At 56.8% G+C, this 69495-nt stretch overlaps 1 protein-coding gene across 1 annotated transcript; it reads left to right on the top strand.

The window, feature by feature from the left end:
• The first annotated feature begins 18420 nt into the window (after nt 1-18420).
• On the top strand, nt 18421-49689 carry NTN3 (netrin 3). Its single transcript, XM_054271242.1, has 7 exons — nt 18421-18593; nt 27343-28341; nt 34628-34816; nt 40505-40654; nt 41592-41645; nt 48342-48416; nt 48677-49689. Exons 2-7 carry the CDS (start codon nt 27372-27374, stop codon nt 49003-49005), a joined length of 1767 nt encoding a protein of 588 aa, XP_054127217.1. The 5' UTR covers nt 18421-18593; nt 27343-27371; the 3' UTR covers nt 49006-49689.
• The last annotated feature ends 19806 nt before the right edge of the window (nt 49690-69495 follow it).

The raw sequence follows: 69495 nt of genomic DNA, 5'->3' as shown, positions 1-69495 counted from the left end.
AGGCACTCACTGCCAGGGCTGCGCACCCCCACTCCTGGGCACCCAGCTGTTCCTCCACTCCCCTGGTGCTGCCAGGGGAACCATCCCCATGCCCTGTGGAGCTGCAGTGAGCCCCACGCTTTGCAGAGTCCCTTCTCCACACTGAGTTTCCACGCTTAGGTAGAAGGTGTTTATCTGAAGGATCAGCCCTTTAACCACTCCTTCCTTCAGGCAGGGCAGAGCACAGGTGATGAAGGAGGTTCCACAGGACCCAGTGGATGTTCCGTGCCCTCCAGACACATGTCCCTGGCACTACAGGAAAGCAAAGGCAGCTTTCCTCTCCACAGCTGGCACTGGCCAGAGCTCACCTGCTCCAACACCATGTGCTGTTTAGGGGCAGCTCCCTTGGCTCAGTCACAGCTGGATCTCTTCCTTGTTGTCCCTACAAAGCCTGATTGAAGCAGAGCCCCTCTCTCAGGTTTGCAGAGGCCTCCATCTCTTCCTTCTGCATGTCAAGGCCCTTCTATCACTTGGTGAATTGCTTTCCCATGCATGAACCCCAGATTTAGATTATCCAGATTTTCTTGGGAGAGAAAATGAGTTCAGGAGGGCTCCTGACATTTGACCTGATGGGATAAGTCACTTTTCCATTCCGCTTTCACATCCCAGTTTGGTTTTGACACCAGCAGCAGGTTAACTCTTTGTGTCATTGGCAAAGCTTTTTTCATCCCCATTTTCTGCCCTGCCTCTCCCTGTTTAGCTCATGTCCCCTCAACTAAGGCCGCTGTCCAGGAATGCAGTTTCTGTCAGCACGCTGGCTCTGCCAGGGTAACTCAGATTCGCAGGGCCAGAGCTCACAGATGTTCAGTGCCAGCTCTTGAGATATCTAACTCAGGCCCAGGTGATGACCTAGGCCCATCACTCATCATTCCTAGAAAGGCAGATGAATGGACTGGAGGCAGTAATTCCCTTCCTTAACCTTTAAAGCCCAAGCTAAACTTTTTCTCAGGATACAATATTGTGTTCATCTCCTCCTCCAGGCCGAGCATTTGTTGTCAATCTCCTTCACAGCCTGTCAGGGCCACCAGGAGCTATCAGAGAAAGCCAGTCCCTCTGCAGACCCTGCTTGGTCTAGCAGCAGGTCTCTGGCGAGCTCATCCTGCTGACTGCTGCTGGTCAGGAGCTCCAACTGAGCTGGACCCGCTTCCTCAGGCACCACCAGCTCCTTGTTCATCACCTCAATGAGGTGATGAACACTGCTGAGGTTAATAGTGCCAGGGTGCACTGTGCTCAGTGATCTCAGAGGTCTTTTCCAACCTCAGTGATCCTGTGCTGACCACGTGTGCCCTGCAGGGTGGGCAGAGTTGGGCTCGTCTCACCATCTCCTCACGGCTACTGGGTGCAAGTGTGGGGGTTCTGCTTTCTCCGTGCAAGACCCAGGATTCCTTTCCACCCCCGTGCAGTTCTCCTTCGCTGTGTCCATGTATATCAAACCCAACCAGTGCCCAGCTGCTGCTCGGCAGAGCAGGACCCTGGCCCCTCTCCGTGAGGGAGTGCAGGGCTTTACTCACTGACACTCCAGAGGTGTCAGAAGGGCTGCTGGCTCATCTGCAAAAGCTGTGCACCAGCTTCCCCTCCTCCCCCGTGATTAAAACCAAACACTAACAGCAGAAGCATCCCAGGGACATGGCTGCTCTTCGGCGTTAGCTGTTTGGTATTCTGTCTAAAAGTGTCAGACGCCCTGTCAAGGAGAAGGGACAGCATCATGTGGCACTGGGAGCCCAATCAGAGAGGCAGAGCCGCGAAGAGCAAATCAGAAGGAGCTGGGAGGCAGCACTTGCGAACCGGCCATTGGCTAAAATTGCCCTTTCAGGAGGACGGTGAATGAATCCATTCACAAAAAAAAAAAAAAAAAAAAAAAAAAAAAAGCAGCAGGGCCTGTTTGTAAACAGCAAAACAGCAAAACAGTGTTTCTTTTTTTCGTCTGATGAGTCTGACCCAAACCCTGAAACAGATGTGTGGGATGTGGCTGTTGCCCATCAGTGAATTTCAGTGGGCTGATTCTGCCCATCTTTTTGTAGGCCCCACCATTCCTTCCAAGGAGTTTCAATGACCTGCCCAAAGAACCTTGGCCTCCTACCGGGTGCCCTGGAGTGGGACACAGACCACCAAGGGCCCTTGGACCACCACTGGGATATGGTGGAGACCCTGCTCTCCAGCATCACACTGATGTCCTAAAAAGGGAGAGGAGTCCTCAGAAAAGCCCATGGTCCCAGCAATATGACAGAGCATGTGGTGGGAAAGGCTCCTCCTTGTATTTGGGAGCTGGGAGGGAAGGATATCCAGATATAGGACATGGTTGCTCCTAGACAACCTGACTAGGTCAGCCATATCCAGTGCTTTGTCCCCTGTGAACATGGCCCATGGAAACCAGTGATCTCCCCGTGCTGCTGGAGAATGTGAGCAAGGTGCCCAGCCAAGGTCACTGATCCCCCATTTTAAGTGAGATCTCGACCTTTCCCCAGGGGGAGTCTTGCATGACACTAAGAGAAGCTGAGGCTTTGGAGCCAGTGCTGCCAGAGCTGCTGGGGGTCCACAGCAGGGACCCTGGATTTTCCAGGATTCCACCCACTGAGCAGCAGTGTGTCCAGTGCTCCTTGCAGCTCCTCTATTTCAGCATTGGGTGCTTTGGAGCAGCCTTTGGGGAGGTTGCAGCAGGCAGAGTGGAGCAGAGGAAGGCTGAGAAGGGAAGTAAAGGCTGCATCCCTGGATGCCGTGGCAGGACAGCCTTTGGAGAGGCAGCTCTGAGTCTGAGGTGGGAAATAGAACAGCTGTGCCAGAGAAAAAAGTTCCTTGTCATGGATGCTGGATCATGTACAGGTATTTGAGTCCATAAGCTTCTTGGAGGATTCTGCAAGAGCCGTCAGATTTCCTTAGAGGCTGGCTGTGTCCTCAAGCATTGCCCAGTCTGTTTCCATCACATTTGCTGCCAAAAGACACTTTCTCTCCAGGAGATGGTACTAACAAAGAACTGAGCCTCCAGCCTTGGCTCAGTTTATCTACTTTATTGGGGCAGAGACTGTATTTCATCCTGGAGCTGAGATTAAGCACTGAGCCGCACTTGGTGTTCTGCTCTTCGACCATATTTTAGGAAAGAGCCTACATTTGTCTCCCCCCTTGCCACCCGGGAACTGCAGCCAGCAATCTTCTTGGACACCTCTTTGAGCCAGCAAAGGCAGCGTGTGGGTCAATGCGTCGCCATGAAACTCGATTAAGAAGGATACTAATAAAGGACATGGTGATGGTGTTTGTGATGTTGTGGTACCCAACAGGGCCTTGGGCTGAATTGTACCGGGAGGTGCCCTCTGCCCAGGCTGCTGGACCGGGCTGGGACGTGGCTTCTCAGCGGGAACACGGGGGCTTTGCCTGCCCCCGGACACTGCTCTGGGGGTCCCAACGGAGGCTGGTGAAAGGACCACTGGCCAGACACGGCGCGGCAGTGTCCTCACAGAGCCCCACGGGGCTGCTGTCTGTCCGCGCTGCCCCGGCCCCGAGAGCGCGGCCCGGCCCGGCCCCGGCCCCGCGCTGACCCGGGAGGGCGGCGCCACCTGGCGGCCGTGAGGGGCAGGCTGGGCCCGCTGGGCCCGGGGGTTCTCGGTACCGCCGTGGGGCTCGGAGCCGTGGGCAGGTACCGCCGTGGGGCTCGGAGCCCGAGGGGCCGGTACCGCCACACGGCTCGGAGCCTGAGGGGCCGGTACCGCCACACGGCTCGGAGCCCGAGGGGCCGGTACCGCCGTGGGGCTCGGAGCCCGAGGGGCCGGTACCGCCGTGGGGCTCAGAGCCTGAGGGCCGCTGCCGCCACACGGCTCGGAGCCCGAGGGGCCGGTACTGCCACACGGCTCGGAGCCCCAGGGGCCGGTACCGCTGTGGGGCTCGGGGCCCGAGGGGTCGGTACCGCTGTGGGGCTCGGAGCCCCAGGGGCCGGTACCGTCACACGGCTCGGAGCCCCAGGGGCCGGTATCGCCACACGGCTCGGAGCCCGAGGGGCCGGTACCGCCACACGGCTCGGAGCCCGAGGGGCCGGTGCCGCCACACGGCTCGGGGCACCTCGAGGTGCCTCCACAGGGGAATGCACCGCCTCGAGCATCCGGCCGTGAAAGAGCCTCTGGCAGGGCAGCAGCAGTGTGGGGAGGGTTTCGTCCCTCGAGGAAGCTGTGCCGTCCTGTGGAGCAGCCCGAGGCTGCAGTGCCGGGGCTTTGTGCCCCCGTAGGATGGCGCGTGTTGGACACGCAGTAGGAATTCCAGGAATTTTCCAGGAATTCCAGCTTCGCCCCAGCCACTGCTGACTCTGGGGTCCCGTTCGGGCCACCCCAGGGTGGCAGGAGCCTCTTTTTCCTCTGGAGCCTGCGGCAGCAGACACAAGAAGTCCAAAGTCCTCCATGACTCTCCTCTGGGCTGAAGTAAATTTGCTCTTCATGAGGAGTTTTAGCATGCCTGGAATATAAAGGCTGCCCACGGGGCCTGACAGAGCATCCCTCCATCCTCCCAAAGGGAACAGTGGAAGAAGCCCAACCAAAGATGTCCTGCATAGAAGAAAGGATATATCCTCCATGAGTGCTCCGAGTGAAGTGGGATTCATCCAGGCCCCTCTATCCGTATTCCACACAGGCCTAGTGTCTGGGCACAGTTGTTGTCCTGGGCCAGGTCCAACCCTGTTGTCCAGCTCAGTTACTTCAATGAGACTTCAAATTGCTTAACAAATACCACACAAATGTTTAAACCCTGAGAATTTGTACTCTGGGTTCAAAATGTGATTTATCTTCATCTGTGCCCACGAGATTTATCAGCCGCAATTAAGGGAATGGCTGTTCTCTTTAAAGTGTGGTTCTAGTCAGAAAAACCAACTGGAGTCTCCTCTCAGTGAGTCAAACACATGGCCAAACCAGAAGGGAAAAACTGAGAAACGTTTTTCTAAAAACATCCTTATGTTTTTTGGTCAGAAATTTTTGAAACATAGCTGAATTTAGAAACATTCAACCGACTGAAGTGAGACAGGAATCGGGAAAGGAATTGTGAAAATTCAGTCAGGTTTTTTCCCCCTGTTCTTCATCAAAATTTTATATATTTATGCCATTTTTTGTTAAAAACTGCTGTCACAGACTATGTGACCCATCTGCCTAAGAAAGACCATTTGCAAACCTCCCCCCGTGCAGCATGGACAGGAGGTGACTGTGGATGCCTACTCAGGAGAATAAGAGCTCTTGTTCACATGCTCTGGGCAAGCCTGCTGAAACATGGGATGTGAGGACAACACTGGGCATAGAGGAGTGTGCTGGTAAATAAAGCACAAATTCCTGCTAACGAATTTGTGGACTTACAGCTCCAATCATGGCTTCCCTGCTTCTCCCTTTCCTCTTCTGTGACACTGAGCTCGAGGGGGGAGGATGGCTCTGCTGTGCCCTGAGAGCTGTTGGAGCACAGCCAGGGAATGCCCAGGGCAAGGATTCAGAGAACATGTAGTTCTTTTCCTTCTCTCTTAAAAGCTCTTCAATTTGATCTTCAAGGTGCAAGCCATGATCAGAAGGACAAGTGCAGAAAAACCCCAACCTCCAACAGGGTAAAACCTCAAGCAAGGCAGAGCAGATGGAGAAACACACAAAGATAAGCCATTGAGTAGCTGCCACTAAGATCCAGAGATACCAGCTTTGGCACCGTCTGTCATTAAGCCAGTGCCATACTGTTAAATGCACCTCATCTGGTGGTGGGAAGGTATGAAAGATGGGTGCAGAGACAAATGCCAGAAGGAAACAGCCCCAGGAACTGCATTTGGCATTGGCCGAAAAGGAAACATTTTAGACCAAACTTACCTTGAAACTATAATATGTTTCTGCCTGTGCAATTCTCCAACAAATTAAATTGTAGGGGGAAAGTAATGATGGGATTTTAGAGGTTTCCCCCAGACAGTACCAGAGCCTTTTGACCCACTTTGAACTCATAGACTCTGTGCATTCAGATTTGGGTGCCAAAAAAGAACCATGCCAGATGGTGAATGTTATCCTTTCCCGGTAAGTGTGAGGAGAATGTTTTAATTCTCATCAGCTTGCTTGGGTCAGTATGTATTTCTCCCTGTAAAAAACTAATTTGTATTTAAGCCTTTTCTGTTCAGCACTTCAGGGCACATAATGAAAGGGTTTTCCTGCCTGGAACACTGTGCTTGTTAGACAGTTCTGGCTGTAGCTCTCACCTGGGACATACAGTAAAGAAATCTGACCTTTTATGCTCACCATCTTTGAAGCTAGGAGGGTCCTGATTTCAATCTCAGCAGCAAAGGGCACATCCAAGTCTTGATTTAAAAGGTCTGAAATGACTCTCATCATCTCGCCTGGCTGCTCGTCTCATCGAGCCAGTCTCACCTCATCCCGCCTCACCTGGAGTGAGGCACAGGCAGCTGGATCCCATATGCTGGGCTGCCCTGGGCAGTCCACCAGTGATCATCAGGGCCAGATGTCCTGGGCTGGGGCCTTGAGGGGCACTGTTCCCCCTGTAGTACCCGTGTCACATGGCATGACCACGGCCATGCTGCGTGGGGTCCCCCCGATCCAGCCTGGTTGTCATTCACCCCAGCTGTGCAGGAAGGTGCACAGGAGGAGCAGGAAGAAGCCCCAGCACTGCCTTTCCCAAGCCTGAGGCAGACCCACAAGGAGATGTGAACCCCAGGAAACACCTTGGTTTCCCTTGACACCACCAGCAATACACTCTGCAGCCAAAGACCTGAGGGCAACCCAGCCCCACCTCTGTGTCATCAGTGGCCCCTGCTCACAGCCCTACCCGTACTTGGCTGCACTGCAGAGGATGCTGAGCCCCTGGCATCGGGCTGTCCCTGCCCTACAAAGCACTTGGCATGCAGGCAGGGAAGATGTGCAGGGACCAGTGTGCAGGGTGAGCCCCCAGACGCTTCTGAGGAGGAAGAGCTGATCAGACGTTGACTGGCAGATGGTTGCCAGTGAGCAGAGCCCCTGAACCATCAATGCTTCTAGCATTTGGAGTGCAATCTGCTCTCCACCAGACAGCATTAGCTGATGGTGTGGGAAGTTTTTTCCCATGTGGGAGGATCGTTTACAAGTGCTAAAATTGCTCCTGGTGCTGCCAGCATCTCTGAAAGACAATGTGAAAAAAAAGCAGGGTCATATTATCTGTTATCTCAAGATCTCTTCTATGCAGGTTGGCACATCTGGACAGATGCGAATGATTTCAATCTTGCCAAAATAAGGTATTTCCTCCTACAAGGTGCATCAGCTTGGCTACTGCTCAGTGGGCTCTGGGAATCAGTTCAGTATCACAGTCCTGTGCCTCCAGTCAGGTGCAGGCACCTTCCCCAAGACTCCCGGGGCTTGTCATAGGCCTGTCCCTGGGATGGCTCTTTGCCCTTGGCTTTGCTTAGAATCTCCTGGCCTTTCCTATAAGAGGAACTGCTGGAAGTGTGAATTTCCATACCTCTGGACTGCTTATGGGACCACATGCACTTCTAGAACCAGTGGAAAAAGGCACAAGGTCCTATCCCTTGTAGGTGAAAACCCTTCCTCCTTCTCCTTGTAGTGTTCTCCTGTGAGAATCTGCAGCTCTCCCATGTCTCTGGGTTAGGAGTGAAGCTGTGGGGCCACGAGGCCCTTTGCTTTTTCCTCCATGAACACTGGCAGTTTTTTCTCCTGCCTGCGCTGGTTCTGCCTCTGGAGCAGACTGCGGACTGTCTGATGAGCTGTTTGGGTGTTTTGGGCCAACGCCTGATCCTGGACCACAGCTTTCCCAGGTCTGAGTTCTTTTGAGACATCTGCCTCCCAGGGCTGAGGAGAGGTTCTCAGGCCTGCTCAGAAGAAAAGCGTCGCTGCCTGCTTGGCATCAGAGCTTGGACGGGAATTCTCTTGTTTTTCACAAGCAGGCTGAGCGGTCAGCACATACCATGAGCAACAGTCAGAGGAGCAATAAATAGCCAGAGCAGAAGGAGACAACCTGTTCAGACTGGACCGCTCATCCCCTGCGCTGGCGGGATGACTGCGGCGCCGCGCCAGGGTCCCATGAGAGCCGGCACAGAGAGCCCAGCCTGGCCTGAGGGCATCCTCCGGGAGCAGCCGTGACTGCTGCTCCAGCCAGCACGCCCCAGGATGGGGTAGGCACCCATCGGGGCTGTCTCTGTGGGATGTCTCACTCCTGCTCCCAGAACTGTGCCAGGAGGCAGATGCCATCACTGCAGGCTGGCTGTGGGACTGTTCGTCCAGAGCTGGTTCCCATTTTGGATCACAACCAAACTTATTCCTGAGTCCCAGTGAAAGTCTCAGTTTTTGTTGCTCTCCATGAAAAGGAGCACTTTGTAAACATTAAGGTTCAGTAACACATCTCAGAAAACTCTGTTTTCCCAAATGATGTTCCTTTGGGGTCTTATACCCCACCGTGACTGTGGGGTACAAGAAAGGTCCCAAATAGCCAATGAAAGCCTATTGCTTGGCATTTTCCTTTCTCCCCTTTAAGGTCTGCAAGAGAAGCAGGCGTGAAGTTTATTCCTACTGCTCCAGGTCACCTCATGCTGAGCATCCAATATGGAATAGCCAGAGGTTATAAAGTGCTCTGAACCTGAAAAGTGCTAACTAAGAAAATGAAGCCCAACACGAGTGTTATTAATAAATGCCAGCCACTGTTATATAACTCCTAATCATGAGCCGAGTCTTTCGGCCCCCATTGTTCCATTGTCAGGCCCTATTATCTGGGAACTCTTACCCACCGACCACAAGAAATAGCCTGGGCTCTGTGGGTTTGCAAACTTTGTTGTTGGAAAGCTTTTCATGCAATTGTTTTTGCTTTGTGCTGTTGCCTTCCTCATTGTACAGATGTGGGTGTGTATCACAGCCCACACCCTCTGCCTTTTGCCTCAGGATAACTTCGAACATGAACTGATCCGTCTCAGCGAGTGTTTTTCCTAAGAATTCTCTTTAAAAACAACAACATTCAAAGAAAAAAACCCTCCTCATTTTCCTGAAGTGAAGCTTTTGCTGGGGAAAGATGCTGGCCTGCAATCCCAGCAGAATGAGAGTGCTGCATTCTCAGAAGAGGCTCCCCACAGGAACAGCAGTGCCTGAGCCCAGGCCTGAAGGAAGGAGGCAGTGTGGGGGCTACCTGGGTCTCTGGAACTCAGTTGGAGCAAGGCAGACTGGGGCCTGCAGGGCTGGACTGTTGGTCCCCCCCCGCCACACCCCGAGCTTTCAGACACCCCTCTTCAGTGCTTCTTGTCCTCTTCACCACAGCACGTCTCAGGATGGGTTTCTGCATGGTGGTTCTACCTGGGAGTCCACATGAAGCTCATCTGGCACTAGTGCAAGCTTGTAAGGAAACCTCAGCTCTCCTTTCAAGGTACTCCAGGCCTCTGCAGAGGTTTCCATGCTCCAATAAGTGTGAACCTTCGAGGCACTTTCCCACTGGTCAGTGTAAGGTACAGAAGCATGGGAAGTTCTGCAGGCTGGTCACAGCCAGTGTAGAAGTACTATCATTTATAGGGCTCGAGCTAGGACCAAACACACTGAAAAATGCCTTTCTGGTCAAAATTTTTCAGGCTCAACTTTGTCTCATTTGGAAGAGACTTTAAATCAAAACCAGAAAATGCCAGTCAAAGAGCATTTGGTGTCCAGTTTTGGGGGAGTGTATTTTCTCTACCAATGTGTATAAAAAATCTGTGAGACTTTTTTCTGTCTTTCACTGGAAAGCCTGAAATGACACAGAAAGCTAAAAATAGTAACAATACCCAACCAAGTCATTGGGTTTTTTCAGTAAAGTCTAATGCAAACTTTGATGCTGTCTTGGGCAGGTTTTGTTACTTTTCTGACCAGGGCCTATTATTAGGGTTGTAAATATTCCCAACCAAAATGGTCTAGAAGCCACTAACTTGTCCCTGAACAGTTTTTCCTGTAGTTCATCTAGTGCCCCCACCTTTGAGCAGTGACAACCTGTAATGGTCTTGGGGTGGGGAAGGAGGTGAGGAACACCCAGAGCAGTGCTGCAGTATGATCTCAGCATGGTCCCCAAGCTGGGACTGTGGCCCTGGGGTCACCTTCCCTCACTGTCTGCAGAGATGGGCTCTGGGACACTGGCCATAGGACCATCCTTGGTGACTGGATATGCTCCCCACACAGGTCTGAGCTCTCCCAGCTGTCCGTCCTCTGGCCCATCCAGGCTTTGCAGCAAAGAGCAGGCACAGAACATACATGGGCATCCTTCTGCCCAGCCATCTCCAGTACTTTCCCTTTAAGAAGGAGCAAGACACGGGGCACAGAGGTTGTGTGTGCTGTGCAGGGAGCTGGGGCAGCCCAGGAAACCACTCTCCTGGGATCTCTGCATGGCACAGAGACATCTACCTAACAATTGAGGGAATACTTTCCATCCAAAGAATCCATCTCATGGTCCCCTCTTCATTTGTGACACAAGGGAAAATGTGAAGCAGCCAAGATGCATGAATCACTGTCCCAAACAACATATAATGAACTCATAAAATCAAAGGCAGGGTTAGTTTCAACCCGTGCTGCCAGGGCTCCTTGGACATTGTCTGGAATGAATTTAAGTTGTTACAAAACTCTCTGTGTGTTTCTTTTCCCCCCAACCCCCCAAACCATCTTTCTTCTCTCCCTCTTCACACCATGTTTTCCTATGAGCTTCTTTCCCTTCCCTCCCTCCCACCTCTCCTCTCCTGCCTTCCTTCTCTCACTGTTCACCCTGGTCTCTCTTTCCCAGACCTTTGTCCCAGCTCTTCTTCTCAATATCCCTTCTTCCCCCAACCATCTGGCTGCCAGCCACATACCACCACCACCTTCCAGAAAGACTCATTTTCAGGACAAAAATGAGACAGACAGAAGTCTTTAGTTGATTCAGCAAGGCCTGTGCCATCTGCTCAGTCTGACACGGCTACACCAAGGACCCCCTGGGCTCCTGCCTCGCTGGAAGCTCAGCCCCAGATCATCAGCAGAGGCAGTGGAGGGATGACCTCCCCAGACAGTCGGGAGGACTGGAGAAGTGTGGCCACATGCATTTGACCACGTGCTCACATTTCTGCTGCCTCACAGGAATTCACAGAATCACGGAATCTCCTGGGCTGGAAACGGCCCTCAAACATCGAGCCCAGCCTTGCGCAGGACACCCCAACATTCCCATTGTGTAGCTGAGAGCATTGTCCAAACACTTCTGGAGCTCTGGCCAGTTTGGGGCTGTGAATTGCCTTCATCCCTAGAGGCCTGCTCATGTGCCAGCACTCCCAAGGAGGACAAGGAGTCAGGCACTTCAATTCCATGATCCAGGGATTTGTTTATATCACAGTGGCTACTGCTGCTTGCAACTGAGCAGGCTCTGGAGCCACAGGAGCTGCTCGAGGCAAGTTCGAGCAGCAGCAGGCCCTGCTGCCTTGGAGATCTGGGCTGGCATCTCTGTGCTGTGGCTCATGGTCCCAGCAGCAGGCTGGGGCCCCCAGCCCTTGGGCAGCCAAGGTCCCCTGTGCTGTGCCCAACTGAGCAGCAGAGGCGCGGCCCAAGCTGCTGAGGCTCTCTGGATTACCAGCCCAAATCTACCCAAACATTGAACTGGTTTGGAGCAAACAAGACACAAGCCAAACCTCAACCACAGCCACGCCAGAGCCAGCCTAGCAAGCTGCTCCCGGCTCACACAGGACAGCCTCCATCTGCCGGGCAGGTTTGTGACCTCCTCCCTTGGTGTCTCTCTGGGAACATCCCCGAAGCACCAGGCACACGCTGTGCTCCGATTGCCACATCTCCCTGCGGTGGCCGCCTGCTCCTCCAGCGCTGCGGACAAGATGCTTTCTGCAGCCGGCAGGGCTCACATCCCTCCGGTGCGAGAGGGCACCGCCCGACTCCCTCCGATCCCTGCACAAGGCTTGGAGCCGGGAAACGAGAGCAGACGGGAGCGGGGTCCCCAGCACATGAAGATGCTGAGGTAGCTGATGAGGTTTATTTAAAGAGCCCCTTGTGCTAGAGCTAAGCTTTGCTTCTGACTTCAGGCCCGTGAACAGCATTTGGGGCCCTGGAAAACAGCTCTTAAAACTCAGGAGAGATGTTTCCCAGGAGAAATCCTCACTCTGCAGCCACATAATCCGGCTCAGCAGAGGTGCCGCTGGTGGGCTGCTGTGCATCCTTGAGAGGCCCCCGTTGCCCCGAGAGCACGCCGAGGCTCCTGCCGCGGCACAAGGCGTGCAAGACACGCGTGGCGTCCTCCCACCTGTGACAAGCACAGCATCCCTCCCGCCGATGGGAACGCACACTCAGCTGTCCGTGGCACCGGTGCGTTATCCGGTGTTCCAGCTCACCCGCTCGGGGCTGCCGGAGCCTCTCCCCGGCACAGGCTGAGGTCCGCGGCCGCAGCTGCGGGGGAACGGCTCCACCTCGCGGCCGCCGGGCCGAGCCGGGCCGGGCCGGGCCGGGGCGCACCCGCCGCTCCCGCCGGGGCTGGAGGGGCCCGCGGCCGCTGCGGTCGCGCCCTTGAGGACACGCGAATCCCTTTGCCTGCCGTGGGGAAGGAGCGTATCGGTGTCATAGCAGCCGCTGCAGAGCAGGGGGGCACAGACAGGAGCGTAAGGTGTGGGGGTGACATTCTTGAGCGGTCTGCACACACAGCCACGGCAGTGATGAGGGGATGGAATTAGATCAAGATGAACCTAAGCATGTTCAGGAAAAGGGCCAGGCTTAGGTCTTGCAGCTCAGGAAGCTGAGAGAGAGGCACAAAATGAATTCCTGACCCCAGCTGCTTGCTGAATAGGGTGACCTGGGACATGCTCATCACATTCAGTATTGTCCAGGAATGTTTTCACTGTGAGCAGCTCCATGCAAATCCCCTTGCCATGGGCTAAACGTCTCCACAGGGGGATAACATAGAGCTGAAGATGTGCTAGAAGAGCAGGACCTGGAGTGCTGGCAGAACTGCCACTTCCTGGGGGCATGGAGTGTGTTTGAGGGCTGTTTTGCACATTGTCCGCAGCCTCTGCAGCATCTTTCCAGTCCAAGACTGGGAATGGCAATGACACCAGAACATGGCCTCAGCACACACTGCTGCGGGTTCAGCATCCCTCCAGCCTTGCTAGCAGACTGTGGTCCCTTGTGCTGCCCCACCTTGGCCTGAGGCTGTAGGCTGAAGCTCCAGCACTGTGCAATGTTCATGCTGGGGTGAGCAGGGGCAGGGCAGGGCAAAGTCCACGTAATGTCACTGCAGTGGTTACATGTGTTATATGGAATTATATGCTGGGTTTGTTGGTGATACACTGGGTTCCATTTCCCCAGGCTACACTCACTGTGCACCTTTCAACAAACAAACCTTGTCTCCACTAGGGTGAACAGCCCCTACTGACCTTTCTGGGTGGCAGAGAAGAGCTGTTGTGGCCCAGAGCAGGGCTACAGGTTCCCAGGGAGGACCCAAATGGGCTGCCCCCATATCCCCACAGTGCTCAAACCCTGAGTGCTGCCAGCACCTGGACCCCAGGCTGGGCAGGCAGCCCAGGGCATCTGTGTTCCTCAGCTGTGCAGAACGAGAGGAAGGACCCAAATGCATCATGGATGCACAGGGGCCTGCGGGAAGGCTGCTGGTGAGCAGGAGAGGAACCCTCCCCGGGTGGAGGGAACAGACTCCCAAGGGATGCTGAGGCTCAGGTGAGCCCCAAGCCACTGGTGTGACAAAGCATGGCAGGAGGCATCTGTACCTCCCCACAAGGTCACATATCAGTTCCTGGCAACAGCTACTGTGACCTGCACTCCAGAAGAAATCATGTGTGGGGACAAATTCTGAGCACAGGGTGGGAAGGCAGATGTGTCTGTCAGGAGACTGATAGTCCCAAAAGGGAGGCAGATAAGGTGCCCTTGGAAGAGTAAATAGCACAGAAAGAAGAGAAACATGAGAATTACGGATTCATCCTGAGGATGACCCAGTGGCTGAAACGGGATCCTCCTCTCTTAGTGCAATGGGAGAGGGGCCTCTGAGACCCTTTCCAGTCAAAGGAGTGTCCTCCCTACTAGCAGTAAACCTCTTCCTTCTCCAGTGAGGAGGCTGAAGAAGGATGTGGTGAGGCAGTAGGTAGGGTCACTTCCCTGCTTGTCTGGAAACATGAGCCTTCGCCTCAAGGAGCCGTTCCAACAAGCCGGGCTGGGGCTGGGGCTGGGGCTGCCCGCTGTGACACGTTCTCCTTCCTCGGCGGGGCTGTGCACTGGATTTCAGCTGGGCTCATCAGTAACCGAGCCAGCCGCGTGTGCCGGGCCCCGGCGTCCTGCGCGGCCGCGGCTCCTCGCGGGGCGGCGGGGCCGGCAGGGGGCGCAAGAGCGCCGCGCACCGACCGTGGGGGCGTGGGGGGAGCGGTGCTCGAGAGATCTGCGCTGTCCGCTCTGCGCTCTGTGCTCTGCGCTGCCCGCTCTGCCCGCTCTGCGCTCTGTGCTCTGCGCTGCCCGCTCTGCCAGCTCTGCGCTGCCCGCTCTGCGCTCTGTGCTCTGCGCTGCCCGCTCTGCGCTGCCCGCTCTGCCCGCTCTGCGCTGCCCGCTCTGCGCTCTGTGCTCTGCGCTGCCCGCTCTGCGCTGCCCGCTCTGCCCGCTCTGCGCTGCCCGCTCTGCGCTCTGTGCTCTGCGCTGCCCGCTCTGCGCTGCCCGCTCTGCCCGCTCTGCGCTGCCCGCTCTGCGCTCTGTGCTCTGCGCTGCCCGCTCTGCCCGCTCTGCGCTGCCCGCTCTGCGCTCTGTGCTCTGCGCTGCCCGCTCTGCGCTGCCCGCTCTGCCCGCTCTGCGCTGCCCGCTCTGCGCTCTGTGCTCTGCGCTGCCCGCTCTGCGCTGCCCGCTCTGCGCTCTGTGCTCTGCGCTGCCCGCTCTGCCCGCTCTGCACTCTGCGCTCTGCGCTGCCCGCTCTGCCCGCTCTGCACTCTGCGCTCTGCGCTGCCCGCTCTGCCCGCTCTGCGCTCTGTGCTCTGCACTGCCCGCTCTGCGCTGCCCGCTCTGCGCTGCCCGCTCTGCGCTCTGCGCTGCCCGCTCTGCGCTCTGCTCTGCCCGCTCTGCGCTGCCCGCTCTGCGCTCTGCGCTGCCCGCTCTGCGCTCTGCGCTCTGCCCTGCCCGCTCTGCCCTGCCCGCTCTGCCCTGCCCGCTCTGCGCTGCCTGCTCTGCGCTCTGCCCTGCCCGCTCTGCCCTGCCCGCTCTGCACTGCCCGCTCTGCGCTGCCCGCTCTGCGCTGCCCGCTCTGTGCTCTGCGCTGCCCGCTCTGCGCTGCCTGCTCTGCGCTCTGCGCTGCCCGCTCTGTGCTCTGCACTGCCCGCTCTGCGCTCTGCGTTCTGCTCTGCCCGCTCTGCGCTCTTTGCTCTCCACTCTCCACTGCCCGCTCTCTGCTGCCTGCTGTCCACTCTCCGCGGTCCGGTGCTGGGTCCGAGCCGCTCTGTGAGCACAAGGCAATGGCCAGGGGAGTCCTCTGCAGGGCTGGGCTGGCTTTGAGTGTGTGCTGCAGGGGAAGGGGGAATGGGGGGGCGAGGTACAGAGGGTAGAAGAGGGCATCAGGCTGGGAGACGGATGGTTCAAGGGGGACTTCAGAGCCCCTTCCAGTTCCTAAAGCAGCTCCAACAGAGCTGGAGAGGCTCTTTACAGTGATAGGACACAGGGAATGCCTTTCCACTGGCAGAGGGCAGGGATAGATGGGATATTGGGAAGAAATTCTACCCTGTGAGAGTGGTGAGGGCCAGGCACAGGGTGCCCAGAGAAGCTGTGTCTGCCCCATGCCTGAAAGTGCTCAAGGATAGGTTGAATGAGCAATTTGGTCTAGTGAAAGATATCCCTGCTGTGCAATTGGACTGGATGATCTTTTAAGGTCCCTCCAACCCTCTGACAATTCTGTATCTGCCCCATCTGACTTGGTGCTGGTGCTTTTGCTCCAACAGCTTGTGGATGTCTGTGTCCTTTCAGCAATCCTTTTTTGACTGGGAGGCCTAGCTGGCACCAGATGCTGTGCTTTCATGAGGCACAAGGGGCAGGAATGGATGCAGAATGGGAGCTTGGGACAGGCAGAGCTTCCTGCAGACCACAAGGTGACAAACAACACAGCGTGCTTGCCCTCTCGTCCTGCCAGACCTGCCCAGGAAGGCAGCAAACTCTCGGTGATGTCAGCATGCTGAGGAACACCAACAGGGTCTCAGTCTGATTCCTACCTCAGTGAGTGTTCCATCCCTGCTGATGTCTGCAGCACTCCCACTTGCCAAACCCAGATTCACATCTTTCTCTCAGGCTCTCCATCCTATAAAGAGGGAACAGGGGAAACAGGGATTCAGGAAACAGCTTCTGCCCATCTCAACTGGGTTTTCACTGATGTAATGCCTGTGGAGAGCAGTCCCAAAACTTTTCCATATGGTGGCCAGCACTTCCAACATCATGTTTGAGTCACGGGAGGCTGGGGGTCCAATGGGTGTGAAAACAGCAGCACTGAGGTTGCGGTGATGCAGCCTCCCAGCTCAGAACCACCCTGGAGCAGCCAGGCCAGGCTGGGTCAGTATCACAGCTCCTGTTCATGGTTGTCCTTGTGTTTCCTGTTGAAGAAAATGCCTTCGGGTCCATCCCTTGGACAATTCCTGCTTTGTGTAATTTCATGATCTTCTAGCCATACCCCATTTTGCCTTATTGCCTTCATCATCCCAGCCTGTCCCTGGTGCCACACTGTCCTGGCAACGCTGGGCCTTGCTCTGTCCCGCAGTGTGATGCGATCCCACACGAAGCAAACATTGGCCCTGCAAACATTGGCATCCCATCTGGGATCTGCACTGGAGCTGCTTTTATGGCCTCTGGCTTGACTGCCCAGCTCTCCAAATGCACAAGTGTCCACGAGAGAGACGGGGGGGCTACAAAACGCCCATAGCATTGGACTTAGAGCCGTGATGTCTCCCTGCTCATGGCACAGGTCTCCTCTGTCCTGGTGACTTCACTCTTGTTTATCCACGTCCCTGCTGCTGGAATAGGAGGGGAAACCTCTTTAGTGCAACAAGGCAGAGAGCAGCAAACAGCAATTCCCCTGGGGCTCGCGGCCAGCTGGGGTCTGCTCCTTCAGCGAGCATCTGCCAGCCGGCTGGGAAGCTGCTCCTGCAACCTGCTGCCCCAGAGCAACAGGATGTGGGTAACCGGGGGTCCCCGGGAGCAGGGTGATGGTGGGTGGGGGCTTTGAACGTAACGGGTGGGCACTGTGCTGGCACCTTGCCCTTCTTCCCACCTCCGGTGCTGCAGTCCTCACATCCATTGCAAGGGCAATTACAAGAGGATGTTCACCAGGCCAGGCTGGCAGATGTGGGGGCCGCAGGGCTGTGAACAGGGCCCCAGTGAGAGAGAGAATCCAGGTCCGAGTTTCCTGCTCTCCTCCACCGCCTTGCACAAACTGATTAAATTAGTTTCACCTTTTTCGTGGCCCGCTTGCAGGTGGTCTGGGGATAGCGGAGCAGCCCCGCGGGCAGCCCGGAGGCAGCTGCGCTGGGTACGTAAGTGCCCCACTTCTCTCCCTCCCTCCCTACCCAAAAATCAGAGACCAAGGGCGACTCTGGTGCAGCAGCGCATGAAAAGCCCCTGCATCACGGGATGGAGCGGAGACTCCAGCTTTCTCCTTAAGAGGAGCTGCTTCCGCCTGGTAAATGCCTCATTTGCTTTGGGAAGCAGAGGGAGAATAATCGGCCGCCTTGGCTGCGGCAGCGCTGAGCCCTCGGCGCGGTGGGCTCCGGCCGGCAGCCACCCGCACTGCGCGGGGATGGACCCGCCGCGGGCCGAGCGAGCTCCCGCCGTGCGGCGGGGCCGGCCGGGCAGCAGGTGGGACCGCGGCCACCGGGAGCCGCGGGGAAGGCTGACCGGGGGAGGGCTGCCCGCCGCTGGGGCGGCTCCCGGGAGCCGCGGGGAGGGCTGCCCGCCGCTGGGGCGGCCCCGCTCCCGCCCGGCCCCGGCCCTGCCCGCTGGGCTGCCGGCGGGGCGGAGGGCGGAGGCAGGGCTGGCAGCGGCGGCGGGCGGCGCACACGCACACACCTCCCTGCATGTGATTAAATGGCTCGAAATCTGCTTCTGATTTCCTCGGGGAGGTGACTTTTCCCTTCTTTTCAACCCGGGATTTATTGGAGTCTTTTTACTCCACGTCCAGGCGGCGGTCGGGGCTCAGTTTCTCCAATTCTTGCTTTTCTTTTCGTTTTTATTTTTTTTTAAGGGGTGTTTTTTCTTTTCCCTTCCTCTCCTTTTTCGCCCTCCCCTGCCGCTTCCCCCCTCCCTCCCGCAGCCGAAGCAGCCGCGGGCGGTACGGTGGAGCGGGCGGGAGCGCGGCCGGCTGCGGGCACGGCGCTGGGACCCGCCCGCACCGCCGGGAGCAGCGCTCCCGCTTTCCACTATTTCGCCTTATTTCGTCCCCAACGCACGATTCCCTGGAAATTTGTTATCATTGCTTTTTCCCCCACATACCCTTTTCTTCACTTTTTTCCCTTTCTTCGTGCTGCGGCCAGCACCGGGAAGGAGCTACCCCTGCCCGCCGTCCGCCCCGCCGCGGCCCCGGCTCCTCTCGCCGCCGCTCCAGGACCTGTCGCCCAGACCGGCCCCGCTACCTGCCTGGCCGCGGTAAGCTGCGCTCCCAACTTCCCAGCGCTCCGGGCTCCCGCTCTCCTCCCCACCGCTCCCTCCCTCGTTGCCTTTTATTCCTCCTTCTCCCCCCGCACTCACCCTCCCTTTATTTCCCTTTCCATCCTTTCACCGCCGAGAACGGGACCTCCCCGAGCCGCCGAGCCCCGCTCCCGTCCCCGGGCAGCTCCGGCCGCCGCCGCCGCTCCGCACTCTGGCCCGGCCCGGCCCGGCCCGGCTCGCTGCCGCCGCCGCCCCGCAGAGCCGGCCCGGCTGTTCTCGGCGCTGCAGGGAGCCCGCAGTGTCGCAGCCCCGGCCCCGCTCCGTGAGCTGCGGCGCGGGCAGCGGCGGGAGCCCCGCCAGGCCGAGCCCGCGGTGCCAGCCCCGGCTGACCGGGCACGAGGCTCGCACGTGGTCCCCTGCCCGCCGCTCCCACCGCGGGCCCCGCTCCGCCGGCACAAAGCCACCTGGGCGGGCGGCACCGCTCCTGTCACCGTGCCAGGCCGGGTCCATCGCTGCTCCCTTCCGAGCGCGGCTGCCCCGGGACTCCCCTGCGGACTGGGCCGGCTCCCTTCGGAAACGGCTCCCGTGGGGTGTGCTCTGCTCCACGGCAGTTCTGGAGCCAGACTGGGCGAGACCCTCGGCGCTCCGAGCACCTGACCCTTGAACCACAGCTGGGGTGAGAGTTCTGGCCAGTGAATGTGGGAGCGAGAAGCTTCACGGGAACCGAAGCTGGGCTGCATTTGGTGGGTTTGCTTTTGCTTTCCTCTCTTGGAGCTGCTGAAACCTCATTTCCTCAAAACGCTATCCTGCAGTTTCCCTGGCCCACTGGAGAGTGGGTGGGTGGAAATACCTTTCTTGGGATGAGGGCTGACTGGTGTGATGGGGACGTGGTGCTTGGCAGTCTGCTGTGTCACCAAGCAGGGCGGCTGAGGAAGGGCAGGAGCACGAGCTGCTCTGGCAGTGCTGGGTCCTGCTGGCTTGATGCTCATCTAGGCAGCACTTGGGCATGAATACTTCTGTCTCAGGGAGCTCATCCCATGAACATATGGGATGTAAGCCAGGCTGAGCATCCCCACCTCCATCCATGCCGTTTGTGTTGGACCAGTAGCCAGGCTGACAAAAAACTGAGTGCAGACATGGATGCGCACATCCTGCATGACTGGAAATGCCACAGACCCTTCTTCCCCGGCCAGGTTTGCTGTTGCCTCTCTCTCAGAGTTGGGAGAGGCTAGAGCTCTCTGTAACCCGTGGAGAGGGATGGGGCTTTGGCCGTGTGCTGGAAACAGCCTCCAAGGTGTTTGGATGGATGGATGGAGGGCAACTTTTTTCTGTGTTTCTGCAATATCCCATTTACAAAACAGAGGGAGCTGCTGTGCTGCTCTGACACCTGTTTGGAGAGGGCTGATGAGGGGACAGGAGATCTAGCAGTCCAAGAGCAGGGTGGGCTGAAAGGGTCCCAACATGCCTTCCTCTTCTATCTGTGAGTGGAAGAAAGGTAGGTCCCTGCAGAGAAGAGGGCAGGTGTAATGCCAGGCTGGGAAGGAGCTGATGTGTGTCTGCAGGCTGTGGCAGAGAGAAGCCTGGCCTAGGGATGCAGCTGAGCACAAAATGCTCACCAGAAATGCAAGCTGCTAGGCCTCCAGGCTGAGGAGCATTTCCACCACTCTCTGACCATCAGAACAGTAGTTTTCAGTCTGGGTTGGATGGAATGGAGGGCCCACCTTGGCTGGCTGCTGGCAGAGGTGTGACTCTGAGAGGGGGTTTCCCCAGCCCTGAAGAAGGAGGTGAGCATCAGTGCACACCTTGGGGGGTGTGCTGAGATGTCTTCAGCAAGGAAGCAGCCCAGCATCTCGAGGGTGTTGAGCAGCACCTCTGCCTCCTGTTCCCCCACCCTGGTTAGCCAGGCCCTGCCCCATAAGGAAGCAATTATTTTGTGCCCCTTGGAGCCCCTCCCTGAGCCTGCGCAGGACACTTGTGCTCGGTATGGAAACGCGACAGATTTTCCATATTCCACTTTGCCCTGTGATGTTTAAAAACGTACACGACAGCTTCCTCCTAATGCTGCAGGCTTGGCTGGCACTCAAGCAATAACAGACTGTGGGACACCAGGGGCATGAAATATCGTACCAATAGTCAGAGAGGGGGTAGAAAAAAATTAGATGTCAAAGTGCAGTGTGTTTCCAGCCCGTTGTTGTGAGCCATCCTCTGCCCAATGTGAGAGATCTTTCAAGGCTGGCCAAATGTTGTCATTTCTGAATACCATTTTAAATATTCATCCAGACTATTTTCAACATCTGTGCCCGGCATGTTGTGAAAATGCAATGAGGGATGTTATGGAAACCAGATCACTTTATTCTCATATGGAGTGGAAAGGAGTGGAAGCAATGAGGACTTCTGGACTGGAACTCTGAGTTCCACTGGGAACTTGCATCCGCTGGGAAAACCCTCTGCACCTTGAGGGATGTTGCTGAGACCACTCAGTAGAGCCAAACACTGTGGTAGGAATGTGCAATGGGGTTCGAGAGGCTGCAGTGGGGTTAGAGTTGGGTAAAAAAAACTTAACTGGTCAAGATGTAGTAGAGGTTAATAAATGGGGTAGAAAAAAACATGGAATACCCTGAGTTGGAAGGGACCCACAAGGACTATTGAGTCCAAATGCATCCAGGCAGTGATTGCTTGTCCTGCAAGATCAAGGGCTTCAAATGCCTCCTTAAGCTGCTGTTGCATTGGGAACTTTAGGGGGAGAGCTCCAGCTTGCACTAGCTGGGGATGCAAGGAGCATTGCAGCAAAATGGATCCAGGCTCCATCATATGGCTGATACTGAGTTGAAACCTCCTCTGCCCAGAGCAGGACCACCTCTATCCAGGGGCCAGTGGTGAGCAGAGTGGGCATGGGGGAGCCGGCAGGACACCTATGCTGGGCGTTGGTCCCTCCTTGCTGTGGTCAGCATAGCTTATGAGTCACTGAAACTGGTGAGCAGGGATGTGTCCGAGCGTCCCGCACTTGACAGCTCTGTGCACATAGCTAAGGAGCCTGGGGACTGTTTGTTTTATGGCGGATTTCTTTTTTCTTTTATTTTTTGATTGTTTTCGATAACCTTGGAAATCTAGGCTCTGTTGCTGCCTTTTGTAACATCAGGCTGCAACTAATTCAAGCCAGGCCAGATCCTGACCACAGGTATGCCAGTGTAAATTTGAATGGAGCTGCTTACGTCTTGGTTTGGCCCGATGTGAATGGAGTTACTTCGGGCCGATGCCAAAGCACTGAGGTCAGAATCTGGCCCATCCTTTCCTGTGTGCAGTGTAATTTGTCCGCGTCTCCTGGCACCGCCGGGGTATCGTATGGCTTGTGTAATTCTGGCTCCGACCTGCCAAGAGTGCATTGCAATATCCATCACCTGCAGGGCCTGCTGCAGGAAGATGCTGCTGCGTGATTGCCCCCCTGAGCTGTGCCCGAGGGGCTGCGCGGAGCGGGCAGCCCTGCGGATGTGGGGCCATAAGCACTCAGAAGCTTCTGATGCTTAAATATCAGGAGGGATGAGGGAGCTTGTAAAGGAAAGTGAGGCATCTCCTTTGTGCCATTAGCCGTGTCCCAAGTGGGCACCAGTTGCTCCATTAGCGGCTGGGAAGGCGATTAGCACTCCCAGCCACACTGCATCCCTCCAGCTTCTCCCAGCGCACACTCCCTCCCTCTGGAAAGCTGAGCCGGACCAGTACCTTGGCTCCATGGAGTTTTTCCTTTCACTTTAAATACTTCTCAGTTGTGTTTTTATATCCCAGAAACACATGGAATGATTTATCCACGGCCGGAGCAGAGTTTGGGCCTGATTCTGTTTGTTGGCTGGAAGAATTAAGCTTCCCAAAGCTGGCATCGGCATGGTGGGAGAGGGACTGGGTATCCAGGGACCCTGGCAGACCCCCAGGATGGATCTTGTTCATGGGCTGGGGCAGAACTGCACAGGGTGGCTCCCACAGCACATGGGGCAAGGGGGTGCAGATGCTCTCGTTACAAAGGGCCTGTAACAAGGTGGAAATGTGCAGGTTGTAGCAGCAGATACACCCTGGTTAAGGGACATGCTCTGGTCATTTGTGCCTGGTTCAGCTTCTCTGAGCACATCATTTCTCTTCTACTTTGGGTCCTGTCCCATCCTCCCAGTGGCTTCCTTCACAGAGGACATCTGAGATGCTGGTGGGCTTTACTGGGGATGACACAGCTCAGGAACGAGCAGTCCTCTTGGATCAGTCTTACCCAAGAATCTTAGTTGTTGGACCCCCTCAAGTACTCAGGTCCTTTGGTCCTTGCCCAGGAATCTCTGCCTCCTGATCCTGGATTTTGCTGTGTGTGTTTGTGCCTCATATGTGTGGGTGGCTCTATCCCTGCCCCATGCTGCACCCAGGACCTTCTCTCTGTGCACAGTCTGATGCAGCACCTCATGGGGACCAGTCATTCCCATCTCAACCAGTTCCAAGTGAGGCCACGTCTTTTCCTCAAGTGATGCAATTCCCCCACGCACTGTGCTGTCCTGATCTGGAGGAGAAATGCAGTGGGCTGCAGCATGGCAGCAGCATCGGTGCAGGGGCGTCAACATGGGGAGCAGCACAGGTCCCTGGCAGGAGTGCAGCACCATTCCCCTGTCATTCCTTGGGGCTCTCCCATCCCTTTCCAGGGCAGTGCTGGCTGCTCAGCTTTAGCCATCACCTGCCCTCTAAGACCACATTTTTCCGACAGCAGAGCACCACTCGTGCCCTCCCCTCCACCTTAATTAGAGAGGGCTGCTCCTGTGCTGCAAAGGTCCTGGGATCAAATCTGGTTAACCTGCTTCCCTCCCTGCCCTCTGTTGTTCTACCTAATCCTGTAATTACTTCAGCAAAGTTGTTGTGGCCCTGGACTGCCAGGTGGTGATCCTGGGCCTGCTGTAGGCAGCAGCATCCACATTGTGGGAAGTTTGCTCTCCTTGCCCTGCCTCACTTGCTACACTTGCCTCATCCTTCTGTTTTGGGGACTAAGCACCTACCCCACAGCTCAGCATCGGGAGATCTAGAGCTCCAGGCATGCATCTGCACCCAGGATCACCCTCAGTGGCACTGCCTCCTGCAAAGACGATGGAAAAGAAGCCCACAGTGGCCTGGAGCATTGTCCTGACAAGTCTCCCACAAGTCAGGGAAACACTGCTGATCGCTCTGGGAAGTGTGTGGTTGTAGAGAGAAGGGGCGTGGAGGTGTTGGATGTGGAAGCTCATTTTTTTTTAAAGCACTTCTGAAGCGCTCTGGCAGCATGACTTCCTTCCAAGCCGCACGGCTGTTAGCATTCCCGGGGTGGAGGAGTGAGGAAATCGCCCACCTCAAAAATGCAGCCGCTTCTGGGGAGGAGCTGGAGGACAGCCGCTTCCTCGGGAAGGGTGAGCCCGCATTGCCCCGGGCCATGGCTGCTGCTGGTGGCAGGGAGCTGGCCGCCACCGAGAGCCTCGCTGGGGACTCCTTTGGGATGCTGTCCCTGGGAAAGGGGCTCCATTGCCCATGTCCCTCCTGATGCCGGTTCCAGGAACGTGCTGGGCTCGATTCGGCACCCAGGGGTCATCCCAATTCTTTCTGCTTAGTCAGCAGCGTCTCCATTTGGCCTGAACCAGGGGCAGCAAAAATGGGAAGTAGAAGGGGGGGGGCGGGTGCAGATGGGGACCAGGGAGAGAAATACCCACCCCCAGGCCTCTCTGGCAGCTTGCCGGCAGTCCAGGGTCATGTTGAATATGCATGAAAGGGAGCAGATTGCAGCTTGCCCTCCTCTCCAATACGGAGGTGAGGCCCACGGAGACCACTGGCCCCAGCTCTCTTTCAGGGGGATAATGGGGTGAGCTGAGCACGGAGCGTGCGTGCCTGTGTGTGGTCCTGCGGATGATAATGATTTCCACTCCTGCCCTGCCTCCGCAGCGCTGATGTGCTGCTGAGCCACTGCTGGCTCCCCGATGGCTGCTCCCCGGCAGCAGAGCCACCAAAGCTCTGACACCGAACCTCAGGTTTTGGTAAGACTGGCAGGAGGGACAAAGCTCCCCACTGGGGCAGGGAGGATGAGCAAGAGATGCTCATGGCCCCGTGCATGCCTAAACCAGTCGTAACCTAGCTCTGGGTCTAGACCTGCTGCTCCAGTGCTCATAACAGCTTCACCTGTGGCCTCTCCCCTGGCTACCAGAATGCTGTCCCTTTCCCCTGGGCAAGCGTTTCCCCACACCTTTGTGTCTCACCAGAGAGGAAATTAAAAGACCTTTGCTTAAGCATGTCCCTACTCCTGTCACCTTGCTGCCACATAGCAGAGAGGAGGTGGAGGAGACTCTTAGTTGGCAGGGTTTAGTAGATGCCTTGTTCCATACATCCTGATTCTCCCTGGAGCGGATGGATGCAGCTGCTGAGGACCCCTGGGGGTTTCTCCTCTCTCCTCGTGGTGCAGAGGTTTTCCCACAGGGTTGTGTCCCTGCTAGTGCTGCCCTGTGGGTGGTGGGATGGGAGGTGATGGCTGCAGCACCTGACTGTGTGCCCTCTGTGGGACATGCAGTTGGAGGGGGAGAGGGCTGGCAGGGCTGAAGGTGCTGTGCTGGCTTCTGTGGGTACGTGCACGGCCAGGTCTTGCCAGGCATTGAGGGGGTCCATCAGCAGCCCCTTTACTGGGTGAGAATTCAGGAGCTGGGCTCTGCCAAGGGGCTGGCAGGGCCTTGTGCCCACTGTGCTCTGCTCAGCACCAGGCAGGGGCTGGGGATCATCCTGTCAGGATTGTGTTGGGGTTTCACCAGCTGCAGCCTTTGCTCAACAAGCAGATGCAGGGTCTGGCAGCAGCCATAGCTTCATCTCCTGCCCAGGGGCAGCTGCCTGCAGTGGGGCCAGGAGTCCCAACAGGGCTCTGTAGGCTGCCTGCAGTGGGGGAATGCTCCTCACTGCCTGGTGCTCATGGCATGGCACCTCCTGTGCAGTGGTGGCTGCTACATCTCTGCCGTCTCTAATCTTGCAGCCACACTCCTCAAACAGTGTGTTCTCAATGCTCTGGGTACTCCAGGGACAGTATCCTTTGTCTTGCTGGCAGCCAAGACACCAAGCCACGGGCTGGCATGTCCCCAAAAACATGTCCTCTGCAGCATTGTGGTAAAGCTGGAACTGTGCTGCTGAGGTGATGCAGGGACCACCAAGGGAGCTGCCAATTTTTCACATCTCTTTTTTCCATCAGCAGAGGATTAAGCAATGAGGAAACAGCACGGAAGTGGCAGGGGCAGGTTTTTCCTTGGGGAGGATATCCCAGGATGGGCTGAGACCCCTGTGCCCATTGCTCCCTTGGTAGGCACAGGCAGTGGCTGCTGGGCTGAGCGTGGCTGGGCAGGGAGGAGCTTCCCCTCATTAGTGGTTTGGCAGCCTGGAGAGGCTGTTTTCTTCCACAGTCATGGCTCCTTTTTCTTTGCAAAATGGAATTACAAACCAAGAAAAGGTCCTGCATCATTGAAATGGGCTCTTCCTTGGAGCCTCCTTTGGCCAGAAGTGGCAGCTGGACAGGCAGGAGTGGCCCTGGGGCTGTAGGTGGAGGCTGGAGCTGGGGATACTGAGCTGGGTCATGCAGAACTTTGTTCCCCAGAGAGAACCACAAGTCATCCTGTAAAGATTTACTAGTGGGAGAGGGGATGGTCAAGGGACCCCCTCCTCCTGCCTGGTCATGGCATTGGGCTGGTTGGGGCTGGAGGACTTGGCTTTGGCACAGCACAGCCCATGGGATGGCAGGGCTGATGCCACCCCCCCATCCAGGAGGCTCAGGGGTCTGCCATGGCAAGAACAGGACATGGCCAATCTGCATTGTGTGGAAGGTCCTTCCTGCATTCAGAGCCAGCAGGAGGGAACGTGACCTCCAGAGCTCTTCTACTCTTCAAGCCAATAACTCAGGAGATGGGCCACATCCCCTGGGAGCCACTAAGCTCCCTGGCCCTGTGCTCAGCTGCTGAGAGAGGGGCCCAGCCAGGTCCTGCATTTGGTCCTGGGCATTCTCCCAGTCAACAAACAGACCCAGAGCTGGGCTTCTTGGGGGTGAGGCCAGAATTACTTCCTTTGCTGCTGGGTAGTATGGCAGAGGAATATGAAGAGGATCTGGCCCCTGGCTTGGAGAAGCCACTGTGCCCATAGCAAGCAAAGAAAGTAGTGGTGTGTTCAGGAGCTCCAGATCTTCATCCCAAGGAGCTCCTGCCTCTTGCACAATATGCCTTCAAAGTGTTTTTGTTGCTGTCTGTTTGTCCTGCTCTGTCAGGAGCTATTTTGTGCCACAGATGGATAACTTGGGATTTACAGCTCCTGTTGCATCTGAAAGATCTCCCCTACCACCAGCCCTTGTCAGCCATGCAGTAACAGAGTCTCTGAACTGTGTGACATCCAGGGCTGCTGGCAGACAGGAACATTCCTGTCACTACAGGACAGTTTCTAAGAGGCCAGGGAAGGGCTGTACCCCAATTTCAACCCCTTGCACCCAAAGCTCAGGCCCTTTTCCCATTTCCATGGTATTTCAGTCCTGCTGATGGACAGTGAGGGATTGGTGTGGATGAGGTAACGTGAAGTAATTGTCTTCCTGCCCCGCTCCCAGGATACTGCATCAGTGGATACAGGGTGGGAAGATGGGTACAGGTGACAGACCAGACATGGGGGAGTTTTCCATCCCTTACCAGCCCTCTCAATACGGGTGGTGCTGTGGCCATGACAGTGCTGATACCACACACTCTTCTTCTTCCTTCAGGGAGGAGCCACTTCCCTCTCCCCAGAAGGATGGAGGTCCTGCAGCTCCTGCGCCTGCTCCTCACCACTGCCATGCTGGGCCTGTCCCAGACAGTGAACCCCTTCGTGGCCCAGCAGACCCCCCCAGACCCCTGCTATGATGAGAGCGGCGCTCCTCGACGCTGCATCCCTGAGTTTGTCAACGCTGCCTTCGGGAAGGAGGTTCAAGCTTCCAGCACGTGCGGGCGGCCCCCGACACGGCACTGCAACGCCTCGGACCCGCGCCGAGCGCACCCGCCCTCCTACCTGACCGACCTCAACACCGCCTCCAACATGACCTGCTGGCGCTCGGAAACCCTCCACCACTCGCCCCAGAACGTCACCCTCACCCTCTCCCTCGGCAAGAAGTTTGAGGTGGTCTACGTCAGCCTCCAGTTCTGCTCGCCCCGGCCCGAGTCCACCGCCATCCTCAAGTCCATGGACTACGGCAAGACGTGGGTGCCCTACCAGTACTACTCGTCCCAGTGCCGTAAGATCTACGGCAAGCCCAGCAAAGCCACGGTGACCAAGCAGAACGAGCAGGAGGCCCTGTGCACCGACGGCCTCACCGACCTCTACCCGCTCACCGGGGGGCTCATTGCCTTCAGCACCCTCGACGGGCGACCCTCGGCCCAAGACTTCGACAGCAGCCCCGTGCTCCAGGACTGGGTGACGGCCACCGACATCCGCGTGGTCTTCAGCCGCCCGCACCTCTTCCGTGAGCTGGGCAGCAGCCGGGACGCGGGCGAGGAGGAGGGCGCCACGGGCTCCACGCCCTACTACTACGCGGTGGGGGAGCTGCAGGTCGGCGGCCGCTGCAAGTGCAACGGGCACGCGGCGCGCTGCGTCAAGGACAAGGAGCAGAAGCTGGTGTGCGACTGCAAGCACAACACAGAGGGGCCCGAGTGCGACCGCTGCAAGCCTTTCCACTATGACCGGCCCTGGCAGCGCGCTACTGCCCGTGAGGCCAACGAGTGTCTGGGTAAGGCGTTTTAAACATTTCTCTTTTCTGGGGCTGAAATGCTAAAACAGGTCATCAAGGTAGGAAGTGATAGGTGCTGAGCCAAAGCAATGGAGTGTGCTTGTCCAGAGATGCTGGGGAGCATCCCCTGTGCTGGAGGTTTGGCAAAGGCTCAGCCGTCTACCTTGTCTCTGCTGCACTTGTCCTGTAAGAGATGCAGTGATTCCACCATGAGCCAAAGCACCAAAACTCTCCCAAAAATCACTGGTGTCTTCCAGCCAGTCAGCAGACCTCAGTGTGGGATGCCCCTCTGGGATTTTTTCCCTTGGGCAGCAAACTAGCTGTCTGTGGGCTGGAGGAACAATCGCAGCAGTTCCCTGTGAGATGTGCTTGAGGACAGGGAGCGGGCAGAAAAGCCTGGCAGAGGTTGAGGCTCCCAGTTTGAAATTTCATCCTTCATGTTCAGTCTGTGTGGTGGTTCTAGCTTGTCTGTCCTTGCAAAGGTTTTTCTAAGTTAAAAATACTGTCACAAAATGAAACATTTCCAAAACATCAAACGGGTATTAGTTGGCTCTCCTGCTCATGAATCTTTATGGGATTTTGGTGGAGAATTTTGCTTTTTGTCCTGCTTTGGGATGGAGCTGGGGAATGCCAGAGCCCTGTGAATGTCTGGGAGAGGGAGGAACAGCCTTTTGCTCCTCCTGGACAGGAGCCCAGGTCTCAGGGGGTGGCGGGAAGATGGAGACAAGGGAGAGCTGTACCATTAATCAGCCTCTGAAAGGCTCAGTGGATGTGCCAGAGGTCAGAAGGACTTGTTAGTATTTGTGATCGATGTCTTGTTGAGAACCCAGCTGTCCGCTTCAATATACACATGTTACAGCAGATTTCTTCTAAGAATGGCTAAAAAGGCAGCGGATTCAAAGCAAGTGCTGGAGCTGATGCTTTAAGCCACCTCATGCCCTGTGGGAATGTGTCAGCCCTTGTGTTTTTCCACTTGTTTCAGAAAGATGAGTTTTGGAGGTCAGAAAAAGCCCTCCCCTTGTCACCCTGCCAGGGTTGCTGCAGGTCAGGCAGGGGAGGCCTTCAGCAGGTGTGTGAAACCCCCAGGACACAAGGAGGACCCAAGGCTGCTCCCTTGTGCCCCCCTCTCTGCAGCTGCCTCACTGCCACATCCTCCAGCAAAGCAGCGCGATAGCAGTGGAGGTGGCTCTGCTGGCACAAAAGGGGTTAAACCAGAAGAGGCTCATTTTTGAGTAGCATCTGCAGGTTTTCTGTCCATCTCGTCCAGGGCGGGGTGCGGGTCCCTTGCTCTGAGCATCCAGCCCCCAGCTGCGTCACCCTTTTGGCAGATGAAGCTGAAAAGATAAACGAGAGAGGGAAGGGGAGGCGGGGCCGCAGCGCCATCCCTTCACCCCCCCGACAGCCCCGCACACAAAGACCCTTCCCCGAGCCGCGTGTGAAAGTAGTTTTTTCCTGTTGATTCGCTCCCCTTCTTTCTCCCTTCCCTCTCTCGGGCTTTGTGCCCTCTCTGAAGGGACCTGAAAGAGCTTCTCCATCACCCGCCTTCGAAGGGCTTAGCGGCTGAAAGCTGGATTAGCTCCCCGAGCCTTCCCCTCTGTGCCTTTCAACAATGACATCTCCCCAGCCAGCACGAACAGACGCAGCAATTAGCACCAATTAAAAGGAGAGGCTGCCCGGGAAGTTCCCTTTGCTCAGCCTGGGGGCTGTGGGGTTTCGGACTCTGTCCTGTGGTCAGACAGCGCTGGTGCTGGCTCGTGGTGGTGGATGTCGGACGTGGCTGGGGAGGGAGGAGGAAGAGGAGGAGAGTGGGTGGATGCAGGGGCTTGGCAGCTCAGTGACAGCCCAGGGGCAGGGTGGGGGATCGCAGCGCCCTGAACGGGGATGCGAATGGATCCATGGGGCTGGTACAGCTTCAGGTCATGTTGGGGTGTGTCCGCTCTTGGCTCTGTGCTCCCCAGCACTCTGCATGGGGGTTTTTCTCAGCCCAGTGCATGGGAGTCTCTGCCTGCTCCAGCACGGGGCCAAGCTGATGTCCTACAGCATGGCACGATGCTGGGACATGTGTCCATTCAGCTGGAGGTGAGGACAATCATTTGTTGTTTCAGTAGAATTTGTGCCTCTGGGAAACGCGCAGGCGACGCAGGCAAGAACTGCCCGAGGTCTGGGCACGGGCACAGGGCACAGCCCCAGCACGGCGGCCGTGGGGTGGCTGTGGGTTCGTGGGGACAGCGCTGTGCTGCAGTGCTGAGGGGGTCAGCACGAGTTTGGCAAGCAGGGAGGTTGGGGGCTGTCGCAGCCAGGACAGTGGCAGTGGATTTGCCAAGCTGCTGGCTTGGCAAGAGGGCACCGTGCCAGCTTTGTGCCGCAGAGCGCACGGCCCCGTGCCTGCTGGTTGGAGATCATCGCCCGCAGGCACGGGAGGCTCTCCTGACACAGCCCAGGGGCTGCATGAACCGCAGGGAGCTTGCCCTGCCAGCATGGGATGCTCTGTGTGTCCCGGGCAGGGAAGAGAGACGTGTCCCCACCAATGCATCCCCCCAGCTTTTGGCCTGGGAGAGGCTGTGTGAAGGATAATCCCGGCAGAGGGGCTGGCAGGAGCAGGACTGCCGGAATCCCGGGGACCCCCCACCTTTATCCTTGCAGACTCACACCTCCACCGCTGCCGGTTTCAGCCGCACCCCCGAGCTGCTGGGGGCAGCCCGGCCCCAAACACCCGGCCCGGGGAAGGAGGGGAAGCGGATTAGCACGAGGCAGTCACTGGAAGTAATTGATGCACTCGCTGGTGATGCGGGAGCCCTTGTTCCCTTTGTGGCCGCCGCGGCAGGAGCACTCTCCGGAGCACCAGAATAATGCCCGGGGCTCGCTTTGATCGGGGCCTCGGCGGGGAAGGGGTGGCGCTCTCCTGGGAAAACCTCGCAGGCTGCTCGGGGGGGGGGATGTGGTGCTCCACCCGGGATGTCGGTGCCTGAAAACGCCAATCCCGGCAGCGGTGGTGGGATTTGGAGGATCACATGTAATTCCCTTGTGCCCTGTGTCCCTTCCTGTACATTTTCCCTCCCATTGGGAGTTCCCCTGACAGGGTTCTCTGCACCTGCTCCCCAGCGGACGTGCCGGAAACGAGTGAGTGCCCGGCAGCACCAGCCACGCTCCTTCCCTGGGGAGCGCAGGGGGACGGCGATTGGCTTTGGGGGGAGGGCAGCATGGCCCTGCCACCCCTGTCTGGACACCCCTGGAGCACAGGGGGAGAGCGATTGGCTTTGGGAGGTGGGCAGGAGGGCAGCATGGCCCTGCCACCCCTGTCTGGACACCCCCTCCCCTCCGAGTCACAGCGAATCTGGAGTGCAGGGAAGGCAGCCAGGCCTCAGAGGAGATTTACACTTGTCTGACCATCCTGACTCCTGCTCTGCCCGGGATGGGGCTGCAGTGCCTCGGCCTTGTCCCCGCAGCCCCTGGGGGCTTCTCCTGCTGCTGCTGCTGCTTCTTGGCAGGAGCGGAGTGAGCGCCTCTCCCCCAGCACCTTCCCCAGCACGGAGGGACGGTGTGGATGAGAGCAAAGGGGCTGTTCTGCTCTCGGCTGCCGTGGAACCGAGAGGTGCGGCCTCATCCTGCCCTGTGTCCCAGCCAGGCTCTCCTCCAGCCAAAGCAGGGGCGTAGCTCAAATCCGCTGCGGGTTGGCAGCAGCAGCAGCGGGTCTAGGGTTTCGCTGATCCGGCTGCCTTCCCTAATTATTCCCAGGGAACTTGTAGGGGCGGTGAGCCTTGCTCCTGCCCTGCGGGCTCCACCGCCTGCCCCACGTGTGCCTCGGTGCATGGTGCTGCCTGTCCCCTGCCAGGGTCTCTGTCCCAAAGCCCCTCGTGCTGTCATTCCAGGCTCCTACATCTGCAGCACCCTGGAGGAGGAGGAGAGGTTTTAGGGTGGCCAGGGCCTGGGAAGGGGTTCAAACATCATCAAAAGGGAGACAAAAGATTGCTCCATTGCAAGGTGTCAACGTTTAAATTGGTCTATTATTGCAAATTATTAGATCTTGTGATTGTTTAATTGATCATATGATTGTTTAATTGGGCATACTGTACAAGGGCGGAAGCGAGCTACCAGGTAATTAGCCCCAAACTGTGCAATTAAATTCTTATTAATACCCCAAACAGCAGGGAACATTCAAGCCTTTAATTAGTGATTAACGGGAGACAGACAGAGCTTACAAGTGCCTCAGTACTGAGGAACAGTGAGAGTATTTAGCTGGGTAAGGGGGGACCTGTCTGCCCCGATTAGCTCTGGATGGCTGCGCCAGGGCGTGAGGGGATTGCCATGCGTGCTGGTGTGACCCTGTTCCCAGTGGGGACAGCCACCCAAGCCGGGGTGGCCAGGCCCAGCCAGGTTCCCCTGTTGGCTCTGGAATCCCGGCTTGGCAGCTCCTGACACCATGCCTGCAGGAGAGGGAACAATGCTGGGCCACCAGGGCAGGCTTCTTCCCCAAACCAGCTCCTGGCATGACCGGAGGGTCTGCAGCACGTCCTGAGGGAAATGTCCTGGGGCAGATCAGGATGTGCCAGGGTCAATGATGCCAGGAGAAGGCCCCGCCAGTTACTCTGTCACCAATTAAACTGGCGGCAGAGAGGGGCCTGCACTGAGGGCAGCAAATCATTTACCCAAGAGTTCTCCTCCACTGCCCATCGCCTCCCCTCTGGGCTGCCAGCCTTTCTCCTTCCCCAGAGGGCATTCCAAGAGGGACACAGAACTGCCTTTTGGGATGACCCCACTTGCCTTTCAGTGCTGCAAGGGGAAAACAAGGGCCCTCTCCTCCCAAAAACTGCTCTTTGCCACAGTTCTGTAGCAAAACCCACCTTGTCTTGTCCCTGTCCCATTATCTGGAGCCTGCAAGGGCACCCTGGCTGTCAGGGTACTTCACTGTGTCTCTTCCAGTCCTGGCAAAGCCTGTTTGAATGTCAACATCCCCAGTTCAACAGCATCCTCTGCTACCTGGGGCCTCCCCCCACACACCACAACCCAGAATTTGCCTTAAAAATCCCTATTTTCCAGTGTCACCAGGGAAAAAGAAAATAGCTCAAAAGGAACAAGCACTACAGCCACACAGGGTGTTATTTTGATGCCTGCCATGTGATTTCTCTCTAATCTCATAACTCAGGGGAGCTCTGGGGGCAGCTGAGGTTTGAGTGTGCTGGCACTAACTTTCTGCTCAACTCATGCCTCCAAAAACCTCGTTGTTACGGCTGGGGCTTGCTCTTTCTCCCTGCAGCGTGCCCGTGGCCGGGGCAGGCCAGGCCGTGTTTGATCTGTGCGGGTGAAGCTCCGCCGGCTGTGGGGAGGCAACTTCACACAGCCAGGCCAGGCAGTTAAATCTGGGCCGACACATTAATGAATTTCACAGTGCGCCTGGAAAAGCTCTCACCCAACCTCCATTTACCAGCGCGGGGAGGGGGCCGGGGCTGGGGGAGCAGGGCGCCACGTTTTGCCAGAGGAAATCTTGTTCCCATTATCTTTTTGCAAGAGTGTTAAGTTGGAATAGGCAGTGCTTTGCCTTTTTATCTCACACACATGGAGCCGGCCGGGAGGGCTGTGTGCTTCCCGGGGCTAATTTCTGCATGCACATGGAAGGGTGTGCAGATGTTTCTGTGCACATCTGGGTGTGCCTGCCTGTGGGCACGTGTACATCTTTGGGGGGGTTTTGGTGCATGTCTGCATGCACGTGTGTTTGTGGGTGTGTTTGTGTGCACGTGTGCTCGTGCATGTTTGTGCATGCACACACGGGGATGTGAGCGCACAGGGGCTGCTGTGTGGGTTTCTCTGTGTGTGTGGCTCGTGCACACAAGATAGAGCCATAAACATAAAGAGTTGGGGGCTCGGTTGCAGGGGAGGCTGTCACACAGCCTGGCATGAGGTGGGTGGTCCTGCTGGAAGGCCGGGTGGGCTCTGTCACCAGAGTAGCTGCCAGGGAAGGGGCAGAGGGGACCATGGGGCTGCAAGTGCTCAGATGGCACCACCAAACCTCCTAGCTGCAGCCCTCCATCCCACACTTGTTTGCCTTCAGCCGAGTGGTGCCAGTTCCTCCTACACGTGTCCTTCGTCCTCTGCCCTGACCCCACGGCACCGGCCCCACAGGGTGGTGGTGCTGCACATCTGGACAGCACGCTGGGACAAGCTGTGCTGTGCTGTGTCCATCCCCGTCCCAGCACAGCCCCCCTGCACTGGGGGACACCAGGGCAGCTCCAGCCCCGCCAGAGGTCCCGAATCTCACCTTCAGCCCTCACCATCTCCCCTTCCCTCACAGCCTGCAACTGCAACCTGCACGCGCGGCGCTGCCGCTTCAACATGGAGCTGTTCAAGCTGTCGGGGCGCAAGAGCGGCGGCGTGTGCCTCAACTGCCGGCACAACACGGCGGGCAGGCACTGCCACTACTGCAAGGAGGGCTTCTACCGCGACCTCAGCAAGGCCATCACTGACCGCAAGGCCTGCAAGGGTAAGCTGGGGGCTCCTGGGGGCACAGGAGGGACAGGATCTCTCTCGGTCTCCTTGCTCTCCCTCCCCATCCTTGGGATCTCCTTCTGCTCACTTTGGCAGCTGCAGGTCAGCTCCAACCACCACCACCCCGATCTCCTCTACACCCCAAGGGCACCGGGCACGGATGGCACTTTGAGCTCAGCATCAACTCGAGGTGCAGGAGGATCACTGGAAGGGAGGGAGCAGGTTGCCAGGAGCCTGGGAGGGTTCTGGTGTGTTTGCAGTTACTATCTCTATTGGTCAGTGTTTGGAGAGATGCTGGGGAGGTGCTGAAGCAGACATGACCAAATGTGCTGGAAACCTGTCTCTGATATGGATGTTGTCTGGGATATAGACATTCTTGGAGCATGGGTTCCCTGCTCTGGAGGGCTGGGGATGCTGGTGAAACTCAGATCTCCCAGGTGGGCCATGGGGCCGGACCTCATGTTGTGATTTTCAGCTGTGGGATGGCTCTTGGGATCTGTTTTTGGGGAGATGCTGAGCACTGTGGCTCCTGGTAACTGGCCTTGAGCTGGCCAGGAGCCACACTGGCTCCAAGCCATCAAACTGCAGCTTGACCTCTCAAGGTCCCTAGCCTGTGCCAAACATCATGGGACCTGTACCTCTCCTCTCCCTCCTCTTAACTCCTGGCCGAGCCTGCCTGGTTCCTCTTCCCTCTCCCTGCTCAGCCTGTCTATGGAGCCTTTTCAAAACAATAGTTTCACCAAATAATTTGAGATAAGAAATCACCCTGCCTGTCCCTAAGACTGTTGAGATCCAGACTGGAACATCAGATGGGCAGGAAGTCAGCCATGGCTGTTCAGAGGCTGAGAATTCATCCCTGATCCCTGTTTTTCTGTCTTTGCTTGTGAGTCCCTCCTGGAAGGGAGCACAGGGCCCCTCTCAGGTCTCTCTCCAATGCATTCTGCCCCACGTGGGCACCAGGCCCCTTCCCTTCTGCAATGACTCAATGCTCCTGTGTTCATGTAGGGCCTCAGGAATTCCTGGTGCTGGGTTTGGACCACTGACATTGTGGGCATGGACCCAAATTGAAGGGTTTGACTTTTGGGGCTCCCCTGTCAGGTGCATTAGTGGTGTTGGAGGTCTGTCTCATTCAGGCTGGGATATAATAAAGGAAAGCCCTCCATTGCCTGGTGTGTGCCAGTGCCTCCTCTCATCCTTGCCACTGCCAGGAGTGCCTGAGAGGATGGAGTGAAGGGAGGAACTTCACTCCGTGCAGTGTCACAGCGGGAGCGGGGCTGAGGGGGCACTGCCAGGAGGAGCCCTACCTGCAAGCAGCTCATTAGCAAACTGAGCTAATCATTTCCAACTACCAAGCAGCTGACTTGACACGTCCCCCTCACAGCCCGTGTTCCCAGGGTCCACAAGCTGTTCCACCCCATGGCCTTGGCCAAGCCTTGCCACAGCTGTGGCTGGGGGCATGGCAGCCCCTGGCACCACACCACTGATGCAAATTGTGCCAGGTGTCAGCCAGGTCCCAAGCTGTGCCAGGAACCAGCATCCTCAGCGTGACGCAGGGGAGACACTGGGAGAGAGGAAGAGGAGGAGGCAGGACAAGGCATGCATCCTAGTGGTCTATGGCACAGCATCCCAGATTGTGTCCCATTCCTGGGAGGTGTCCTGGCTCTGCTGAGGCCAGGGATGGATGGCAGCAGCCCCCAGCTCCTGCTGCAGCACCACCAAACTGGGGCAGCTGCAGCAAAATTCTCTTTTCCACGAGGATTGTGTCAGGTGCTGAGGGCTGGCAGGCAGCCCCAGCTCTCCCCCAACACTCGAGAGGCACCGGGGGGGCTGTGCTGCCTCCACCTCACCCTTCATCTCCTGAGGCAGCCCCTCACCTCCCAGCCCTCCCCGAGGAACAGTTCCTGCTTTTCCTTGGGTTAGGGAGGTTTAGGTTGGATCTCAGGAAAGGTTCTTCCCCCAGAGGGTGCTGGCACTGCCCAGGCTCCCCAGGGAATGGGCACGGCCCCGGGGCTGCCAGAGCTCCAGGAGAGCTTGGACAGCGCTGCCAGAGATGGACAGGATGGGATTGTTGGGGGGTCTGGGCAGGGCCAGGAGCTGAATTCAATGATCGTATTTGGTCCCTTCTAGCTTGGGATATTCTGTAATTCTCTGACCAGCTCCTTCTATTTTTGCTCCAAAACTGATACAATACCAAGCACAGTGGACGCCCTGCAGGCATTCACCTCTCCAGGGCCCCCAGCACCACTTCCCTGGGCATTGAGGGGCTCAGTTTCTGCTCCAGATGGGAAAGGGAGCACTTAACCAACGAGCAATAATAGAAAAAATGCCAAAACCTATAAAAGCAGGCTGGATATGGCTGGGACGAGGGAGGATTAGTGACTATAGCCTGGTTTGTGGGAGCAGCTGCAGGTTGCAGTGTTTCCCACCTGGCTATGGCTCAAGTCCTTCTCCTTGCAGGGAATGGGGGAGGCAGAGGGGGCCTGGCTGCTCCCACCTGCATGTGCCCACCATTTGTCAGTGCAAGTCTTCCTCCACCACCCTCACAGGGCAGTAATTGTGCAGCATTACAGTGATGGAAAGTATCTCTGATGCGAGGTGGCTGCTCTGGAGGGGACAGGGTGGGCAAAGCATCCCAGGATGCCCAGGATTTGATGGGATGGTGTGAGTGCAGATGCTGCAGCACAGGAGAAATGGCAGCCAGCAGTGCCTGGGCTGCAGAGGAGCAGAGCAGTGGGACAGGAGCCCCCTCAGACAAACCCCCGTCCCTGTGCCAAGCACGGGCAGGGCTCTGCCAGGCTGGGGGATGCTGCTCACGGAGGGCTGGCAGGGTTTGCTGTGCATGGGAAGTGCTGCAAAGCTCAGCTGAGCCAGATGAACACAGGGCCAACCCCTGCCATGGTGCATATGCTGAGGAGGATCTGGCAGCAAAGGTGGTACCCTGGGTCTGGGGAGCCTGTTCCTGGCTCTCCCTTGGAGAACAGAGTTAATAATAAAATCTCTGATGCTTCTGCTTCTTTGGCTGCCCCTCCTTCAGTAAATCAGAAAGCATTTCCACCCCTCCCTTATATAGAGGTGGATCTGCTGGGGTTGGGAGCTCCTTAGAGGACCAGCAAGGTCCCAGGTGCTGGCAATGGAGAGCTGCTGCTCCCAGAGAGGCATACAAATACTCAGAGGTGTGACAAGACAATTTGGGCTTGTTTTTTCCAAAGCTGTGTCCCATACCTGCAGTTCAGGTATCTACACTCCTGCAGGAAAAGGCAAGGCAAGGATCCATCCTCTCAGTGGGTGTTCAGAGCAGGCAGGGAGCAGGGGGATGGGAACAGTGTGCTGTGGGTTTAAACAAAGGTTTGTGCACCTACCACAGCGCTAGCCCAGGGCAGAGGCTGAGCATTGCAATGAAGGCAGATGCTCGTAGAATCACAGACTGGTTTGGGTTGGAAGGGACCTTGAAGATCATCTGGTTCCAATCCTCTGCCATGGGCAGGGACACCTTCCACTAGACCAGGCTGCAGATGGCTCAGTTAATATTCAGGAGGCAAATCAGGAGGCCAGGAACTACTACATCTTATTTAAACAAACCCCAGCATGTGTTACTAAATAACCCTTCAGCCATGGTTTGCCTCTGCTGGGATGCAGCATCCTGGAAATAGGCACAGAAATACCAGGGCAGGTTGTGTCCAACTGAGCAGAGCCCTTGGCCAGTGAGTGAGGAGTGCTTCCCTCCACTGCCAGCATCACTGCTGGACCCTGTGGGACAGAAAAGCTGGGAGGATGGAAAAGGCAGAGCAACCTTCAGGATTAATTCAATGGTGCTAATTGAAAAGTCAAATAAAGGATGGCTGCGCATTAATCCCAGTAATTTAAACAAAGATGTAAACCGTGAGCCTTTCTCCAATGAAAACTGGTGAAGCAGTAGCAGCTAAGCCTCAAGATGCAAAAATACCCTCAAAATGAGGTGCAAGACATGCTTTCTGGCAAGCACAGCTTGATGAGTTAAGCTCCAAGCTAGTGACTTAATCCACCATTCAAGCTCTGTGGGCCAGATCCTGGCAGCCAGAGGCTGGGAGCTGCAGGGCCTGGTGTGTGGGCAGCAGTGCAGAGCTGCACGTGCCCCCAGCCCTGCCTTCCCTGGGGCTGGGACAGGCTCCCTGAGCCAGCCCCTCCACAGGTTTTGTTGGGGTGAGGAAGGACAGAGATGCCAAAGCTGCAGATGGACCGTGCTGCAATGCGGGACCCATCAGGGACAGCGCTCCTGCCTGGGACGCTCATCCCGTGGCAGCGGGAGGGAACAGTGTATTTTTGTGGGACTGTGGGAAATCCCACTGTGGTAGGGCAAGTGGGCAGAGGTTGGTCTGGAAGAGACCAAGCTCACACCCCGATGACACTGATTGGTTGTGCACTTAAGGTGAGCAAAGCTGCCTTACTGATCTGGGTAAAACATCCGGCGTCGCTGAAATCCACCTTCCACCGCATGCAGAGACATCAGCTTAGATGAACTGGATCCTGACTGGGCTGAGATTTATGTCTGTCCATAAAATTTACACCAGAAACAGACCACTGGGGCCCAAGAAAGGCCCTGTGTTTCCAACAGCCCTGTGTCATGCCAAGACTCCCTTGCTCGCTGCCATTTGTTATCACAGCTGAGCCCCCAAAATATCCCTGTCAGAAAGATGTCCGCTTCTCGTCCTAGCCAAGATCTGATAAGGATGGAGCATCTGGTCCCCATTAGAGGCTGCTCGCTCTGGTTTCTGGCTGTGCAGAGGAGGGCTCAAGTGCCATGGTGCTCCCACCAGTCCCATCTGGTGAAAATTAGGGAAACGGTAACATCAGGGGGCTGTGGGGGTGGCTGGGGGAGATGTTTTTGTTTTGCTTTGAAATCACGTTCAACTCTTACACTGATGGAGGCCAAGATAACCTCTCCAGCTCATTGCCAGCCCAGCTCCAGGCAAGCAGATGGGAAGGTCCTCCTCTGAGCGAGCATCTCCTTCCCACATCCCTCCATGCAGACAACCTGCAGTGGGTCCATCATCCAGTGTGACATGATGGAGCATTCTTCTGAGAGCAAAGACAACTTTCACCTGCCTCAGGTGTGGCTTGTCCTAGAGAGACTGTGGTAGAAAGGTGTGGGGTCATCCTTTGCCCAGGGTCTCCAGGAAACAGGAGGGGCATCGAGGCTTATGAGCTTGGGAAACATTGAGAAAACCTCCTTCATTCTAAAACCAAAACAAGGTTTGTGGCTTGTGTAAAAACCCAGTGTTGGTTCAGCTCCATGGACTGAAAAGCTCAGAGGAAGGGGAGCAAGTGGAGAAAATGGTTTTTACTGCTGCCATAGGAACATCTCCCTGGAGTTAAATGAGATCATAAATGAGAGCCGGTGGCTGCAGGCCCCTGTGGGAATTGCAGAGGCTCCAGGTGTTCCTCCTGAGCATCCCTGTCAGCAAGGCCATACCCTGGCCAACCCCTTTGTCCGCTCGCCCTCCTGCCTGTGCTGCTCACAGCACATGTGGGGCCACACTTGGTCCAGACCCACGGGTGCAGCTGGGTCTGTGCTGTGCCAGCCCCAGCAGTGGTGCTCTGGAAGGGTCTCCCTCCTCTTCACCGCTCTGGGACTGCACCTTGGCTCCAGTTTGGGGTTTGTGTTGTGCCTCCCCTCTCACATACCCATTTCTCTCTCTCCACCCAGCCTGTGACTGCCACCCCGTCGGTGCAGCTGGCAAGACCTGCAACCAGACCACGGGGCAGTGCCCCTGCAAGGACGGCGTCACCGGGCTCACGTGCAACCGCTGCGCCAAGGGCTACCAGCAGAGCCGCTCGCCCGTGGCCCCCTGCATCAGTGAGTGCCCCCCTGGCCTGCACTCAGGGACCTCATGGGCCCCAGGGGACGCTCCTTGGTCCCCCACTCCCCGTGGATGGTCTGTGGTGGGTGGGAGGCTCAGCAAGAGGCTGGCTGTCCTTATGGGTGTTCTCCAGGGGGTGCTCATGTGGGACTCTCTGATGACTCTCTGGGGTGACCTGGGCTTCACCTGCCCCAGCGCAGGAGGCTCTGGGTGACCCCTTGGGTCAGTGCTTCCAGGTGGTGAAACAGCTCTGCTGGGTCTCTGCTGGGTACAGCACATGCTCTCCCCACCCAGCTGAGCCCTGAGTGTGGTCACTTCTGGGGCAAGGCCAGAGCCTGTGGTCAGCATAAAACTGTGTTTATTGTCACAGTGGGTTTGAATTTGACCCAAGTGGCAGAAGAACAATGTCCAACCCTGCAGCTTTTGCTGGGCTGCTGGAGCAGTGGCAGTGCAGGTGACTGGTGGAGCTGGCTCCTCTCTCTCTGCTCTTCCCCAGATTTGAGTTTAGGAAAGAAATTCCCCCAGGTTTTGCTGCCAAGAGTCCTGAGAAAGTGTTATCTTTTCCCACATTTATCCCTGCCCTGGGCAGCCTGAGGCATGCTGAGGTCAGCCAAGCACCTGTGTGATCTCCAAACTCAGTTCAGGTGAGCTGAGCACTCGGGAAGCTCCATCCCTGGAGCACACATCCCCACACAACCCCTTAGGGCCCTTGGGGAATGCAGAATTGCAGCCTGGCCTGATTTACTGAGCTCAGTTAGTGCACCTCCAGGTCTATTCAATAGTCTGCAATGGTCAGGTCAGATTCATGCCATCATCTCTCATTTGTGACCAGCAAAATCTCCTTGTGCCCATTTTCAGAGGGCTTTTAAGCCCAGCTGTCACCCCCAGAGCTGGGGATCTCATCCTTAAGATACCTCTCCCTTTCTTTTCCAGAGATTCCTGCCATCAACCCCACCTCCCTGGTCACCAGCACAGAGGCACCTGCAGGTGAGTGCTCCACATCCCTGGCCGAGCCCATGGCCTCAGTGCCACCCAGAGACCTGGGGGCAGATCCCACCATCCCTGTCCCTGGCACAGCACGGGGCAGGGCTCAGCTCTACCAAACCATTTGGCAAAAAAATTATTGAGAAAAACTTTTGGTGAAAGATGTGACTGAGATTTAAAATCTTGTGCATTTCTGGAAAGGAACTGACTAAGACTGATGGACTTTTTCAGGAAAGGCTTTCTCCATTGCCTCCAAGGAGGAGAGCAGGGATTAAGGCAGGTTAAGGCAGGGATTGTGGCACATGGCACCAGTGGGTGCCTGGGGCTGGCTTTGCTTCACCTCCTTTTATCAGCACCAGTGCAGGACGTTTCTCCTGAGTGTCCCTGGCCCCTCCAAGACCCCAGCTCACTGGGAGGTGCTGGGGCACGGAGGGTCTGGTTGGTCTCAGGCAGGCTCCAGGGCCCCTGTGCTGGGGCACAGGCTGCCAGGTCTGCCCTGGACGTGGGTGACGTGGTGTTCACATCATCCAGGTCTGGAGGAGAGAGGGATCTGGGTATGAGCTGCTTGTCCTGGCTGTGCAGGGTGATGGGATTTGGGTAGTTGGACCATGGAGGGACCAGTGTCACTGCTGTGGTCACCCAGAGGAGGTGACAGCTGCATTGACAGACTGCAGGCCTTGCACAGGCTAGGGAGGCATTGCTGCCATGGTCCTCAGAGCTCCTCAAGAGCTGCCCTGGTTCCCCACACTGGAGAGGGAGGGTTGGCATCTCAGTACAAGCTGCAGGTTCACTTCTGCTCCTGCAGAGGCTTGACTGGGGCTGGGCAATGGGTGGGTGCATGGATCTCCCTGTGCTGATGGATTAGGGTCCTTCTTCCAGCCTGGCCAGGGACCAAGGTCCCACCCGAGTGCTCTGAGCTCCCTCCGTGTCATGGCACTTCCCAGTGGCACCAAGCAGGGCTGTGCCACCCCTGGATCCAGTGCCACCATGCTGAGCCCTCCAGAGCTGCAGGATGCACCCAGCAGGGTAACGAGGGCTGTAGCAGGGCTTTCCTCCTTCCCCTCCTCTTCCTTCTGCAGTTCCCTCAGGGCTGCAGTGTGCCTGTTCCCAGCCACCCCTGTAGGGATTTCAAGCCAGGTGGAGGGGAAAGGCTGGGAAAGAAGCAGCCCCTTCCCTCCTTGGGCCACCCCTCTTCCTGCTGCCCCCAAGAGCCTGCTCTGCCCCTGCGTTCCAGTGTGTTGGAATAGACATCCCAAACAATCCTCCTCTCCATCCCATGGCACGTGCTCCTGTGAAGACAGCAGGGCCCCTCCAGTTCCCCACACCCATATTTAGTGAGCAACTTCCCTGTGCCCCGTTTGGGGTACATCTATCCCAAGGAAGCCTACTCCTTTCTAGGAGAGCCAGTGTTCTGTTTGCATCCATGTCCCCAGCTCTCCTTACCAAGACCACCTTGCCTTGGCAGTGGGAAATGCCAACAGCCTCTTCCAGGCTGCTGTGTGCCTGGGATGTGCTCTCCAGCCCTCTGGGGACATTTTCCAGGATGGCCTCGTGCTGAACTCACTGGCTGCAGGAGAGAGCCAGGGACGAGCTGTGCTGAAGAGATGGAACTTTTGGCCCCTCACAACCAGGCACACACTGAGGGGCTGGAGCAGGTCTAGAGAAGGGAAAGGAGCTTGGGAAGAGTCTGGAGCACAAGTCTGATGAGGAATAGCTGAAGGAGATGAAGTGGCACAGGTTGGAGGAAAGGAGGCTCAGAGGGGACCTCTTGTCTCTCTACAGCTCCCCGAGAGGAGGGGGCAGCCAGGGGAGGTCAGGCTCTGATCCCAGGGAACAACTCATAGAACGAGACAAAACAGCCTCAGGCTCTGCCAGGGGGGATTCAGGTTGCACATCAGGGAAAATTTCTTCCCTGCAAGGGTTGCCACGCAGTGAACCATGCTGCCCAGGGCAGTGGTGGAGTCACAATCCCTGAGAGTGTTCAAAAAGCGAGTAGATTGTCCCTTTGCAATGTGGTTTAGTGGGCATGGTGGAATTTGGTTCAAGGTCGGACTCGATGGTCTTGGAGGCCTTGGAGGCCTTTTCCAACCTTAATGATTCTGGGTTCCTCTGGCAGGAGTAAAGTGTGTGGGTGGGATGGAGAGGGGAGATGCACAAGGAGGAGCCTGCAGCACCGTGCAGAGCAGTTCTGGCTTAGCACACGTGGACCCCAAGGGGTAGCACAGAGCCTGGCACCCCACCCAGCACCTGTGGGCACTGCTGGGCCCTCACAGCCCGGCCCCTCAAGGCTCTGGAAAGGAGAGGGTGTTCTCAGGGTGTTTCCAGGGCAGTGAGGAGCAGCCCTGCCTGGATCCTCACAGATCTCACTCCTCACTGAGGCAGAGGGGGAGCAGTGAGACCTGGAGAGCACATCCTGCCCCATGGGAAGGTGCTGAGCTGCAGTGATGGTGCCACTGCTGGGGGAAGCTGCATGGGACAGGGCAAAGCAGCACCACCTCTGCTGCTGCCTGCCCTGCCCACCCTGCAGGGAGAGAGCTGAGAACATCAGGCTTTGGGAAAAGGAAAAACAGGGGGATGGAACGAGAGATTGGACCGGTTTATTGCCAACAGAGAGTGCAGCGTGGAGCAGAGTTAATCAAGGTGACTCCCCTCCAGTGCTTTATAAATAGGAACAGTCTCACAATGCTGTCTGAGCTGTTCAGCTGCACAATAACAGCACTGGCAGAGAACTGGGTTGTTTGCTCTGTTTTAGCAGAGCGGGTCTGCCTCAAACTGCCTTCAGTTTATCTGTGGCTTTGTTGGTTTAAGATTTCTGGCTTCTAGCTCAAATATCCTTAATGCAATGTAGCTGCCTCTGCCCTGGAGGATCAGGGAGGGTCCTGCTGCTCCCTTGGCTGGGGGATCAGGGATGGGGGTGATGCTGCCCTGGCTGTGCTGCCAGGGTTGCCTGCCCCTCGTGTGCTTGTCCTGCAGGCAGAGCTGCCAGTTCTGCCCCCTGTGCCCCCCTGCCTGAGGCGCCCCAGCTGTCCCTGAGCCCGCATCCCCACGGGGCCTCAGCACCTCGGGCAGCCTCCCAGCCCCTTCTCCCCCGTGTCCCCCTCCCGCCCTGCCTCTGGAGCAGGTGCTGCTGCAGGAACAGGGGGACATTGTTCAGGGCTGCCATGCTCAGGTGCTGGGCTTCCCGCCCTCTCCCCATCCTCCTCCATGCCGGGGTTCAGTCCCTGGCTGTGTCCTGGCTTTTCACTGACATTGCCATCCTCTGCCTCACTTTTCCCAGCTTTCTCCTGCCTTCCCAATCTTCCAAAGCCTTTGAGGTCCAGCTTTGATGTCTGTGCCTGAGCAACTGACTGGCTTGGTGATGAAACATCCTGGGTCCACTTCTCATCATTTTTATTATTATTATCTTAAAATATTTTCCACTTCATGGAAAAAAAATGAAAATCCACGTTCCCCATTAGCAGAATTAACAAAACTCATGGAGGGCAAAACAAGGCTTTAAGGGAATTCAAAGTAAGCAGTAAAAGATTTGCAGCCATAACACCTGATTAAGTTACATCTCTCTTAAAACAAAATATTCCTTTTTTTCAAGAAGAGGAGAAGTAAACCAGATGTGCAAACCTGCCACCTCTCCCACGTGCACTGCCCACAGGGATGGGGAATGCCCACACCAGGCCGGTGGCTCTGCTTCTCAGCTGCCTCCTCCCACCCTGCACCTGTAGCACCTCCCAGGGATGCAGCAGTGTCAGGGATGGGGCTGTGGTGAATCCCAGTGATGTCTCAGTCTCAGAGACTGCTCTGTACCTGTCCCAGACATGCAGCAGTGCCAGGGATGGGGCTGTACCATATCCTGGAGATGCAGAAGCATGTCAGGGTGTTCACTTTCATGCCATGGGCTGTGCCAGGTCTGTGCTGACCCCCAGCCCTTCCGTGGGGCTTGGCTGCCCAGTCCAGCTGCACAGACACAGGAGGAAGGCAGCCAGAGCAGCTCCTCTCCCCACTGCCCTGTGGAGGGTGTGGGGCTCTCAGGGCCTGTGTGGAGCAGCCCCATGGGGCACACAGCATCCCAGGCAGGAGGGAACCCTGCTCCATCCCTGCAGTGTGATTGGGGCTGGGCGGCTCCTGAGCAGAGCCCTCCTGGCAAAACCCTGCAGGAACAGGACAGGAGGCTCAGGGAGAGGCAGTCTGGGGAGGTACAGGCAGAATCCTTCTGCCCTGATGTGCCCTGCCACTTTCCAGCCACAGCACCCCTGTCTGCCCACAGCCAGTGATGGAGGAGGCCATGTGCTCAGGGCCAAGGGAAGGAAAGGTTTCCAGTTATTTGGACATATTTTTCTTCCCAAGTTTCTTAGATAAGGGGAGCAGGAATTAATTCTACATTTGAGGACTGTTCCTCCACAGCACAAAGCCGTGGTTTTAAAAATCCCTAAACTAATCCTAAATTGTTAATTCCCAACACCATTTTCTAGCTCCTCTGAATCATAGTTGTTAATCATGAGCAGGAGCCCAGAGCAGTTGCAGGATTTCTTTCCGCTTTTCCTTCATCCCCATTGCCAAGGGAAGGGGTGGCAGGTTGGCTGAGGCTGCCCCACAGCCTCCTCCCACCCCACATCACCCCCCAGCCCCCCAGGCCAGCCCCCATCACCCAGCCCAGCCATGCCCCCCCGGTGCCCCTGGGCAGGCTGTGCCAGCTGTGCCAGGGGCAGGGGCAGGGGCAGGGTGGGTTCTGTGCCCGTGGCTGGGGAGGGAAGGGCTCCTGTCCTGACGGGCGTGGGAGGCTGTGCCCCGAGTCCCTGCATGGAGCAGGACAGGGCAGAGCGGTGTGTGGGGCTGGGGCTGCTCAGGGGTGCTGTGGGATGGGGATGGGGCTGTGGGGTGTCCCAGGGAGCACAGCAGGCCGAGGCTGTGGCACACCCCAGGATTGCAGCAGGGTCCAGGCCGAGGCTGTGGCACACCCCAGGATTGCAGCAGGGTCCAGGCCGAGGCTGTGGCACACCCCAGGATTGCAGCAGGGTCCAGGCCGAGGCTGTGGCACACCCCAGGATTGCAGCAGGGTCCAGGCCGAGGCTGTGGCACACCCCAGGATTGCAGCAGGGTCCAGGCCGAGGCTGTGGCACACCCCAGGATTGCAGTGGGTGAGTGCATTGACCAAGCACCGCAGCACACTGAGCAGCCTCCCCCATATGGGGGCTCTGAGCACCCTCTGCAGCCACCTCGGCTGCTTCGGGGCAGGCAGCAGGGCCAAGGCAGCTCTGCCAGCCCAGGCAGGGAGAGGGGCAGCACCAGGGAGCTGAACTGAGAATCAGAGCTCATCCTCCTCTGCCAAGAACTGGCTTCATGCTGCACTGTTTCTATCACTGACAAATTTGGAACAGGTGGCATGAAGTCCCAGATAAAAAGGAGCTGGACAGAGAGGAGAACAGCAGAGCCCAGGGTGAGTTTGTGCTCCTGGGCTTCTTTCTTTCCTCTTTTCTCCTCCTCCCCTTGGCACAGGGTTCTGTTATTCCCCGTCTTCCCCCAGAGCTTTGCCTCCCTCCCCAGTGATCACTGTGGCAACCTGCAAACAAAGCCAACATTAGAGGCTGCTGACTCTGTCCTGGGACGTGGGGCCAAACCAGAGGGAGAACCTGCAAAAGGCAGAGAAAAGAAGAAAGATGGACTCAGAAAAAAACATGCCATTTGGAAAGAGACAAATTGAGATGTTCAAAGGAAGATGGCAGGGTAAAGAAAGAAGGAGAGCAGGGCTGCTTCAGGCAATTGTGGGGATCAAAGGCTTTGGGGAGAAGGAAAGAGGCATTCCCTGCCCTCCCTCTGCTTGAGATGCAAATCTAGGAGCTTTAGAAATGCACAGAAAAAAGCTTCCTGGAGGACAGGAGCCTTGGGGGACAGCAGGGTAGTGGAGGACAGCCTGGTGGCCTCCCCAGCCCCTCTGGAGCAGCCTGAGCAGGGGATGCCTGGGCCCAGGAGTGATGTGGTAGAGCTTCCCTCACCTGCCTCCTTCCCACAGCCCGAGTCCCCTTCCTCACCTGTGGGAGCCTATGGGGCACAGGTCCCTGGAGGGGCTGTCCCCTGAGGGTGCTTCCCCCCTCTGGCCCTGAGAGCTGAATCACTCTGAGGATCATGACCCCCTTGCTCTGGTGTCACACCTGCCTTTGGACGTGTCCCCTGTGTGGCTGGCTGTGGGACTGCTGCCAAATCCTCTGCTCCCACACCCCCCAGCACTGCAGGGTCACAGCTGTTCTGTTGGCTCTCCTTGGCATGGCCCCTGCCAGCCCTCCATGGAGGCCACTCTCACCTCACCTGCATTCCTCCCATCCATCCCTCTCTGTGTCTGGAAGGAGTCTCCAGGCTTCCTCCACTACCCTGTGCTGACTTATCCTGCAGACACCATTGCCACAAGTGACAGAGTCTGCTCAGTGCACGCAGGGTCCCTTGGTTCCTCCTCCCAGCTGATGTGGTATCAGCCATTCGTGCTGGTCCTTGAGCCCCCAGCTCCTGTGAGGTGCCAGGGGAGCAGCTGGGGGCTCAGCAGCCCCCTGTCCCCAGCAGTGCTCAGGCCATGGCTCAGGAGCAGTCAAGGACCCACCACCCTCTGCCAGGCTGGGTCTTGCTGCCGTCCCCTCCACCACACTCCCCCTTCCCCTGTGGTGGGATGAGTCCCCCCAGACTCTCAGTGCTCAACCCACTCTTCTTCTGCTGCAGACTGTGATTCCTACTGCAAACCAGCCAAGGGCAACTACAAGATTAACATGAAGAAGTACTGCAAGAAGGACTATGGTAAGGAGCTCCAACCTCCTTGAGCCACCCTGGGCTTTGGCCCAGAGGCAGATGAGGGCTGGCTGTGGGTGGGGCAGATGAAAGCATCCAGGGGGTGGGAGACACTCCCTATGGAGAGAGGTCCCCAAATCAGCCCTCCCAAAGCTGCAATGGATGGGGCAGGTGGGGCTGTTGGGAAGGGCAGTTCCTGTCCCCAACCTTCCTTTGGGGAGCAAGGCAAGGCATCCCCCATCACTGTGCCTCTCCCTTTTCACCCTCAGTGGTCCAGGTGAACATCCTGGAGATGGAGACGGTGGCCAACTGGGCCAAGTTCACCATCAACATCCTCTCTGTCTACAAGTGCCGTGACGAGCGGGTCAAGCGCGGTGACAACTTTTTGTGGATCCACCTGAAGGACCTGTCCTGCAAGTGCCCCAAGATCCAGATAAGCAAGAAGTACCTGGTGATGGGGATCAGCGAGAACTCCACGGACCGGCCCGGACTGATGGCCGACAAGAACAGCCTGGTGATCCAGTGGCGGGACGCCTGGACACGGCGCCTTCGGAAACTGCAGCGGCGGGAGAAGAAGGGCAAGTGTGTGAAGCCCTGAGGGGTTTGCACCCACCCTGTCCCCCCTGCCAGCCCCAGCCCAGCTGGGCACTGCCAGACTGCACCACAGACTCTGTACATATCCATAGTGTGAATGGACTCTTTGTCTATAGTGTATATTTTGGCAATGGTTTCCTGTTGTGTGCGTGTGCACGGGTGGGTGTGCGTGTCAGCCCTTTTCTCTAAGTGTGTATTAAAAATAATGCAGTAATGACAAACCTTTAACGAGGAGCAAAGTGGAGCAAGGTCCTGTGGGTGCCTGTCACCTGAAGGGGCTTGAAGGGGATTAGTGCCCTGCTCCAGGCATTCTGGAGCTCATTTTCAAGGCTTTTGTATTCCCTTTGACACAGTTGTCTTCTGCCCAGTGCTGATATCTCAGTTGACAGCTCTCCCTTCTCCAGCATCCAGGGTATGATTCTTCCTCACTCTGAAAATGTGCTGCTGCCAGGCCTCTCTCTGCCTTTCTCCTTGCCCAGGAGGAACAGGAGGTCAGAGTCTTCTGTCCCTCATTCCGATGTGCGGGCAGGCTGAGTGGAAGCTGTCCAGTGCTGCAGTGTCCAGCCCCAGGACCTCCATCAGGAAGGACAAATGAACTTTCACAAGGCCTGATTCCCCCTGGGCTCACATGGACCAGTGCTGCTGGCTGGGGCAGGACCTGTGCTGTGCTGCAGTGCCATAGGGAGAAGCCAAGCCCTGGCAGTGTGCTGGTGGCCACTACCAGGCAGGACTGTGTCCACCAGGGAGAAAGGGACAGACCTGGCAACCCCTGGTTGCCACTGTCCTGGTGCCTAGTCCAGACAACCCAGTGAGAAAGACCTGGACGCACCATTTTCCCCTCCCTGAGCTGGACTGGCCAGCCTGACTGGAGCCATCATGTGCAATCATCCATCCACCCAGGTCTGTGTGCCTGTATTCTCACCTGGTACCAACTGACAAAATTCCACCTGTTCCTGTTGAGACACCAAGTGACCATCTGCCTTGGTGTGCATCTTCAGAGCTGGCCAGACTGCGTGCTCTCCTGGGAAGAACTGGCCAAGGTTGTCCATGGAGATGCACAAGGCAGAGGTGACAGGAAGAAAGAGTTTTCATTGATCCACCTCTAGGCTTTTATATCTTCTTCACCGTGTATTAGTCTCTGGTTAAACAGACACCAGTATCTTCCCATGTTGAGATTGTAGCAGTCTTGGCTTAATAAATACAAATAGAAATAATAGGTGCTCTGACAATAGATATTCCTTTCCACACAAACCTTGCCTTGCTTATTGAATGGCTCAGTGAGGGGTTGTAGCCTAATGGTCTTCCATGAAACTTTACCCTTTCCAGCCCAGGGCAGCTTGTGTGACTCCCCATTCCAGGCTGGTGCTTCTGGGCTTCAGCGTCCCAGGGTGGTGCTGGAGCTTCCAGCTGAAGAGACTGGTGGGGCACTGTTGGGTTTCAGGACAGGGGAATCTGGGGAGTCAGGACCTAGGCCCTGGGGGTGTCTGTGTGGACATGCAGGTGCACTGGTGAAGCTGCTGGAGATGCTGGAAGTGCCATTGCAGAGCTGTGGAGGGCCTGCAGCGCCATTGTTCGGGTCCCATGGGTACTTGGGTGCCCACAAAGGGCACGGGCAGAGGTGTGGGGGGCCAGAACTGAGGGGCGATGGGTGGGTGGGACCACGTGGGCTTGGATGAGCTGATATTATCCCCCTCCCTACACAGACCCTCTCTCCTCCTCTCTGAGCTGAGGGGACCCTCCCATCCCTGGCTCCCCTTGTCAGATTGTCACAGACTGTTGGCCTCTGCCATGAGATGGCTCTGGTGTTGTTGGGCTTGGGCCCCCCAGTTCTCCTCTTCCTCCCATGGCTGCTTTCACCAGACTTGCCCTTGGCTCAGGCTCATTCCAGCCCCATGCACCCAACAGTCACAGAAGGGTTTGGGTTGGAAAGGACCTCAAAGGTCACCTTCTTCCAAGCCCTGCCATGGGCAGGGACACCTTCCACTGGACCAGGTTGTTCCAAGCCCCATCCAGCCTGGCCTTGGACACTTCCAGGGATGGGGCAGTCACAGCTTCTCTGTACAAATGCAGGGGTCCTGACACAGAAACCAGTGGTGGAACGCCCTTTGGGAGTGCAAGGACAGGACTTGCATCAGGATCATCCCTCAACATCACGCCTTGGGCTGTGGGGGTTCTCTGACCCCTCTTCTAGCAGCCACAGCCCAGAAAGAGCGGGGCAGTACCACGGGCATGGATATTTCTCAGGGCAGGGCTTCAGCAGCATGTGGTTTCTCCAAGCAAGGAGATGCACAATGTGTCTACATTCCCCAAAAACACTGGGCACAGCCTTCTCAGGCAGGGAACTCCAGGGTTTCCTTTGGGACCTGATTTTTCCTCCACTGAAGGGGAGCACCTAAAACTCTTTGAAGAATTTGATGATTGGAGTTCTCCATTTATCCTCCCAACAGCTCTTCCCTCTTCTTTCACCTCTGCCATCTGGGACTGTCGAGGAAGGATGGCTCCCAGCTGGCATCTCAGTGTCCTGCTGGGGCAGATCAGAGATGCCAGAGGAGAACCCCCACCCCATGGTCTGTGCTGGGGAGAGGAGCTCTCTCCCTCTCTCCCTCTCTCCCTCTCTCCCTCTCTCCCTCTCTCCCTCTCTCTCCCTCTCTCTCCCTCTCTCCCTCTCTCCCTCTGGCTGGGGAATGCCCTAAAATCCTGGTTGAAGGACTGCAGGAAGCCACTCTGCACTGAGTCTAGACCGAGGAAGACATTCTTCACTGAATCTGATCCCTGAAGGACTTTTCCTGAGTTCTCCTGCTTATGTCACCTCCATGTCCAAAGCAAGAATTCACCTTTCTTATTCCTCTCCTTCTGCCTGGCACGATCAGCTGGGAACTGGGGACTGCACATGGGTTTGGCTGTTCCTGGGTCACTGTGGCTGGATCACCCTGACCTGGTGCCAGGACACCAGGGGCAGTGAAGAGGCACCATGGATTTGCTCAGAGGTGCTGCTGATCCTGCCCTGTAGATCAGGCAGGGCTTGGAGCACCCACCAGCACAGGCATCGTTTGGTGGAGGGCTGCAGATCGGGGGCAGTTCCACACCCAGCAGCACCCACCCAGCCCTGCCCACCCCCTTGGTGCTGGGGGGAGCTTTGCACCCCTGGGAGCGGGCAGGGGCCATGGGTGACACAGGGCAGGGCTCAGGTGGCAGCGGGCTGTGTCACACAGTCCTGGGGGCTGCAGCCAACAGCCATGGGCTTTGCAGGGGCAGGAGAGACACTGCAGTGCAAGCTCTGCTTGGCACTACAAAGCCGTGTGTTTTCCAAAATAGCTCTTGAGGAAAAAAGCATTGATTGAGCAGAGCATTGCAGAGCCCGCGGTGCGCTCACAGCTCCCGGAGCTCGCCCGGCCCCGCGCTGGGAGCGGCTGCTGCGGGCCCGTGTGGGAACGGCCAAAACCACCACACACATTTCCATCCATGTGTTTTTATTAACACAGGTCTTTTCCCAGTATTCAGCTGGGGCAAAGCATTTGAGACACAAAGGCAGCGGAAAGAGAGGCCGAGTTTGCAATTTCCCCCCTGCTTTGGGACTGAATTTTGCAGCTGGTTGAAATTTTTCTCATTTCATAACACCAGTGGACATCTTTCATGAAAATACAGAATTTGGCCACGGAAAGACACAAAATGTGAGAATACTACAGCAAACTCAATGCTTTTTTTCTGTGTTGTCCAGCCAGCTCCACTCATGAGAGATGACAGGAGTTTGAACAGCTGAACCCCAGCCCGAGTGGACACACAAATGGATGTACGTGTATTTTCCATCATTTTGCTCTTGGTAACCACATAAATAAAATTGACTGCATCAGACAGGAAGGCACATTCCTTAGGTGAAACAGGATCAAGCAGGGAGCGTTTTGCTGGCCAGCAGGGCACAGCTCAATGCTGGGGTGTGGGAATATTCTTCCTGGTGAGGAGCTGAGCCTCTAAGGGGCATGATCTACTCAGAGTGATCCCCATCATGGCCTGACTTGCTCTTGCTCTCCGTGTTCTCCAGATGCTCTCTGGTACACAGAGCAGCTTCTGTCCGTGCTGCCCTGCAGATCCAAGTGGATCTTAGCAGTGGCTTCAGCTGTCAGAGAGCAGTGATGGTGGCTCTGCCAGCCCATGCTCTTCAGGCTTCCATGGTGGATAGCATGGACACAGCGTACTTTGCCACCTGTGGACATGGTATGAGGCAACTGTGGCCTGCTGCCACTCCTCAGGTGTGGTGACCTGCCCAACCAGCCACATCTTGTCCATCCAACCAGTGCCACATCCTCTGTCCCATGCCCTTGGTACTGCAGCACTCTGTCCATCACCCCTTACCCAAGCATGGTGTTTTACTTGGCACTTTAAAACCCTCACAAGTCTCATTAACATCCCAAATTTTGCCTCCTAAGCAAAGCACAGGCTCTGCAATTCCCAGCCCTACTCCTGTGCTACCAATCTCAACCATGGCTCTTTCACCCACTCAGGCTCCTTCCAGAGGGGCTGTAGGACCAGGGCAGGGCACACTTCTCCCACCCATGACCATGTCAAACAAGTGTTTGGGGAATTTAATTGCTCCAAGCCCCTCTTGTCCTTGCAAAGCTGTGAGAAATGTGCTGTTCTTCAATATGCCCAGTGTATTTTTTACCAGCCTTGGGGGCACTTATTGCACCAGCGTTAATTACCTGTCATTAATTAATTTGTTCACGTAGTCCTTCATCCATGCCTTGTTCATCTTTACAAGGGCACAATTCACTGGTTAAACACGTGCTCCCTGTGTGCACAGGATCTGCAGCACCTGTGTGGGGTCTGGGGGCACAGGGGGCTCAGCTCAGCAGCCTGAGGAGCAGGGAGAGCTTCCCCCCTCGGCTGGGGGGGAACATGAGGAAACCATTAATCGATGGGCTGGCCCGAGCCGTGTTTTCCTAAGGAAGAGCTGAGGACGGGGAACAGCTGGGGTCAGCGGGGCACCATCTGGAGAATCCCGTCAGCTCCCTCCTGCCGGGCTTTTCCCACCTCAGCGGCAATGGAGAGGATGAGGAGGGAGGGAAGAGGGGTCCCCAGAGTGCCCTGCCACAGCCCCAGCCCTGCACAGCCCCAGGCTGGCCCGGAGGCATCGCTGTGGCACAAAGAGCACCCACCCCGGGCTGCTGCCGCCCCATCAGAGCCATGCTGGTACCCCCGTGCCTTGGGCTCAGCATCCTTGGGCAGAAATCAATGATTTCTCTGCATGGGGCAGGATCAGACCCTCAGCATCCATCAAAGCTGATCCTCTATGTACACAGCCACTGTGAGACTCAATAAACAGACAATGTTTTCATCTTGGACAAGACACTCTACCCCAAAATCTTGGAGAATCAGCCTCTCCACTGTCAAACACCACACACTGCTTCCCCCCTGCACACCCACATGATGGGAACCATCAGCTGTGCAGGAGCAGGGAGAGGTGGCACTCCCAGAGGATGGCTGGTCCTGGAGAATTCCCTGTCTGAGACAGGCAGCGGCCAGCCCAGGTATCACAGTCACCAGCTGAGCCCTGGGCTGGCCACAGTGGAGATCATGGTCCTGCTCACAGCACAGGGAGTGAGGAGATGAAGACGGGCAGAGCAAACCCAGCTCAGCACATTCAAGGACTCTAAAGGTGCCCGGGTTGGGTCTCTGACATCTGGCACTGGCATCCCCAGAGACACCTGCAGCAGCAGCAGCGCTTGAAGCCAGGTGCTGCATCCTGTCTGTCCCCTCCTGTCCCCTTCCTGTGTCCTGCCAGACAGTGGGAGCAAGTAATCTCCAATGTTTAAAGCTCCAGGACTGTGCTATGGGTCACTAACCTGACCTCAGAGCCATTTGTGGCTTTTGGTATGTGGTGACTCTTGAGTGTCCCTTCCCAGCCCTGCTGGCCACCCATGCTGTGATCCCTGTGGCCTGGGACAGGGCTGGTGCTGCTCAGGTCACTGTCCTGGGAGCCCCGGGGGCAGCCCATCCATCAGGAAACCCAGCAGACCCCAGCAGGCTCTAGCTGGCCTCTTGAGCCAGAAGTGAGGTGGCTTTGGCCAGCACACACACACAGACTGTCCCTCTCCCAGCCAAACCAGACGGCACCTGGAGCTGGGAGTGGGGCAGGGTGCCCAAAGCGAGCCCTTGGGGTGTCTGGGCCCCCACAGCAGCGATGCTCAGTCACTCCCATGCCCTGCCCAAATCTGAGCCCCCAGGATGCTGCTCCTCACCTGCACCTCCATCCCCATCCCTGTCCCTTGCCCTCACTTCCCGAGCAATCCCTTCCTGTCAACCTGCTGCCTGCAGGGGGAAATTCCTGGTCCTGTTATGCAAAATGAGCTCTCAGGGAATGCCTGGTGGAATCGTGGGGCCTTCGTCTGCCCCGGGTGCTTTCAGACTTTTCCCTGGCATCCAGTGGGGCAGCCATAAATCTCCGCTACTGCCTCCAAGTCGAACATTTCCTCCGAGCCCCATTATTAATTTTCTGAAAGATCCCATAAACCCCCAGATGGAAAAATATGGAGATATTTGCACATGTGCTGTAAAACACATTGCCCATCTATTTCAAATGGATGTGGCAATATATAAAACATACTTAGGGCATGAGCCAGGTTTCACGGTATTTAAACAAGGCAGCATGATGTAACTGGAATTTACAGTGTAAGAGCAGATTGAAGCTGGGCCATGGGTGCGTACCATATATCTTGGATCTCCTGAAGATTTGGCCTGCTCTAGAATGACAAATACCTTTTGTACTTGTCACCTATATTTTAAGTGGCTGAACAGCTCTTTTCACTAAATATAATGGTTGGAAAATATATATTTTTTTCCATCTGAATTTCAGAGCCTCTCTGGAGAAGGGAGACCTGCCCTGTTCCCTGTAAAGAGTGTGATTCCTAGGGATGCCGGTGTCTCAGGGCTGTGTTTCCCCCGTCCCCCAGGCCAGACGGCTCCTGTCCCTGGGAAGGACACTGCCACCACCTCTCCACTGCACGGCCTCGATGCTGGCAGTGAAGACCTCAGAGACTCCATGGTGTGGGGTGGGGATGAGGATTTGCTTCCCATGGCCACCGTCCAAGCCAGATTGGATCAGTCTCTGACCAAGCCAGTCTTGTGGGAAGTATCGTGTCCATGGCAGGGGCTTGGAAAGGGACATCCTTTAAGGTCTCTTCCAACTCAAACCGTTCTATGATTCCCTGCAGCTGGAGAGGGTGATCAGCCTCAAACACTGCTCTCCACTGCTGGGAAGAGCACCTGGAGCTCCTGGGGCTGCTGGCAGGGGCACAGGCCAGGAGCTGCTACAGGAGAGAGCAGCCAGTGGAAGAGGTGTCACCACCAGGTCCCCAAAAAAAGCTGCGGTGAAGCCTTTCAGGTGCCTCCACCCCCGGCAGCGATGGCAGTATCGGGCAAGAGCTGGGAACCACTCCAAACCAGGCGGTGGGAGGATGATGGGAGTGTAGGGGGTGTTTAGGCACCACCCAAGCTCTCCCCATCCCCAGTGCAAGCCCCCCTCTGCCCCCCATCCCAGGACAGGGGGGCAGATGGGCACAGCAAGGCCCTGATCTCTCCCTTCCCAGACCCCCATGGTGCTTGCTGATGTTGGGAATTTTGGGGAGGTGGGGGGTGCTAAGGGGCTGCAGACACACCGCTCTGCCTGCTGCTCCTGGATGCTGGGAGAGACCCACCGACACAGACTGGAGTCTGCACCTTGGCACAGGAATGTGGTGCCCTGTGGTCAGGGCAGGGACATGGTTATGGGCCCTGTCCAAGGGACAGGGTACCCCACGGCCTGGAAACCTCCCTCAGCTCCTCCAGTCAAAGGGAAAGGCAAAAAAGGGAAAGCTAAAAGACACTAAAGCATAAAAATTTGAATTTTACTCATAGATGAACTGGTGTCTCCATCCTAGCCAGTGCCACTGGTGGGCTGAGGGCACAGGGTGATGGTGGCCTGATCACCAGTCCAAGCATGCCAGGGTGCTGCAGGGCACTGGGGTGGCTGTGGGTACTCAAAGGGGTCCTAGGAAACTCATCTGAGGACAGCAAGCAGGAGCCAGGAGCCTCAGCACAGAGTCCCCTGTGCCTGCCAGCCTCAGGCAGGGCTGGTGCATCTGCTCTGCCCAAACCCATTGTCCCTCTCTCCACCCCCATTTGAGCATTCAGAAAGTTTGGATGAAAAACTTTTGAAAAATTAATAAATCAAGTCCTTCCTTTCCGGCAGCAGGAAACCCCTCCAAAAAATGTCAGTTAGAAATAATCCAAGTGATTTGTTTGGAAAATTTTGAAGTGCAGGTCCTCCCGAGAGCCAGAACGGTCTCTGGGCCTTGCTGTGCAGAGCGAGGAGCCAGGAGCCAAGAGCCTGCTCCAGGGCAGGAAGCCTGGATGCTCTCACAGCCACAGGCTGGAGCCCAGAGGAGCTGCAGGCCACCTGCAGCCCAGACAGGACTGGGACCACACGAGCCCACCTGGAGCCTCCCCAGGGCTTTCCAAAGGCAGGGATTCAGCTGCAGGGAGCTGGGCCAGATGCTGAGCAGAGTGAGAGTCAGCTGGCTCAGCTCAGGCAAACTGGCTTGTTCAGAGTGTTAAACCAGTTGGATTGGGGATTTCCTGACCAGCTCTTGAGACCCAAGCATGGAGCTGGGCATGGATGAAACACAGGACTGCTGTATGCTACATTCTGGTATGGAAACCAGGCTACCACTCCTCGGCAGCCCCTGAGCTGTCATCCCATGGGATCTTTTCCTGCTCCAAAGCTCCAGACAGAATTCCTGCTCATGAATGAGCTGACCTGCTCTGCAGAAGCATGTGAGCAGCCATTAGCTGGACAGCACTTGTGGTTTCTCAAGATCTCCTCTATCATGCGCTGAAGGGCTCTTACTGCCAGACAGAAGGTCTCTGAGGTTTCCTCATGAGCTTCAAGTGTGTACAGCACAGCAGAAACTGCTCAGCAATTTGTCTGTGTGCAGCCCCAGAGCTCTCAGAGACCCAGATATCTCAGAGGATGTTGAGCGTGAAGGTTCTATGAAAGCTGGGAGCCTCATTGGCACAAGGGAGGCACCTGGAACTTCCCAGGCTGGGGAGCTTGGACCTCACCAGGCCAAAGCATCAACTTCACCTGCTGAACTTTTGGCTCTGCTAATAATGGGATGTGTCCTGCAAAGGGCGTTGTGCTGAGTGCTGGCAGAGGGGTTTGGCTCCTCGGGTGCTCTGGAGCCAGTGGCAGGTCTCTCAAGTGGGTTAAATGATGTAGAGCTGCATTCTACCATCCTCACTGCCTCTTAATGGCACATTTCTCTGAGGGGAGCTCTTTCAGGCCTGTTGTGGCCATACACAGGTTGTGATCAGGTCCTTCTCTAGGCTGACGGCACTGGTCATCCAGTACTCTCGCTCTTCAACTCAAAGGGGAACAAGAAGGGAACAAAATGAGCTTTTCTTGGCAGGAAGTGGAGAAAGCAAATGGTTTCAGTCCCGTGGCTTTCCCTAAAGAGTCTACAAATCACCCTTCTACCACAGGAAGGGTGGGATTGCAAAAGGCTGGGAGCATTCAAACCCAGACAAAGCAGCTCTGACAAAAGGATGGAGCTGGAGGTGATGGCTCAGGAGGGGATAGTGTGGATAATGGGAGATAAGCACAACGCTACCAATTCTGTCTGAAGAGATTCAGAGGTGGCAGATGTAGGCCATCAGAGGGCCTTGAAGCTCTTGCCTGTGTGGCACACTAGCACATCAGCAAGAATCAAGGAACTTGATCGAGAAACCACATTTCCATTTATCTGGGTCATCCTTTCACATTCTCACTGCCCTCCTCCATCTTTCTCTCATTCATCTCTCTCGCCTTTGACCTCTCCCCTCCTCCTGCCAAACTTTCTCTTTTCCCAAGTTTCTTGCTGTTTGGCTGCTCATTCTCCCACTCCTGTCAGGGATGATAAATCACCTCCACAGATGAGCGTCACGAACATACCAGACTCATCCTTCTTTTGACCTCCTCGGCTCTGAGGCACTTCCAGGTGGTAAGAACTGGACCAAATTACACTGGAGAGGGGATAACCAGTCAACCCATTGAAGCAGGAACGGGTCCATTTCCCTTTATTCCTCCAGTCACAAATTCTGTCCTCGCCAGTCCTACATGTGTAAGGAAGACTGCACGTCCCTCTGGCCATCAGGCTGTGCATCCACCGAGGCACCTCATGATGAAGAGGTGCCCATGTAGCTGTACCCTTCTCTTTCTCTTGATCTCCCTCACCTTGCTCCCCCCTTTCCCTTCCCCCAACACACATCTGCTCACATAGTTCCAGAAAATTTGTTTCATATCACCATTGAGTCGTTTATTTCTTTCCAGAGAGTTAAAAGCCTGTCTCCCTTGATTTAGTGAGTCAAGAGTGCCTAGGAGGGAGCGGAGAGAAGAAAAGAATGAAATAAATAAAATAATGAAAAAAGGTCTTGGGAACATCTGGAGCTGCTCTTAAGCAAGATGCAATATTCTTGGCCAGATGTTGAATGACTGGTTTCTACTTGGGAAACGTCAATATGTCAGATATTGAAATCCCACCCGACACCCTCTTCCTTAGCTTCCTTTCCCTCCTCCTTGTCCTGCTCTGCTTGTGCTGCCCACATCATCTTGCTGGGATGGCACCAAGAGGAAGGGGTAGTTTGTCTGGGACCCCGATGGGTGTCACTGTGAGGCACCAATGGGCCAAGCTTGTCACTTGGAAAACCACTGGTTCACCAAGCAGAGGGCTCTGGAGAGGGCAGGTGAGCTTACAGTGGTGCTGTAAGCCAGGCCAAGGAGGAGGCATCTTCAAGAGGTTCCAAGGAGCTGGGAACGGGGCTTCAGCAGGCAAAGCCCTCTGGGACCTCTGGCAGCAAAGCTTTGCTGGAGAAGCAAAGAAAGACCTTCAGTCCTTTGGTGAGCACAGCTGAGCAGACAGCTGCCAGCGAGGGCAGCGGCACACTGGAGGCCGTGGAGCCACTTCCCCAGAGAAAGGAGATCCCGCTCACACCGGGCATTCTGACTCACCAGCATCAGTGCAATGCTGCAGGGATTTGTGCCAGGGCTGCCTGGGGGAGCAGAGCGCGTCAACAAGAGCCAGTGGAGCCAAGGGGTGACATCCATCTTGAGCCAGACACGCTCCATGTCCCACGACACAGCCGGAGCTGTCACCCCTCCTGCTGGACCCGGCACAGCTCCCCAAGAGCACTCAGCTCTGGGGGTGCCCCCCTGCAGGATGTGGGCCATCGCTCCCACCATGTGGTGCCCATCCATCACTTGAGCTGGCACATCCAGCAGCACCACACAGAAGTACTTGGGAGTTAAATATTCCTTCTGACCACCACTGGTGTATAAATTATGACCCACAATGTGAAAAAGTAGAATGGGGAGATGGTCAGAGGAAAATCCCCATTGGCTGCTTAGAAGGAGGACTGGCCCCTCAGGACAAGAGCACTGCTGGGTGGCACCTGCCATGCCATGCCAGGCCAGTTCTGTCTCCATGCTGGGTGTCCTGCAGAGGCTGAGGTCCATCCAGCTGTGCCTGACCCAACCTCTGGCCTCAGCTCCCAGTGCTGTTACTTCAGGGCCAACCCATGCCTTTGTCTAACCTGCTGCTCTTCAGCATCCTGCAGGGCTCTGCTGGTCCAGGGCAGTCACCATGGCCAGGACCACAGGACCATCCTCCTCCCTCATTCATACTGTCATGAGAATTCATAAGGAAAGAGAAGCCGTGGCTGCCCTGCCCCTGGGAGTATTCAGCCTGGGCTGGACAAGGCTCTGAGCAATCTGATTCAGTGAAAGATGTCCCTGCCCATGGCAAGGGGTGGAACTACATGATCTTTAAGGTCCCTTCAACTTAAACCATTCAATGATTCTATGATTCTTCTGTCAGTCCAACCCTGGTGCTGTCTATGGTCTTGTAGTTGGCTTTCTGCTCCCACATCTCATTATAGTGGGTATCAGGAGCCCAGGGTTTATGACCAGCTGTATGGAGGTTTTGGGAGCTGGAATCTATCCTCATGCCTCAGCATTGTCCAGGTACCAGGAGGAGCCTTCCAGGGCTCATGGAAGGCCTTCCACACATCAGAGATTACACTTGGTGCAGGATGACCACCAACGTCTTCCTACTGAGCTGAACCAGGTTAAGAAGAGACCTGCCTCCCCTTCCAGTGAGAGCGGGGAAAGGAGGATGGAGGAGTTAAGGACAGATGATCCAACCCTCCCATCACCAAACTCTGCCTGCATGTGTCACCTCAGCAGGCATTGCACAGTGATGGTTGGGATCTGCCCACAACAGGCTCCGAGTCCCACCTGCAGTGCCCATGAGCAGGCAAAAACTCCTGCGTGGAGAGGGTGCTGCTCTCCCCAACTTCCTGCTAGCTGGAGGGTACCAAAGCCCACTCAGGCCCTTATTAATCCTTGAAGGAACTGAGTAACCATGGGCAGAAGGAGCATGTCCGGCTCTTCAGAGCAGGGACAGGCACCACCATAGCCAGCAGACCACGGCACATGTCCGGCTCTGCCTACAGCCTGCCCTGCATTTGTTTCTTTCTCCTGGACCACAAAGTAATAGCTGGAAGGTTGAGAGCACAGCCACAGTCCACTTTTGGGACCTGTCCATCTCCCCATGGCCCACAGCCCCCACTGCCCCGCACAGGCAGCACTGCAGAAAGGCACACAGTGCTCCCACCTCTGCTGGCCCCAGCCTGCGGCCCCGGGCTGGGCTCGCCATGGCCAGGACAGTGGGGATGTGCTGAGCAGTGTCAGCTCTCCCAGCTGGTCAGGACGGGCCTGCAGCAGAAGGGCTTGGTCCTTGCCATGGCCTGGTGCACCAGCAGGGAAAGTCTGAGGGAGAACAGGCGGCCGCTGCTCAGGGGTCACCTTCTCCAGGTGCCCAGAGCCTTCAGCCCCTGTGACAGCAAAGCTTTGCGCTCCCTCCTGCTGGGTGTGGGGACATTTGCAGTCCTAAATCCATGGAAGGGTGACCAGGATACGATCTGTATGGAAACAGAAGCAACTCTGAGCAGTAAATCATGCCCTGGTCCTCTTTCTGGAGGACCACCCTCCTCAGACTGCCTGGGAAAGCCTCTGACCCCTTATCCCTCCACAGGGATGGAGTTCGGGGATCCAGCCCCATGTTCCATGGAGTTGCCTCTCCCTTGGAGCAAGCTGCCCTCCAGAGGTGAAGGCGGTGTGGGGTGGGGTGACAGAGAGCCAGACAAGCGAGATCCTCGGTGAAAGCCCCGCGGGATGAGCCCGCTCCACTCCCGGGCAGCCGGGCTCAGGTGGCCGCAGCGGGGGCGTGGGGCCGCGCCCGGGTAATGACAACCAGGTGAGCGGGGGGCGATAAGCCCCCAGGAATGCGGCGGCGGCGGCAGCTGCGGGCCCGCGACTCGCTCAGCCCTTGGATGGGCCAATTAAGTAAATAGAAAATTTAGAGCGCGGGATCAAAGCCCAAGCGCGCGGGCTTTATTTATATGGAAAAGGTCAGATTATATTGGCAGATGTGTTAAAGGAGAGAGAAGAAAAAAACCTTTCAAAAACATTGGCCCTGATTTGAGGTTTCCTGACGGGTGGGACGGGGTTTTTTCTTTCTTTTTGGGCCACGGGTGCATTGGAGTGCTGGCAGCGCTCTGGGGGCAGCTGGCAAGGGCACGTCTGGGGCTGGGCTCACTGCCCCTGCCCACCCACCTCCTGCACCCTGTGCCAGCAGCACAAACCCCAGCAACAGGGTCCCTCTGGCTCACACCACAGCCTTAAACTCGGTGGTGCCCCAGGTGACGCAGAGCTGGTCTCCAAAGTGAAGCGGACCTGCTGGGTTCTGCCCCATTCTGCCCAGTGCTTCCCCCCCTATTGCAGCTCTATCAGTCCTGGACTCTGCACTACGAGGTGATGTCCCCATGCCCCCAGTGTCACCCTGGATGTCCCTGTCTATCCCAGGTCACTGTCCCACCACTGCCCTGCTGCCTTTTTGGTTTTCCCACCTGTGTGATGCTCCCCCAGCGACAGCAGAGTGCCTGGCATCGCCTTGCTCTGCGCATCCTGCTTCTGGGGGCAGGGAGGACTCCAGGATCAGCTGTCAGCAATGAGCATGGGGACATTCCCACTGCCCTCAGCACTGCCAGCGCTGCTTTGGAGCTGATGGTGAGGCTGGGGCTGGAATGGTTCCCCTTGGATCGCACTCCAATCACCACCTCCCCACTGGCGCTTGGCCAGCCCCCCAACACGGCAAATGGGGGCAACATCATCTCTTTTAGCGCCCCAAAACTGTGGAAAGGTGCCAACTTCAGCATCCCGTGTCCCCAGGCATTGCTCTACTACCCAGAAGGAGCGTGGGGGTCCCAGCTGAGGAAACTGAGGCAGGAGGGTGGGAGGGGAGAGGGGTAACGTGGTGTGAGCAGTGGAGAGCGGCAGCATCCAGCAGCAAGGTGGGGAGGTGGCAGGAGGGACCCGTGATGGGGGAATAGAGGAATGCGTTCGCCCGGGCAGGAAATTGTTGGGCTCGGAGAGCGCGGGACCCGCCTGCTAAGAAAACAAGCGGAGGCCGAGAGGCAGCGGGGGCGCAGCGGCGGCGGGGGGGCAGGAAGGGGCTCCGGGGGCAGGAATGCGGCTGTGCTCCCGCGCTGGGCAGGTGTGCTGCACCGCTGCTGCATCTGCTGCTGCATTCCCTGCTGCACCACTGCTGGATCTGCTGCTGGATCTGCTGCTGGATCTGCTGCTGCATCCATTGCTGCACCACTGCTGCATCACTGCTGCACCACTGCTGGATCTGCTGCTGCATCACTGCTGGGCCTGCTGCTGTACCCACTGCTGGATCTGCTGCTGCACACACTGCTGCACCACTGCTGCATCCGCTGCTGCATCCATTGCTGCACCACTGCTGGATCTGCTGCTGGATCCGCTGCTGGATCTGCTGCTGGATCCACTGCTGGATCCACTGCTGGATCCACTGCTGGATCTGCTGCTGGATCCGCTGCTGGATCTGCTGCTGGATCCACTGCTGGATCTGCTGCTGCATCCACCCACTGCTGCACCCACTGCTGCACCCACTGCTGCACCACTGCTGCACCACTGCTGCACCCACTGCTGCACCACTGCTGGCTCTGCTGCTGCACCACTGCTGCACCTGTTGCCAGCCATGCCAAAGCTGCACTTCAGCTGTGGGACCCTCACTTCTTCTGCATGGGCAGGCGTGGAGCAGAGCAGCAGCCCCAGAAGTGCAGTCAGCTCATCCTCTACACTTGGCCTGGCTATGCCTCAGTTTCCCCAACTTTAAAATCGCCCTGTGCATCAGTCACAGGGACTGGCAAGACCCATCCTGGGGTTGCTGGGGTGGGCGCAAGGCGTCTGTGGGGTTGACAGCTGCAGGGTTTTGCTGTGCCAGCCCTAGACCTCACTCAGGGCCATGACCAAGGGAGGTCCTGCTCTCCCATGTTATGGAAGGAAAGCCTTCTGTCACCTCTGATCGCCCTTCCAGGCCTTCTCCACCTGCACACTGGGAGCCACCGAGGAGAGCAGAGCCCACAGGGGCTGGAGCAGGTCAGACTGAGAGCAGAGGGAAAAGCCAGGCATGATCCTGCTGAAAAGGGATGGTGCAAGGGGGTAAAGCCAGAGTGGTGCCCAGGGACAAGGGGTCTCTCATGTTCTCTCCTGTTAGCATCTGCCACTTCTCAGTCCCCCATGGACTGCCACCACCCCGGCCACCTGCCCCATCTTGTCTGCACCAAGGGCTGCTCAGTGCTGTCCTTGGGAGGGACATGTCTGAGTGGTCTCTGCTCCCTTTAAGGGACAGCATGGCACAAAATGACACCTGGATCACGGCACTGCTTGGAAACTCCTCTGCTCTGTAATAAATATCTGGCAGGAGCGTCTACGGCTTTATCTGCAACAGATCAGGTTGGAGCAAAACCTTCTTAGACAGCATCTGGAAGTGGTTTAACCCTCACCAAGTTTTGCATGAAATACCAATTTTCCACCCCTTTCATTTAGTTTATTGAAATTAGGAGGGAAAACTCCCCCTCCTCTCTCCTCCTGCTCCCCCTGCCCCAGGGTTCTCCTCTGGGCTCAAGCTTCTCACAGCTCTTCTGGACAAGGAGGACGTTATGGAGCTGCATGTCCAGCCAGGAGCACCTCCCCACTGTGCCAGGCAGCAGGGCTGTGCCAGCACAGCGTCCTCAGAGGGGCCTGAGAGGAAGAACATCGTGCCAGGCCCCAGGCAGGGTCCAGGCAGGGTCCAGGCAGCAGCAGGAGCAGGATGGTGTGGAGGAAGCCCATGGTGGCCAACACTGAGATGGCTGGAGCAGGGGTGGGTGCAGCATGCCAAAGCAATGACCTGAGGGAAGGGCACAACTCATCACAAGGGAGCTAGGCAGGAGCTGTGCAGAGCAGCTGGTGACACCGTGGGGCTGTGCCAGGCTGTTACCAGCACTGAGGTTTCAGAGGAGGGATGTTTTAACCAAATCTGTTGTTTCCACCCCAGACTCCATCGTGCTGAGCCACAGGGCCTCGATGCAGAGCAGGGTTAGCAGTGAGCTGCTGAGGAACCATCAGAGAGTGGAAAATCAGCTAAATTTTGAACTCAGCTTCAAACTGCTGCAGCAGCTGCTCGGCTCCACAACTCCTCTCCACAACTTTCCCTTATCACTGGAGACAGAGGGACAGAAAGGGACAGCTTCAGGAAGGACAGTGTCAGCTTTGCCACAGGCTCTCCTTGCCAGGAGGCGCCAGCCAGGCCACGAGGGGCCCAGAGGAGCCAGCTCTCGCATGTGCCACATTCACAGGATCTGAGCAGGTGTTTCCAGGACAGAGCTGGCACAGCAGCTTTGGGGACAGATTTCCATGTGTTTGCCCATGCAAAGTGGGGCTGTGGAGGCACTGTGTCTCTCCTGGCACAGGGCAGCAGCAGTGTGCTGTCCCAGGGGAGAGCTGGCGGGGACAGGGACCTGGCTCTCTTCCCACTGCGGGGACAAGCGGTCAGGAACACGCCAGGCCCCTGCCCAGGGGGGAGGTACTGAAAATCCAGGAGCTGCACTGCCTCAGAAAGAGACTTGGATACTAAAATAACTTCCAGGCTGGAAGCACATCCCAGACCTTGCCTGGCAGGAGGCAATGCAGGCAGATGTCCAGCTGCCTGCAGCTCTTACTGGCACAGATCCATCACACCATGAGGACAGTCCTTGCAAGCTCTGCCCTGGACATCTGAAGAGCACAGGGAGTGTCTGGAGGCAGCACCGGCCCAGGCTGCCTTACACAGCCTGGACATCCCCCTCCAGGAGTGGGGTGGGGGATTATGAGGCTGCTTGTCCCCTCACTGGGTCCTGGGGTGGCAGTGGATGGCACAGCACAGCTCTGTGGCAGGGCTGCACCCCGGCTGTGCCACAGCTCCCATGGCACTACAGCGCGGATGGGACCCTGCAATGCCACCTTGCAATGCCACCACAATGCTGCTGCCAAGGCAGAACATCACTTCCTGCCACTCCTGCTCCTGCAAAAGGGGGATGGAGGGAGAGGGGCCTGGTGTGCACATCATTAGGGTGCAGTGAGTGGGAAGGGGGCCTTTAGCTCCCTCATGACCCAGAGACCCGCTCCTCTCCTGCACCAAAGTGGGGACTTTAGGGCTGCTCCTCTCCAGCACAGCCCCCAGGCTCTGCTCCCCACCCTCCTGCCTCACTGCCCCCATGACAGGCTGGAAAGGCGTTTGTTTTCTTCTGGCATTGCTCCATGCAGATCCCAGCTGCCAGGCGGGGAGGGGAGGCGAGGTGAAGCCAAAAGCTGTAGAATCAACGTGTGAAGCTCAAGGCTTAGCTGTCCCTGATCCTGTTCTTCTCCTCCCACCCCAGTGCCCAGAGGGCTCTGCCTTCCCCTGTGCTGCGAGCAGGGCCAGAGCGAAGCAGTGCATGCGCTCACCTGCGGCAGCCACAGGCTCAGGAGCTGCAGTGAAGCCCCTCTGCTCTGCTGGAGGCTCCAGGAGCCTTCCCAAACCCAGGCACCCCCAGCACACTGCTGCCTCAACATCCAGCTGTGTCCTGATCCAGATCCAGCCCTGCGAGGGGCGGGCACAGGCTGGGACATCACTCTGAGATCCCAGTGCCCGTCCTGGGCTCTGTGCTGCTGCAGGTGTCAGCAGGATGGCACCCAATTCCCACTCGTGAGCTGGGGAGGCAGAACCTTTAGGGACACCTGTGTCCCAGCTGGGGGCCAGGGAGGGACAGGCTGTGAGGAGAGCCAGCTCCCCCACCCCGCTGGGTTCCAGCTCCTCGCAGTGCATCCCGAGGTGCCGCTTGCACATCACAGCGGGGCAAACTGAAACTTGGCAGGGGGAAACCTCTCCCAGCCCGGCCTCAGCAAGGTGCTGCCAGCAAACCGCTGGGGATCTGGGGCTGTCCATCCCTGTGGCATGCCAGCGTGGAAGTGGGATGTGACAGGTCTCCACACAAAAACAACTCCTCTGGGGTTGCTTGCATGCGCTCAGAAATGACTCCATTCCCCAGAGCCAGCAAATGCATCCAGGGCAGACTCTCTCCTCCATCCCTGACTTCTCCATCCTGCAAACCCCAGGAGTGTCCCAGGGCCCAAAGTCTCCTCCTTGCAGAGAGTTGCACCTATTTAATTAGAAGTGTGAAATGATCTCATTAAACCCGTGCTGGGCTCTAAGTCCAAACTGCTCCCACAGCACATGAATGGCTTGATTCCACTCTGCTTCATCCTTTTCTTTTTCATTTTTTCCTTTCTTTTTTGGCTTGCTTTCCAGAGCACTCAAAGTTCCTGAACTCATGGTATGTGTGGGTATGTCTCTGTGTCCAGCTCTGTAAAAAGCCACCAGCCAATTTCAGCTGGAGTCAGTGGAAGGTTGGAGAGATCAGGGTTGCTCCATCCCCATGCATTCTCTAGTAAGGGTGGGAAATGCTGCACCCCCAGCCCTGATTTCACTGGGCACAGCAGGAGCCACATAGAGCCAGACAGAGCAGGAGCTTTTGAGATACAAATCCCAAAGCCAGGGTTCACCGCCATTAAACCTAAGAATAATTTGCTCTTTCCTACTGGAAATTTTGCCTTGATGCTGCCTAGGCTGATTCACTGCGGGAGTAATTTTGACCAAAACATCAATTTTAAAACACTCTTCCTATCTAATAGTCACAGAATCACAAAATCTCGTGAGTGGGAAGGGATCCATCAGGATCATCCAGCCCAGCTCCTGTCCCTGCACAGACACCCCAACAATCCCACCCTGTCCATCCCTGGCAGCGCTGTCCAAGCTCTCCTGGAGCTCTGGCAGCCCCGGGGCTGCGCCCATTCCCTGGGGAGCCTGGGCAGTGCCAGCACCCTCTGGGGGAAGAACCTTTCCTGATCTCCACATAAGCTTTCCTGACACAGCTCCCAATAAGACCAGCTGAGGAAAAGGAAAGGAACAGCTGAGCACTGTGAAACTTGTCCAGGGCACTGCCCGGGAGCTGTGTCAGGGCATAGAGCTCACACCATTTTACCCAGCTACGATTAATCCCTACAGATTAACATTAAACCTTGCCAATAAATCAGCTGTGGGGGTGCTTTCTAGACCAGTCAGACAGAAGGATGGCATTGCATGGGGATGAAGGCAACCTGACTACAGCTGGAAAGGCTGTGTGCCCTGCAGGGCTGCAGTGGAACCAAGCAGGGGATGCCGGGCACAACCGACTGGCAGCAGAGGTGCCGTGGAGTCCCGGAGGTGCTGACCCATCCCAGTCCCTTTCCTTTTGCCACTGGCCTCGGGTGCAGTCCCTTCAGGCCCTCCTCGCTCCTGCTCCCTGCCCAGGCCCTCGCTCCCCCTTTCTTGGCCGGGTGTTTGCCGGCACAGGTGCACTCTGGTCCCCCCCACCACTGCCCCTTTTTTAATTAGACGATAAAGAAAGCGTCCTTTTGAAGCAGGTAAGGGATTCCTCGCATCCCTGGCATTGCTGGGCTGCCTGACTGTAACCCTATTCCAGTTAAAAGCTTTCTGTGCCCGTCCACGGCCCCACACCTGCAGTCAGATCCTCGCGGGCTGCCCTCTCGGCCACTGGCGCAATTACCCAACGTGATGATTAACTGAGGCAGCACGGCAGGGACCGGGACTGCCCTGCCAGCTGCCACTGCCTTCACCCGTGCTGGGGCAGGTGTCCTCCACTCTGGGCTGCCTCTGGAGAGAACTGCTGCTGATGGGTGCTGGGGGGACCTGGGGCTCAGAGAAATTGTCCCCTCCCCATCTCAGGAACTGCTTTCAGTGGGCATAGGGATGTTTGGCACAGAGCCCCAAACTGGACTGGCATCTCTGCTCTTCCCAGCCTGGTGAGACTAGTGGGGAGAAACCCAAGCAATGGGGTTGGACTCCTCTTCTGGGCAGGCAGGGTCTCTGCTGCCTGGATCGGGCAGCCGGGAGTCCTCAGGCGGACGGAGCGGATCCTCCTGTACCCAGCCATGGCTAATGCGCGTTCTCCCTGCAGCCCCTGAGCGCTCCCGCGGCCCGTGGCGCGTCCCTCCGCGGTG

The sequence above is a fragment of the Melozone crissalis genome, unplaced genomic scaffold (assembly GCF_028551555.1).
Source record: "Melozone crissalis strain CALT ecotype California unplaced genomic scaffold, PUWL_Pcris_2 ptg000012l_1, whole genome shotgun sequence".
NCBI lineage: Eukaryota > Metazoa > Chordata > Aves > Passeriformes > Passerellidae > Melozone > Melozone crissalis.
The sequence above is the reverse complement of the archived record's forward strand: the minus strand, read 5'-3'. Positions and strand labels throughout refer to the sequence as shown.

What these genes read in the sequence shown, in the direction of transcription:
- NTN3 (XM_054271242.1), top strand. Translation starts at nt 27,372, where the DNA reads ATGGAGGTCCTGCAGCTCCTGCGCCTGCTCCTCACCACTGCCATGCTG. An exon ending in GCCCGTGGCCCCCTGCATCA is followed by an intron (nt 40,655 to 41,591) that starts GTGAGTGCCCCC and finishes TTTCTTTTCCAG; the next exon opens with AGATTCCTGCCATCAACCCC. An exon ending in GTACTGCAAGAAGGACTATG is followed by an intron (nt 48,417 to 48,676) that starts GTAAGGAGCTCC and finishes TTTCACCCTCAG; the next exon opens with TGGTCCAGGTGAACATCCTG.